The sequence below is a fragment of the Leptosomus discolor genome, chromosome 27 (assembly GCF_034619465.1).
Source record: "Leptosomus discolor isolate bLepDis1 chromosome 27, bLepDis1.hap2, whole genome shotgun sequence".
In the NCBI taxonomy this organism is placed as follows: domain Eukaryota; kingdom Metazoa; phylum Chordata; class Aves; order Leptosomiformes; family Leptosomidae; genus Leptosomus; species Leptosomus discolor.
Genome location: NC_141417.1, coordinates 1,976,742 through 2,044,132, shown reverse-complemented (window position 1 = coordinate 2,044,132; position 67,391 = coordinate 1,976,742). Strand labels below are relative to the sequence as shown.

Genomic DNA, 67,391 nt, shown 5'->3' with positions numbered 1-67,391 from the left:
CCTCCACTTGTGCAAGGCAGCGTGAGTCCGTGGCAGCACGTGAGCTACGAGCGGCTGGGGACGCACATCTGGGGTGCAGGGTAAGGTCTGATGGCTCCGGTGTGAACCTCCTCGGTCCAATTACGGCCGCAAACGAGGGCGATCAGCGGATGCTGCAGCTGGAGGAAAGATGTGCACGGCCGCAGCGGGGGCTGTTTTGTGGGTGGGCCTTGGACACTGCTACAAGGGACTTCCCTAAAACCGTGTCATGTGGGAGGAATTAAATCCCACTTCTGTGGAAGGAGGTGTCATGGATGGGGTGTCCTGGTTTGGAGGCGTCTTGTGGGCGGTGGGTTTTGCGTGGGGCCCTTCTCTGTTTGAATATGACGCAGGTGGCAAGTGAATAAAGGCAGGTGGCATCTAAATAATGTCGGTGGGGACGTGTCGAGGTGCTGGGCAGGGTTTTGTTCCGTCCTGCAGGACTGACCTCTCCCAGAGCTCAATGCAGCAGCCCTGGGCGTCTGCGTCACGGTTCCTCCTCGCAGCCGGAGATGCCGGGAACCAGACGGCGTCTGCCCCGGCTCCCGCAGAAGTGGCTCCGCTCGCTGCCAGCCCTTTCCGAGCTGTGGCTATAAGGGGGTGGTTCCCCCTTTGGGTAACCTCCTGGTTATGTCTCTTGGGTAAGAGGTGGCAGGGGAGCGCTGCTGGGGCTTGCATAACTCGGGTGAAGTGGCTCACCCTCACCATGCATCACCGAGGCAGAAAGATCGGGGGGCGAAACAAGCGCTGCGCTTTCAGGCGGCGGGTGAAAGTGGTTGCGACAGCCGGCTGCTCGCCTCGCAGCCCACGGAGGGCAGGCGTGAAGCATCTGGTTTCTGTTCACGGTTTTCTTCCCCCTCACACGAGACCGTATTTCACCCGGCGGTGAGAGCTGCTGCGTCGCAGTTTCCCGGTTACCCGCTCTGTCGCCCGCTCCAGCGCGATGGCAAACACGGGGTGCTCGTCCTTGCGCGTGGGCACCCCCTGCTCTCCATCCTGTGGCGGGGATGAGAGGCAGTGGTGTTGATTCTGAAGAGGTTTTGCCAAGGTGGGGCTTCAACTCTAACCCCAAAATGAGAGAAATGCAAATGGACCCGCTTCTTAAAATAAACACTGTGACCCACGGCTCACTGCTGAGCATCAATGCGGCGACTGTGGCAAGCATCCCTCTGATCGGGGCTGTTTGCGTTGAATTTTGTCTCTGAAGTTGTAGCCCCCCATGGAGGCTGACTGCTGAAGAACCCAGTAAAAATGGAGCTGGACGAGCTGGTGGTTGTAGGGCCCTTCCAGTTGAACTTTTCCATTCTGGAAATGACTAAGTGCCTCTTTTTGAACAAGACCTGTGTGGCAGCGTTTGGCTGACAGCCCGTGAGGACAGCTTGGGCCCCTGGGGTTGGGAGAGGGAAGGGCGGTTAAACCAGGGTGCGAGGAACATAACTGACAAGGGGAGCAAAAGTCCAGGGAGATAAGGAAGGTCAGGGACTCTCAAAGGTTTTAAACTGGAGCTTCTCAGCAGTGACCTGAAGAAGCAGATGGGGTGGCTGGGGAATGGGTCCCCTCTAACAGTCGAGAGAACTCGGTGTGACTTCAGCTGAAGGACCAGTGGGGCAGGGCAGTCACCAGTGCCGCTCTTGCCTGCTTCCACCTTCCTTTTGTTTGCTGAATCAGCTGCAACTCCAGTACAATTTTCTTATCTGTGGTGGTTAACGGCAGTATCAGTGTAAACCTCACATGTGTAAGTGACTTTTGGCTACTAATAAATGGAAATGGTGTGTAAAGTGATGAAAAACAATACCTGGAACCTTTATCTGTCTATCTAAAAGTAGTTTCCTCATTGCCAGGAATACATGCTGTCTGCCCAAGGCATCGCGACCCGCTGACGTGACTTCTGAGCTCCGATTTGCCTGGTCAGTGGGACACTGGTGAGTGATTCTCCTGCCTTAAACAAAAGCCCTGTGCGTGTTCACCGTTCCCAGAGGTTTTTTGCTGGGAGCACTGGTGTGCTGGATGAGGTGAGTTAAGTTGGAAAGGGCTTTCTTGACGCACAATGCCGCCTTCTCTCTCTCTCTCTCTCAAAGCCTGTGCCTTTTCCCAAGGGTTTTCACCCCAAAGCCTACGCTCTCCCTTGCTACAGACCTTCCTGTCCCAACCGCCGCCAGCTGGGTGCCCAGCTCGTGTGGGTGCTGCTCCAATTTCTCAATGCCAGGCTGCAACACACACCACCGTCCTGCTTTATCGGTGCTCCCACCCCTCCGACTCGCTTGGGCAAGAAGCCTCCCACGCTCGGCTGGTGCGATGGGCGAGGTGAAGGGCGGTGGGGGAGCGGCGGGTGCCTTGCCCGCCGGGCAGGCTGGCATCCCGTGCCATCTGTCCCCTGCTGCCAGGTGAGGGATGGCGCTTTGGGAGCGGTGTCAGGTCTGTGAAGGTTTTGCTTCTCTCGCCTGCTGCAGGAGAGGGTTTTTGTTGTATTGCTGACACGGAGGGTTCCTTATAAATAAGCACTGATAGCTCCATAAATACGCCTGCTGAACAGGAGGCAGATAAGATACAAGAGGGGTTTATATTTAGATTTTTTGCTTAGTTTTGCGGAACAGGCAGTGTCCTTGATCGGACCTGTGAGCCTTGGCTCACCTTTGTGTCCCCGGAGCGATGGCGAGTACCAACTGCCACGTGTGGAGCTTGGACACGATGTCCTGGGAAACGCCGTCTGGGAAGCGCTTGGCTTTTGTTGAGCCACATCTTCCCCAGGCCCTTGTGCCCTCTGGGACAGGAGACTTTTTTTTTTACCTTGGTGCTGTTTTCACCAGGTGAAGAGAGATTTTTATTTCCATAGCCTGGCTTATGCGGAGTGTGGAGATGGTGCTGAGTAGATCCTAATCTTGAACTTAAATCTCGGGTTTGGGGACTCTTCCCGAAGGGGGGTGAGCCCTTCTGAACCCAGTAGTCCTGGCACTTGTTTTCCTCTAGCCTTTTGTCCTGGGAGCTGGGTGCAGGCGGTTCTTGTACCTGTCTGTACCTGATAACTGGAGTTTCAAGTCGTGCTCTTGCTGGCGCGCTCAAAGGAGAGGTGTTTTGTTTTCTGAGCATCTCTGCTTCGTGCTCAGACATTCGAGTAATCCTGTGGTCTGGTCAGTGCTGGACAGAGGAGGAGAAACCTGTTTTTCTGTGCTCTGGCTGCTGCCCCGGGTGGCCTCCCACACTCTCCTTGTTGACACTGCACATTACTGGGAAAGGGCACAAAACCGAGCGTGCTTGGGCTGCCTGATGCTCTTAAAATCCAAACTGTCACTTGCTATAACAGGGTAGGACACCCCACGTCTGTACCAGCACTCCTGGACATGCACAGGGCCACTGCGCTGCAAGAAACACTTCCCCCTGTTTATTCTACTTGTCATGGATGACAGAATTTCAAACCAGCGAAGTATATGGTGACGAAATGTTTGTGACCATGGTTGTGTGATCTTTGCTACTCCAACTTAGCGGGGAAAAGGATGAGGTGGGGTCTGAGGCCATGCCCAACACCGGGTGCCTAAATCCGTGGGTGATGTGCAGACCTACGCGTAGGAGGGGCAATGCTTTACTTCTGGCAGGTCGGGGACAGTGCTTAGTGGACTCCTCTGCTCACAGGCACTGCAGTTTCGAGCGCAGAAAATGTCATTTCTGGTTCTTTCTGCAGCCCAAACGGACGTGCTCGGAGCACTTTTCTGCTCCAGGGCGAGCTGAATGGAAAATGGCTGGTGTGGGAGAATGGGATTGCGACAGCTCATCTCTGGGAAGGAGAAAAGCAGAATGACCCAAAGATTTCTTGGTTGAGGGGAACAATTTCAACCCTGCTCACCCACTCACTTCCTTAAGTAGCAGTAAAATTGCTGGAGAAGGAACTGCCTGTCAAGGGCAGGGCATGACTCTGCCTTGGCGTCACGTGCCGTGGCTGGGCTTCGCTCTGAATTTACCTGTCAGCTCGTCCAGACAGGCAAGAGGAGCAGAGACCCAGGAGCCAGCGGCTCCTCCTCGTGCTCCCTGGGCACCTGCTGCAGGTAAAGAGCTGTCTTGGTCTGGGAGAGCAGCCTGGCTCGGGAGAGCTCGGCTTGTGGGTCCCATTCCTTCCTTGGGGTCCCTGATCTGCAGCAACGGGCTGTCATTCTGACCAAAACTGCTCTTCAAGGAAAACCAGTAATTAATGCAAAAGTCTGATGGTCACTGGGATTGTTTCATCTCCTTGGTGAGAGATGACATGGGGATGTCCTTTTTTTTGTCTGACTTCTGGTTTTCCTCTTGCTCTTTTTTTTTCCCATCCCTCCTTCTGGCTTGGTGCTGTTGTCTCTCTCAACCCGTGGTTGCTGCATTTCTAGTTGTCCTTTAATCAGGTGATTGAGATCTGCTGCGAAATCCCTGCTCTGCTTGTGGCTCCTAAGGAAACTGAAGTTTGTCGGGAACACTTGGGCTGGAGAGAGGTACGGGTGAAAGGTGGGCGGCAAGAAAGCAAAGAATTAGGTTAAGTCATGAATGAGAAGATACTGCTATGGCAAGCTGAGCTTCTGGAGCTTGTGCAAGGCAGAGATCCTTTCTGAGGAGCTGGTGAGAGTTAGTCTGGTCCCGGGGATATTCACCTGTAGCTCTTGCCCTCTTGTGCCTGGATGCATCCAGATATTCCTGGCTGTGGGGTGGCCTCGGAGATGACATGACTCAGGGTTATTTTTCACTCCCATAAATTGGAAATATCCCACGGTGATGCTCCAGCTCTCTCTTCAGCGCAAACAGGTCCAGGGATACACTGATTTTTGGGTCCAATCTTACCCAAAGGCTGCCAGCTCCTGTAATCATACTGTAACTTCATGCTTGAACAGAACGATGAGTCCTGTTAATGCTGTATATTGGGAGCTAAATTTTTTTTTCTTCAACAAGGAGACTCTTGTAATGCCACTTACTGCCTGCCATAATGCCAAATTCCTGGGAAATGTGCTCAGTGGTGAAGCTGGATCTCTCTTAAACCGGTAGGGAAGCCTGCTGTGTTTATCTAGGTCTTGTAGCGAGGGCTGGTCAAGGCTTGTGTTTCTATGGTGTTGGTTTAGGGTGACTAATCCAGCACAAACTGACTCTTCTGTCACTTGCCGCTTCTCCGGCTGCTGCTTTCTCCATGTCAGTGGCTTTCCCCACCCTAATAAATGAAATGTCTTACAACTATTTAGGAAATGATGCAGCTGAGTAGAAAAGCTGTAATCGGAGCAGCTTGACAAGCCTAGGTAGATGCAAGGGGCTTTAAAAGCTGTTTGTCCTCTTTCATGAGAGGGTTTTGCCTGCCACAAGGTAGATTTGTGAGCCTAGCTGGGTGTTTAAGGCATCTTGCAGCAAACAACTAACATAGTCCTCTTCCAGCACTTTGGTTGACCAAAGCTGCCAGGTCTCTACTTCTGGGAATGACCTCAGATGTTGTCCTCTATCTCCTGGAATCTTAGAATATTAGTTTATTATTTCAAAGGCCACTGGGGCAGATTGGCAGCCTCAGAAGGGCACTATGTTTTTTCCATCTATGTTAGGACTTTGACTTGTAGAATCATTCAGGTTGGAAAAGACTTTGAATTCTGGACTCTTCCTGCAGAGCTCTGGGTTGGTGTCTTGCAAAGAGGAGCTGTTCTGTAGCCTCGTCTTGATACCCAAGTGCCACTGGAGTGGCTTGTCTGGCTTAATGCACTTATTTTTAAACAACTCTGGGGAATATCTGTGTTGTAATATCTGACCTGGATGTGTGGGTTTAGCTGTGGCATTAAGAGGAGCTCGTGTGGCTCTCTGAGCCCTCCTGCCCTCTCCTGGGCAGCCTGCAACCAGCCAGGAGTTGCTTCTGCTGAAGTGTGGGCGTTCAGCTCCTGGCACTTGCTCCCAGTCAGGGGATGAAGGCTCAAATTCTCTTCTTCAGCCAAGCTTCTCCCAAATCTAGGGTATGTCTCCAGCAGGTCGTGATTTCTGTGCACACTTCAGGAGTATTCTGCAGCTTAATCAGCTGAAGTTTGTCCTCCATATCTGGCAAAAAAAAACCCAACCACCCCAAGGTAGGCTTGATGTGCTAAAAGAGGTATTTTCAGTATTAAAGCTGCTGGGGTGTCCCTGGGGGGTTGTGTGTTCTCGGTGCCATTTCTCCCTGGTGGGGAGTGATAGAGCAATTTGCATTCTTAGCAAGAACCTGTTTGCATATATTTCGAAATAAGGGAGAAGCTCTTAAGGAGTGTGGTATTTGCCACATGCAGGGACAGCTCCTTTCTGTTGGCCTTTCCTGAGTCTCTGGAATAGGAGAGAAAGGATTCCTCAGCTGCTCTTACCTGGAATTAATGATTGGGAAACAAAGGCCCAGATGAAGCACATGAGCAATCTGGAGCGAGAGGAGGGGAGGATTGAAATGCAGGAAGGGTTCAGGTGACACAGGGAGGATGGAAATCTTGGAAGGGTTCAGGTGACACAAAGTGTCACGGGGGAAGCATCTGTGGAAATAATTGCTGTTCTGAATTTGTTGGAGCAGAATATTCCCTTTGACCTGTCCTTGCTGTGCCCTGCAATTAGCTGGGTGCAAACGCGGTGGTGTTACTCGGAGGCGCAGCGGTACAGGCAGAGCAACGGTGATATCAGCCTGGAAATCATGTTGACTAAGCTAAAGGCAGCGTTTCCATTGGAAACATTAGCTTGGAGAAATAATTCTTCTAGATAAGTAGTGAAAATGTGGAAGAAGGAAATGGCTATTGCGTGCTACTCCTGTCTGTGGTTAAAATGACAAGCCGAAGGGGTAGAAAAGGCAGCGACATCTGTCGATGCTCATTTGTGGGTGGGTTAGGGTTACAGCACCTTAATGCCAAACACGGCGCGGTGCAGCTGCTGTAGCTTGAATTTCGGAGCCTGTTCTGCCGTTGGAAATGCTTCGTGCTCAGCCAGCTCTGCGATCCTGCCGGATTGCCATCCAGGAGCCCAGGGTGTCTGATGGGGCGATGCTGCTTCTGGCTGAGGCCACAGACCCTGCACCTGGGGGTCATCGTCTTTAAATTCCAGTAAAACCACGCAGGGCAGAAGAATTCCCAGCTGCACTGGCTGAGGAGCCGTAGGGAGAGCGGCCGTGCCGGTGAACACGTGCTTGTTCACTGCATCCACCTGAAAAGCAGACAGAGCTCTGCTGCTTGTGGCTTGGCAGCAACAGCCCTGCAGTGGCCTCAGCTTGTCATGAGGTGCCTTTGGTAGCTCCAGACTTGATTTTTGTTTTCCTCTTTGATTTTTTGTTGTTGTTGTCGATAGCCTCCCATAGCTAGCTTTATTCTGCAGCCCTTGAAAGCCTTAGGGCAGTCAAACAGGGTGTCCTGCAGTCAAGGATCAGGCCGAGCATGACTTTTCTCTGCTTCCCCAGCCTGTGCTAAGTCATAAAGGTGGCAAAAAAAGCCTCTTAGTGGAACTAACTTTTCTGTACTTTGTCCCTCTTTCTCCTGAGCTAATGAATACTTAGGGCAGGGACGATGCTGGCCGATAGCTGGCCTGCCTTGAGCAGTGTTGAGCTCTCGGCAGCTGCTTCTTGCCGCTCCTGCTGTGGCTTTGCAGGGACGGGAGCTCGGGGTGTCTCGAGAGGAGGCCAGTTGGACATGCCCAGGGCACAGCTGGGAGCAGGTTCTTCCCCTGAACTGGGGCAGAGCGCCTTGTGGGCTGCTCTGCTGAGTCAGAGGGGAAGTTGGCCGGGGCGGAATCCTTCCCATGAACTGGCACTTGAGCACCTTCTTTCCTGGTAACCCCCATCCCTTTCGAGCATCCGCTTCAGCCCCTCGAGTCACAAGAGCGCTGTCAAACCGGGTTTCCACGCTGGTGCCAAACCAGCTGCAGTTCGATCGGCCACGCGGGCTTCGATCCTGCGGTGGGGACGAGCCCGCGGGAGCCGCTTGGCTGACGGGCGAGTGGGAACGTGCCCCGCGCGTCCGCTGCGCGTCTGCGCATCGAGGCCGACAAACGGGAGCGTTTAGGGGCAACCACGCGCAGACCGAACCCCTCGGCTGCGGTGGGGTTGGCCATCTCCGCCCCTGGGGTTCGTTGCGGGGCGGAGGGATGCCGGTGCTCTGGAAAAAAAGCTGTAATGACTGAAACTCGTGATGTGAACCACTCTGTGACCCAGACTGCGTCTTTCCTGGGCTCTCCACCTCAGCAGAGCTGCTCGCTGGGACTGTAGGGACTGAAGCCTCGTGTAGGCTGCTACAGGGAAGGTTTTAGGGTCACCCAGCTGTGCTGGAGGGTCAAAAAGTGCTCACGTCAAGCCTCCCATCAGCTAAGCTGCTGAGGTGTTGCGTCTCTGGCTGCTGGGCCAGGTCTGGAAGAAGGTCCACGTGCACTTTCAGAGCATGCAGTAAAGTGGTGGGGATGGTAAGTTGGGAAAACCTGGTGTCTTAGAGGTTGTTTTTAGCAGAATAAGGGTAAAATGGCTCTGTCCTGTTCTGGGTGCAGTGTAACTGGATGGGGCAGCGATCAGGGGACCATGTTGTAGGTTCTGCAGTCAGGGAGTTGCACCAGAGTTGTGAATGCTGGTTGTAAGCCCAGCACTCCACCAGCACCTAAGCAGCGGTTGAGATAACCCCGTTTAACATCTTGCAGCTGCCTCTGCCGCTTTCCTTAAATCAGAAACACACGCAGCAGCTTCCGAGGGAAAGGAAACACCACGACTTCCACCGCGCCAACCCAAGGCGGGTTGGGTTTTGCTGGCTTACCCGGGTGTTCTGTTCGGTGACCGCTGTCGCTTCTCGTTCGTGACTAACATCCTCCCGTGGCGCTGCTCGGGAAATGAGGCATTCTGCAGCTCGCTGGCTACAGGCACGGGGGTCTCCCCACTCCAGGAGTTGCCTAGCTTTTGGGTTGGTTTTTTTTTAGGTTGACACTCAAGCCTAAGGCATTGGGAAAGGGATTTTTGCCCTTTGTGGCTTGCAGACTCGGCAGCATGGTCCCAGGCGGTGCTGCTGGCTTCGACGGAAGCCTGAGGAGCAAAGGCAGCGTCGCCCGCGCCGGGAGGAGAAGCGTCCCGTGCAAAGGTTAGCTTTGCTTCCCGAAGGATGTGCAGAGCAGGCAGGGAGGTGGTGGTGGTGCCCTTTCTCATCCGAGGCACGGGGGATGTCAACTGAATGATTCAATACAACTTGTTGGAAGCGCCAGCTCCTCGAGTAAACAAGGAATATCGCCGTGTTTGTGTGGTGGAGAGGATAATGGGATTTGTAGAGCCTGAATACCATGGCTGGCCTCATCCAACAGGTGGGACCCCGGTCTCTTCCATGTCTGAACTTGTCCCAGTGAGGGCTGGGAGCTCAGAGGCTGCCAAGCTTGGGTTTTTTCCCCCCTCCTCTGACTCTCTACTCTCCTGTTCCTGGGGAGTGCTGCCCCAGCACAGGTACGTTTGATCTGCCCTGCTGTTTGCTCTGTCAGTTGGCAAACTTTCACCCTTCCCTCTCCTTATTTTCCTGGTTTTATTTTTTCACCTTGAGCAGCTAGAGCTGCTGCAAACCGCCTCTCCCCCACAACGGGGGGATCTTCTATTTAAGGAGCATCTCTTGGGGATGGGGCAGGCAGCCCTCAGGGTCCAGATGCTGAATGGGGAGAGGGTAGGGAGGGCTCAGATGGGGATGGGAGAGGTGTCTCCTGCTCTCCTGTTCCACCTGATGATGATTTCCCATCACAGGGGAAATAGAATTGTTTAGCCCATTCCCAGAAACCAGCCCTGGTCTGGCTGGACAGAGCCCTGCTACATCTTAACGGGAAGGGGTGCCCCAGCCCGCCCCCCCCCCAAGGGGGATCATGGTGCTGCTGGACCCTGAATCTAGGGTCACCAGTGCTCCCCAGTTTGGGCCTGCTCAGACCTGCAAAGGCAAAAGACCTGTTGCTGTTCCTGCACCAGCTCAAGCTGGAGGAGGCAGTGGGGTTGGGAATGGCCAGTCTGTAGGAATGGGGTGGGGTTTTTTTTTTGGTCTGACTGAGTAGTTTTGGCTTTGTCCTAGAACCCAAAAATTCCTTCTGTTGCAGCTGGTGTAGCCAATAGATGTTTACCCTTAAAGGAGTGATGCTTTTGGGGCTGCTTTGCACGATGTTGGGTTGTGAATCCTGCTCGGTGCTTTCTTTGCTCTCATGGACTGGGATTTCGATGCTTTGCTGAAACTGGTCTCCTGTCTAAACGCTTGGTTCGATGATTTCACCCTAGAAATGTTTTTGGGCTCCAGTTCTCTAAATGAATTGGTGTTGCAGGTGTGAAATGTTAAAATGCAGCAGCTCCTTTATTTCATGAGATGTTACAAGTGATTTTAAGGCCTTGCTTGTTCATGATGAGTGATCATGGGCATTAAGAGCTGGTTTAATTTAGAGAAGGGGGTTGAAACAAGGAGGAAGAGCCCCAGATCAGGAGGTCTCTACTGAAAACACTGCTCAGGAAGTTCAGAAGTCTGATGGAGCCCATGGCAGCCCGTGACTCAATGCTGGAGGATGCTCCACCCTTCCCAGTACGTATTTCTTCCCAGTTCCTATGCCATGGTGCTCGCAGGTTGTTCACCAGCGTTGAAACTTGCTGCATTTTGGGCTGGCCCTTGCCTCTTCTGCTGCATTTCCTCCTTGGGGCAGGGATGGGGGTCTGTGGGCGCTCCTGTGATGCCGCAACTGAGCACTCCTCTTTGTTGTTGCTCTTACTGGTGGCCGATGGCTGCGGTGGGGTGTGCCAGGCTTGCTCATCCCAGTTGGCAGACGGTCCTGAGACCTGTCTCCCTGTCTGCAAACTCTTGCATCAAGCTGGTCCGGAGAGGATGCGTGCTTGGATGAGGCTCCTCGGTTGGGAAGGAGGGCAGAGCCTGAGCCAGGCTGATGCCAAACAGCCCCTTTCCATCTTCCCCCAGCCAGCCCAGACAGCATCAATAGGTACCAGCTTGTGCTGAAAAGCCACGATACAGGGAAGATGTGAAAAGGGAAACTCTGCCAGCCTGTTAGTCGTGGCTGTGTAAAAAACAGTTGCTTTCCTTTATTTGTGGAAGGAGAGTTTGAGAGAGGATGAGAGTTTGAGAGCTCATCTAAAAATCCCATATTAAAGCAACCCAGCTGCCACCAGTATGGTGCTGGTGGGGTCTCCCTTGGCTCACAGCTCCAGATGGGTTGCTCCAGCGAGTCCTCTGTCTTAATTTTTGCGGCTGAAATGACAAAGCGTCGTGCCAACGAGGAGTTGGGTGGGAGGTATTTTTGATGCGGTGCCTGAGCTGTAATCTGGAAATCTGTTTACTTCATTCCTTCCAGTCAGGGGAATGGCACTTCGGAATATTTTCTGTTTTTACCTGCACATGTAAGGATTTGTTGCCTAATTGCAATGCGAGATCCTATAAAGATCCTTGGCTAATGGGGTAGAAGAGCTTGGAAACGGCCAGGTGTTTTTTCTTCTGCGTCTTCACGCTAGTGAAGCTGCCGAGGGTTTGCACCACGATGCTCCCCTCTGACCTTGCTGTACACCAGCTCCCTTGGCCCACTTCCCAGGTTGTCGAACAGGCTTCTCCTGCGCTTCCCAGCCAGGCTTTGATGCAATTTTGTGCCTCAACTCCAGCCCCCGGCTCCTGTCTTGCAGCAGGTGAGAAGAAGCACGTCCACCAACCTTAGACCTGCCTCGCACACGTGTTTGCTCGAGGACCCGCTGGGCCTTTGCATACTGCCTGTGCTTTGCGGCCTCCCCGGAGGGTTGCACGCTCTCCAGCTCCCGTGTGCCTGCAGGCTCTCCTGGTGCTGCCCCGGCACCTTTGGAGAGCCATCGGGAAGGGTAGTGTGGCTGTGTTGATGACCCTGGAAACCCAAATGCAGGGGTTTGAGGACTGGCCTGTGCATCCCCTCTCCTCCCTCCTGGTTTCCCACATTCTGGATGCGATGGCAAAGACACCTGGCAGTGCTGGAGGTGCAGGGTCGCAGTGTGGCCCCAGCAGGGTGGCGAGAGCCCTGCTGGGCTGCGAGCAAACCTGGCCTTGCTCTGTCAATGCTTTTTGTTGTTTGGCTTTGCTGCCAAGGACGTGGCTGCTCCGCTGTCTGCTCCTAACCCCATTACTGGGGAGCACTGGTGGCCGTAATAGAGTTCAGTGTGTCCCTGGCCTTGCTCACTCCCATACCACAGAGCATTTAGGGAGCCCGTCAGTGCCCGATTCCTCACGAGGAATGAGATTAGCATCCTGTTCCTTAGAGATTTCCTTTTTTTAAAGTCTCTCTGACCTTCCTGAAAGTGGTATTTGTAGCTCCTTTGGTCGTCACGCAGCTGGACCCTCCTCTGAATGCCTCATTGCAGTGACATGTTGTTTACAGACTGGGAGTGTCTGGGCTCTCTGGGGCAGGAATTGTCACACTTACGTGTTGCCTGGCATGGAGGAGCCCCTGGCCTTGGTCTGGGGGCGTTAGCAGATGCTCCAGGAGGGTTTTACATCTAATCAAACTAATGGAGGAAGGGGTGGCATGAACTGACTTGCATCAGGTAATAAATACCTGCCAGTCTCGAGACACTGCCAGGCGTGCCAGCTCTCCTTGCCCAGCTCCCAGGAGGCTGCAGTCACTCTGGGTCTGGCAAAAAAAAAAAAACCAAACTAAACAAATAAAAAACCCAACCCAACCCAAAAAACCCCAACAATATTCCTCCAACCCAGAAACAGAGGTGAGCGGTGGCAAGAAGGGTCCAAGCGTGCGGCAGCACAGGGAGCTTCACCTGCTGCATCCATCAGCGCACGGGCTGGCGTGAGAGCAGCGCTTTGTCTTCCCGGGAGGCTGTCAATCCGCTGTCTAATAAATCTCATGGAAATAACAGGGCTCCCTGGAGCTACAGAGGGAAATTATTTAATTGTCTTTTAATAGGGAAAGGGGTTGCTCGCATGCCGCAACTAGACGTTATGAATAGGCTGATTTGTACTGGAAAAAAAGCTTCTTAAAATGCAAGCGCGTTGCCAGAGGCTCTGTGGAGCATCATTTTGTTTTGACATGTCAACAGTGGTGTTAATTGAGCGCGAGCCAGGAAAATAGTAAAACAACCATGTAAATGAATGGGTCTCTTCAAGGCTCAGCAGAGTGTTCAGTAGCAAGTCAGAGTGGTGCCGGGGTGAGGATTTACTTAGACTTCAGAAACCAGCCTGTTCCTTTCAGGCCGTGTGGGTAAAGTGTGTTGGGTTTTTGTTTTGTTTTGCTTGGCAAATTAACCAAAAAACGCGTTTTGATGGAGCAACAAAGCTATTGAGAACGTGACAAATACTTTCACAGTATTGTAACAGTTTATTTTCTGCATCCTGAAAACGTTTAACGATGGCAGTCCCAAAACACCGAGGACTTCAAAGCCTCTCTAATGAAATGTCACTCTTGTTTTCTGGGAATGTTCAGCTGTTCCTTAACCTGCTTAGTTTCTCCCCCAAATTTCAGCAAAGCCTGCACCTCCTGGGGAGCAGCTGGCTGAAAACAAGCTCATCTCCTTGTGTCCTTGGCCAGACAAAGCCCTGGTCTTGCTTTGAGGTATTTCTCATGCTGGAGGTTCATGTTAAAATGTATTTCTGGCTTTATGCATCAGGGAAGCGTGGGGAGTCTGAAGCCCAGCCGACTTCTGAGCAGCAGCCCCACAGCCAGTCTCCCATCAGCCTCCAGAGCTGGTTGGTGGCTCTGGTTTTGTCTTGGCTTCTGTGTTATTCCCAGCTCTGGCCGTTGCTGTGGCTAGTGGAAGGAAGGAGGCATTTTGGTGCTGTAATGCTGGGAGGGAGACCTGCTGCTGTGCAGACACCGAACGCGAGTGACTAAGGCTTTTGGCGGGAGAAATCGTCCTCCGAAGCCTTTTTCCTTCTGCCAAGTCCTGATGAGCTGTGAGTGTGAGTTTTGCAAGTTGGCGAGAGAAAAAGGAAAGTGATAAAGCATGAGAAAAACGCTTCAGCAAAATACTTCCTACCAGTTTCTGAGTGGTTACTGATGGCACTTAGGAATAAATAGGGACTTAAAAGCAAAGGATCCTCCTTTGGGCTCAGCATAACGGAGGAGGAGGAGCAGCAGACGCTGTAGCCGTTTCTCTGTATGGGCAGGTAACTCTCCCTGCTCTCATTTCTTGCCCTGTAGCACAGATGCTTCTCCTGCATCACACCCCGGAGGTCCCAGCGCTCGTGCAGCCACCCCATGGTCACTGGGCTACGGTTTCAATGGCTGTTTTGCTAATTTTCAGGCTGACTTGCCCAGTTTCCTTTAAGCTGCATTATGTTTGGGGAATGGCAAGCCCCTCCAGAGGATGCTCTCCCCTTTATACAGTTATTTTGCTTCAAACCGATGTGTTTTAGCTTCCCAGCTGTGCGCTGCCTGCCCTGAACGCAGCTGTCGAACCGCTGCTCGTGGTTCTCGGCCAGCGCCGTGCGGCTCCTTCCCCGCTTCACCCTCAGCCACCTGCTTTGGGAAGCTGCTGCCTGTCCGCATCTGCAAGGCTCTGGTTAGTCAGAGAGGGCTGGAGGCCAAACCTGGAGATGTTTCCTGCTTGGGGTTGATGACTCTTCCAGTCGCAGCGACGGAGGCCCCGTCTGTGTGCAAGGGCTGCGTCACCGCTCCGTCGCACGCCGGCGGGAGACGGGCCGGCTGGGCCGCAGGGATGTACCGAGGGGGAGGCATGGCACCACCTCGGGTTGGGTCTTCCAGGCACTGGTGGCCAGCAGAAGTGAGTCACCCCTCCGGGTACGGCAGGGAGGGGTGTGCAGGGGGAGCCAGCTCTTGCCTCTGCCTTGCCACATCCTCCCGGCTTCCCAGGTACGAGGGATCGAGCGTAACCCTGGCCTAAATATCAGCTGCTGGCAGGGAGGCTGGAGCTGAGCTACCAACCGCGGTCAGCTGGCTTGTTTGTGCTGTGCTTCCCTCTCAGGGGCTCTTGCAGGTGAGCTTTTCTCATGTCTTTCGACCTTGACCGCGGTGGCTTCTGTGCTGCTTCGTCATCTGGCAGCATCCCTCTGGTTGCTCATGGTGATCCCTCCACCTTCCCAGCCAGCATCCTGTGGCTGTTTGAGCTTTGCTCCGTACAAACCCGAAGAAAAGGATCATCTGAAAGTTGAAATTTCCTGACCTCTGCGTGGGTTTGGTGCCTTGGGGATGAGGTGACGGGGAAACCTTAGATTTAGCGGAGCACGGCTGCGCTGGGGTGACAGCTGGGCTGCTGCAGCTTTGCTATAACCAGCTCCAAAACTGGCTTGACCTTTCTGGTGCCTGCTCGAAAGAGGTCAGCGCTTCTAACACACATTATTTTGCTTCTTCCAAGAGGTGAAGGCTAAATGTCAGGTTTGATGAATGAGCCAACTTTCATGGGGGTGGAGGGGAACTCCCGTGCGTGCTCCACCCCGCACATTGACGTCACTTCCATTATGGGGCTGAGTAACGTTTTCCAAGAAGTCAGAGACAGTAGGTGGAAGCAGTGCCATCATCCATGTGGGAATTACATCTGGCACAGGCTTATTACTCTCTAATGAACATCACTGACTAAATCACCTCTTTCTTTTTTTAATTGAGAGCTGGAAAAAACAAGAGGCATGATGTGGGGGGGGGGGGGGGAGACCCCTCCTAGGCTGGCTGGTTGCCATCAGCACCTGCTTTTCCCCATCCTGCCTCCTGCTGCTGGAGGTGTCTGCGTCCCCATGCAGGGTCCTGGGCAGCTGTGGTAGAGCAGGGAGCCCCACAAAGCACTGGAGAAGTATCAAACGGTGCATCAGGATGGCTGTATGGCCTGGGAGAAGGTTTGCTGAGGTTTCCACAAGGCTCTTCACCCAAAAGCAGCCCTGCTGCTTGCTGGAGAGAGATGCCCTGCATGACCCACGGAGCAGCTCTGGGTGCTCAGTGGGTGTTTTGCCATGAGCCGGTACGCGGCGGCTGTTGGCACTCCTGGAATCCAGCCCTTCAGGAAGGCGAGCCTGCGTGGGGCTGTCTGCGCCCTACTTCCCCCAGCAGACCTCGAAACCTGGTGGGATGGAGGCGGGTGCTCGGCAGGGCGCTGGCCTGAGCAGGTTTCTGCCAAGCACGGGTGGGTCTCAGGCTTATCCTGGATCTGGAAGCTCCGCCGGGCGCTGCTTTCCCGGGGGGAGATCCCCAAGTGTGGCTCTTGGCCGTTCACTCCTAAGATGACCTTCAGCGGTGGCTGCAGCACCATCCTGCAGTGCAGCACTTGGGGGGGAAAATAAACCCCCTAGACGCACATCTTGAGCTGACCAGCCTTGGGACGTGGTTTGCAGCCCCAGATCTCCTCGTTTTGGCCCTACACTGTGGCACCTTCATCATTTAGGGCTGTGAGTTTGTGCTGAACAGTGCGGTGACCCGTGGGGACGAGCCAGCCCATCGCCCTGTTGCTCATACAGGGTAGCCAGGCCTCGAGGAGAAGCTCAAGGAAGGCAAAGCACCTTACCAACCTCTTCCTTGCTCTGTCCCAACACCGTGTTAGCGTGGTGCTTCCCCTCCACGAGCAGAGCTACTGAAAGAACAAAATGACACGAGAAGGCAGGAAAAACCTCCACGTCCCCAGCGCTGCGGTGATCCCATTGACTTTGAGCGTGCACGCCCTGTTGAACGAGGACCCGCGTTTATAGCAGCCATTCGGCTCCGCTTTATGCCATCCCACGCAAGCCGGTGGGTCTCACGCTGCTGCACGCTTGACAGGCTGAATTGTGAAATTTAAATTTATAGGAAAATATTACTGAGGTTAAAGGAACGCACCGAGCACCTCTCGCTGTCTCCTTTCCTTCCTGTGCCCTTGCTCTCACCGAGGGCGGCTGCCGCGTTCGCCGGTGCGTTCCTCCGGCTCCCTTAGCAACCCGCTGGCACGCGGAGGGTGGCCGGAGCGTTGCGATATCTCCTCCCGGATCTGCGGCGAGGAGGTGGTGTGGGAACCAGACAAGTGGTACCCGAGGTGGCAGGCTATTTCGAGATCACCCCACCCTGGGCACGGTTGCGAACGCCTTGCCAAGGGGCTGGAGCGGGCCGTGACCGGGGCGTGCAGTCAGACGCTCTCCTTTGACTCATCGACCTCGATTAGTTTGGAGCTGTCTCCCACTGTGTCCTGTCTGTCTTTTGAATTGTAGGTGGCTCCATGTCCCAGCTCCAGCGCTCCTGGGAAATGCACCAGCAGAGCATGGCGTATCTTCCAGCGACAGGTAAATAATAACCCTCCTCATCGCAGAGGATGTTCTCCTTGGGATTGTGGCTGTCTTTTTCCTGGGAGCTTTCTCCAAGCAGCGTAGACGACTGGGGCTCCTATCAAAAGGTGTTAGGACCGTTGGCTGTGCTAAGTTTCAGGTGAGGTCCAGGTGAAACCAAGACTGGAGAAAACTCCAAGCTCCTGGGGTTGCTGCGAGAGCTGAGCATCCCCAGGTACGCCGGGGACATCGCTTGCCTTGGGGCTTTGTGTGCAAGCTCTGCAGAGCTGCTCTGCCCTGGCAGGGGATCAAGAGGAGCCCAGGCTTTACTGGGATCACGCAATAGCAGTCTGGTAGGCTTACAGCAAGACTTAAATTGTGTAGGATTGTGCTTTCGCTTTTTTCTGAACTCATTTTTGCTCCGGACTTACTGAGTGACCGATAAAGAGTATTTTACACTGGACAATTCCAGCACCAGCTAAAAGCCTTTTGAAAGCAGACTAGTGGCAGCTAGGTGCAGCGCCTCTTGAGGGAATGTTTAGCCATACTTCACATAAAAAAGCTTGTTGGAAGCTCTTGAATCAACTTAAAAATTCTCACCCTGAGCTACGCAGAAGGGGTAACTCTGTCCTGGGGGCGGGGGGGGGGGGGGGAGACTGAGGCACAGGCGCTGCTGAGAGCTCGCAGGGTCAGCTGAGCGACAAACACAGCCTGTCCTACCGAGCTACAGCACGGTGCCCTCTGAAACCGCAGCCTCAGTGTGGTCTTTACCAAGATTTGGCACCGTGAAAACTTCTAACCTTTCTTTTTCCCGTGCTTTTAGATACTCGGTCTTTCTGCTAGCAGACAGCCTTCTACCAGGGGACATTGTCAGCCAGGGCAATCTATTAAAAGCTCCATTTTAATATTCATTTCGGCGATCTGCGTTAGCACTGTTTCCTCCCTCCCTCGTTTACGTCCCTGTCGAGGATTTCTTTTTTTTTTTTTTTTAAACAATGCTCACTTGACTCGCTTTTGGGATTTTTCTCACTTACGGGAGCTGGCGTGAGCGTGCCGGTGCTGCTTCCTGTCTGTGCACAAGGGAAATTCTGCGCCAGCGTACGGGCGGCGTGACCTCTTTCCCTGTGGTTTTGCAGCATCGATCTGGGTGAATTCTGGTCCCTTCAAGGCTTTCTGAAAACAAACGCGAAGGAGCGAGGGGAGAAAACGGCTCTGGGTTTGGAGCGGGCTAGAGGAGTTCTCCCACTGAAGCACAGCAAGCTGCTCTGAGCGTCTTCTGCGGTGTGTTTGAGGCTAGGGGTACGGGAAGCGGGGAGCAGTCCTGGTTTTACTGGGTAGATGAGCAGTTGGGAAGTGGGGAGCAGTCCTGGTTTTACTGGGTAGATGAGCAGATGGGAAGAGGGGAACAGTCCTGGTTTTACTGGGCAGATGAGCAGATGGGAAGAGGGGAACAGTCCTGGTTTTACTGGGTAGATGAGCAGATGTGTACACGTGCTAAAACCCAGCTAGAACGTGCTTTTTGGTGCTGTTAGTGCACAGAGCCAAAGGGAACACAGAAGTTTCTTTTGTCAAATCGTGTTGAAGCCAAGGAAAAATCCTTTATTTGCATCTAACCTGCTTTTTCTAAAGTTGTGGCAGCTTTACAGCATAAATACCTGGCTTTCTCTGCTCTCCCAGACATGGAGACCATGGCTGCTAGCACATCGCTTCCCGACCCAGCCGGTGAGTTCGACAGGAACGTGCCCCGTATCTGTGGCGTCTGTGGGGACAGAGCCACTGGCTTTCACTTCAACGCCATGACCTGCGAAGGCTGCAAGGGCTTCTTCAGGTGAGTGAGGGTCTTTGGGGAGGAGAAATCTTCCTCCACAACCAGCCAGCCTTGAGGAGCAGGCGATCCCATCCGCAGGGTGCTGCCTGGCTGCTGTTCCAGTTACCTGCATCCCCACGGAGCTGGGCTGCAGACAGCCTTGCCAGACCTGTGCCCACGCTGCAGACAGCTGACAGGCCTCCAAATCTTGATAACGGAGAGGTGGCAAACTGTTTCCCTTCTTGTGGCTTGCTGTGGCATCCTGCTACTGGGAAATGGGTTGTTTTTCCCCTCAGCCAGAGATTTCCATCTGTCTGGGAGCCTCGCAGGCCTCCACGTGCTGTACAGGCAGGAGTGTAAGAGCACACTATGGATGGCATGGGGGAAAATACACCTGAAACTAGCAGACTTTGAAAACTAAGCTGGTATGATGGCCACAAACTTCTTTTCTTTAAAGCAAGCTGCCTCTACTGTCTGCTCTGAACCTCTGCATGCTTGCATAGGGAGATGCATGTGGTCCTCTGTCCACCTGCCGGAGTGGGCACCAAGCTCTTTCCAAAACCAGCCAGTCTTTCACTCACAACTCTGACTCTTGGGGGGTTGAAAGCAGCTGTTGGCTGTTTGTGCAGCTGGTTGGAGGCTTTTTGCCACTGTCAGGGGGTCCTGAGCGGTCTCAAGCTGGTCAGCAAGGCAGCAACGTCTCTGAAAGCTGCCGGGGTTTCTGAGTCCGGAGAGTCAGAGGTTTGTGGGTATTTGTCAGCGGCTCGGTTTTACCCCCGCGTGTGTCGAGGCGATGTTCCCGTACGGGCGGCGCTGAACGACTGACGTGGGAGTTCGGCTCGCTTGCACCAAGTGAGAGAATGACTAAGCGCTGGTGAAACGAGGCGAGACAACGACTGGCGTGGGACTGGCTGGGAAAAGCCTTGCTCAAGTATTTTGCCCTGTAATGAGACGGTGGCACAGGTGGCCGTGGGACTGCGAAGGCCCCAGCGCACACCTCTGCCTTGAGCTGGGCTGGCCCAGCCACCAGAGCTGGAACTTTCACAGCAAAGCCGTAACTCCTCCTCCTGCGCGACTTTTGGGGCTAGATGGGGGTTTTCACATACCGCAGTCTTGCAGTTGGTTTTCAAAAGGGCGGCTTTGAAGCCTGGCCAACCTGAGCAACAACATTTTCCTCAATTACTGCTGCTAAATGAGTAACTCTTCTTCCAGCTCCTTTCCTCTGGTCTCGTGTCCTTGACCTTCCCTGTCCCTGTTGTGGCCCCAGAGGCAACGACCCGGCTTTTGACCTCTGAAAGAGCCGGTGCTGCTTGACGAACCCTTCGTGGGTGCGATGTGGCTCTTGCACTGACGTTGTGAGCCCTGCTGCTGCGCTTCCCCATCTCTATTGTCACACCGTTGTAACCCTGCAAGACCTACAACTGCGACAGTATTTCTGAAGAGACGTCTTAATGATCTGAAAAGCTCTCATCTTCACCTAGCCCTTCATGCCCCATATAAAGCCTTGATTTCCAATTTAAGGCTTTTACTACTCTTTTTTTTTTTTTTTTTTTTTTTTTTAATCTTGTTTCCCAGGCACGCTCTCCCCAGCCAGGTCTTGGTGTGTTCCCTCTTGCTTACGTGCAGGCTTGTTTACGTGCCACTTTCAGTCACTGAATTAATGCATGCTTGCCGCTGCCGCGGCATCCAAGTGCTTTCTGCATTCGCTGGGGTGGCTGCAGAAGTGCTGGGGGACCTTCTGGTGGATCTCACCTGCCTTGGGGCTGTACCTGTGTGACAAGTCCCCCAGGAGGTCCTGGCTTCAATGACTCGAAAGGGCATTAGGAATTTATGGGCGCCTCTGGGTGCTCAGACACGCACGTAACTTGCAGCACAAGCAGCCGTGAGGCAACCTTTGGCCGCTGGCTTCGAAGTCCACTGTTTACTAATGATGCCAACGGCAACATTACCCTTTTATTGAGCTCTGCTGTTTGCTTAGGAGCCCTTAAAAAGCAGCTAAGCCAGAGTGATTTGTTCTGCTGTGACTCGGCTGAAGCATCCCCAGTCTCTCTGGTTTCTTCTACAGTCCTAGTTTTGCCCCGGTGCAATGACGCTGGGCGTTAATAGCAGAGCTGCTTGGAAAGGCTCTGGGTATTTCAAAACCTCTGAAGTCCCCACCCATCCTGTCTGCATCACTCCATCTCCCACTCCTGTAATCCTCCCCGGTTCTTTGCCGTGTTCTACGTGAAACTTTTAAACCCCGGGGCTCTTTAAAGATATTTCAGTGCAAGGTGCAGTTGTCTGGAGGGTTCCTGGGATCAGAAGTGGGGGATGGAGCTGGCAGGAACTGGGGGGAGAAAATGCAAACCGATGCAAAACGGGTGCCAGAGAGCTGCTCCTAGCGTTGACTTGGCTGTTGGTGTACCAAGGGACTTCCCTGGGTGGCTGTGTAGGTTTAATGGGGGAGAACCCGGGGATTATCCTCCCCCAAGCAGTTTGTGATGGTTGTGCGAGGTGGTTCTGCTGCAGCCTTGCTGCCAAAATGACTCCTCGCCTCTTAGCTACGCGGTGGGTGACAGAAGGGACGTGCCAGGACGGCCACTGCAGGGTTTGGTTATGAGTAGGGCAGCTCTCAGGAAACAGTATTTCACAGCTGCTGCAAATGTGAAAGTAGTGTGCATTGAAAGCCCATTTTGCTACTAAAAACGTCACGAGGAGCTACGCTGAAGATCAGCTCTGTCTGGTAAAGGGGAACGACCGAGCACAGCACTAAAACCTGCTCCAGGGCTGGGCTGGGCTTTGCCCTCCTCTGGTGGGGGCTGTCAGGGCTGCTATTCCCCATCTCTTTTTTTTTTTTTTTTATGTAATTTCACATTTCTGATAACCTAAAAGCTCCTTCAGGGAGTCAGTGGCATTTGCTCTCCCCTCGGTGGGCCGGCCAGGAGGTGCTGGGGTTCCAGGCAGGAGGCGCTGGGGTTTGCTCTCCCCTCGGTGGGCCGGGCAGGAGGTGCTGGGGTTCGCTCCCCCCTCGGTGGGCCGGCCAGGAGGCACTGGGGTTCACTCTTTCCTCGGTGTGCCGGCCAGGAGGCACTGGGGTTCCAGGCAGGAGGCACTGGGGTTTGCTTTCCCCTCGGTGGGCCGGCCAGGAGGCACTGGGGTTCCAGGCAGGAGGCGCTGGGGTTCGCTCTCCCCTCGGTGGGCCGGCCAGGAGGCGCTGGGGTTCGCTCTCCCCTCGGTGGGCCGGCCAGGAGGCGCTGGGGTTCGCTCTCTCCTCGGTGTGCCGGCCAGGAGGCACTGGGGTTCGCTTTCCCCTCAGTGGGCCGGGCAGGAGGCACTGGGGTTCGCTCTCCCCTCGGTGGGCCGGCCAGGAGGCACTGGGGTTCCAGGCAGGAGGCGCTGGGGTTCGCTCTCTCCTCGGTGTGCCGGCCAGGAGGCGCTGGGGTTCGCTCTCTCCTCGGTGTGCTGGCCAGGAGGTGCTGGGGTTCGCTCTCTCCTCGGTGTGCTGGCCAGGAGGCGCTGGGGTTCGCTCTCTCCTCGGTGTGCTGGCCAGGAGGCGCTGGGGTTCGCTCTCTCCTCGGTGTGCCGGCCAGGAGGTGCTGGGGTTCGCTCTCTCCTCGGTGTGCTGGCCAGGAGGCACTGGGGTTCGCTTTCCCCTCGGTGGGCCGGGCAGGAGGCACTGGGGTTCCAGGCAGGAGGCGCTGGGGTTCGCTCTCCCCTCGGTGGGCCGGGCAGAAGGCGCTGGGGTTCGCTCTCCCCTCGGTGGGCCGGCCAGGAGGCGCTGGGGTTCGCTCTCTCCTCGGTGTGCCGGGCAGGGCTGCCAGGCATTTGTCTACCACGGACCAAGGCAGGAGCTCAACTGCCGCCGTCAGCGGGTGGTCAATGCCGGGTTTCCCAGCTTGTGGAGCTGGACTTGGGCAAATCACCCTCCTCGCTGTGCCTGGAGGGCTCTCTGGATCTATAGGGCACGCTAAAGCCACGGGGGCTCCTTCTGCCCCCACGAGACGGGCATCCTGCAAGCACCAGCGAGCGATGGCCGTCACCCCTCCGTGCGCAGCAGCCTGTCCTGTGCAGGCCCGCAGCGAGCGGGTATGTCCGAGAGCACTGGGGGGAACCCTGTCCCTATTTCCCCCACCGCCACCAGCTACAGCCACCTCGAAGCACGGTGCTCCCCGCTCGGCGAACCCCACCTTCCCTTGCTGCTGCCCGTGTTTACTCTCACCCGTGGGTTGGGTTCGTGCAGGGAAGGGAGCTCGTTATTTTTAACGTTTCCGCAGCCTGCCTGGGACACGGATCTTAAACGAGCCTTGAAATGGTCAGGTTTGGAGCTTCGTGAAGATACACCAGAGCCAGGCGGTGTGAGCTCCCGCTGCGGGGCGGACGGCTGCTCCTCTGCGCTGCCCGTGGAACTCGGGAGGGGGCCCCTCGTAGCCCGCAGCCATGGAGGACCCTTGGGGCAGCGAAGCGGCTGTTGTGCCCAGCCACTCTGTGTTCACATAAACTGCAATTTTCATACCAAACCCATAATGTTGGCTTGCCTTTGCACACAGGACATCTTTCCCTGCCTGAGGGTTTCTCGGGCTTGTTTGTGCATTCCCTAGCCTTGCCCTTGGCTGTGGGGGAAAAGACGAGCCGCCTGCCTGCCCCAGATGCTTAAAAACAGGGTCGCTCACCAAAACGGGGAGATTTTGGGGAGGGGTCAGTTCCAAATCCTGATTTGCCCCTGAGCTGAGCAATGTTTGTCCCCAGTCCTGGGAGAGCAAAGGTCCTGCTGGTCTTGGTGGAAGGGGAAAACCCAGAGAAAAGTGATAAATGGAGAGCCAGCTGCTGGGGGAACCGATAATCTCTTTGTGTGAGGTTATGGAGGACGCTGCCGTCCGCCTCTCTTGTATTAATTTTCCTAAATGCATTTATTCATCTGTGAGGTGAAGGGAGAGTAAAGCCTCTTTGTTTACATCTCCCTTTCTAAAATAGCCTCTAATTGCATGCTACGTGCCGCTCGGGTCTGCAGCCCGAGAACATATTTTATATTTATACCCTATAAGCACAGGCTTGGCGCCGTTCCTGGCCTGGAGGGGCCCCTCTGCCGTCGCCCTCGCGGCCTGCCGTCACCCGTGTGGTACCTCCACACTGTTTGCCCGTGGAGCACAGGGGTTGTGCCCCGGGAGCGGAGGGATTTGATGGCTGGAAAAGCCACTCCTCCTTAGCAGCACGCTTTTCATCCCCGTGCTGCAATACAGCATGAAGTTGGTGGCGGGTTTCTCACTGCTGTCCCCCAACTGCATCTCAGCTCGGCTTCTCTGCTGCGTTTACCCCTCTGCATACCCTCGCTTTGACTTCCCAGCCTGCAGGCACCCTGGGTTCAGTTCACCTCCCTTCAAAATCACGTCTTCGTTTAAAGCGAGCGGCGCCTTTAGAAATATTTGCCAATCCAGAGATAAGCTTCGCTCGCTGGTGGCAGGTGCTGGAGTAACTTTCTCCAAAGCAAAGGAGAACCCACCCGTAACGGACCAGCTCGGCTCTGCCTGTAACGTGTCATTAGTGGACGTCACAGGGAGGAGAGTTGTCGCTGGGAGCTCTGGCTTTGACCCTTTGTACTTGGAAGACTTACAGTCCCGGTTGCAGCAGCGGATTAACGTGGCACGGTGTGGTTTTGGTGGGAGAGAGGGTTATTATGTGAAGTGTTGGTTTTCTTGTGTCCTGCAGTGCGATTTCTTTCTCCTGCACACACAAACAAGCGCTCCAGCCAGCTACTCTAGCAAAGCCAGGCTTTAAAGGCTGGTAAATGTTTAATAACACGGGCTGCTTTGGTACATGCCGGCCTCCACTCTGGCTTCTTTTGCAGCCAGTGGGGGTTTCTCTACAATCCTTCTGCCCTTCTTATGGCCTTCAAAATACCTGTTTGAAACCAGAAAGCTGCTTAAGCTGTGGTTGAAACCCTCGGCTGTGTCCTTGTCAGGAGTTCTCCTTTTCCAATGCCTGAACTTCTCGGATCAAACCCGTAGATGCACCCTAAGGTACAGCCTCTCCACTTTGGTCTTCTCGAGCGACCCGCTGAGCTGAACAGTCAGCTCAGAGACGCTCCCAGCACCCTCTTAGCAATCTCTCCCCAGCAGTTTGCTGCCCAGAGCGCTGGCTTTGTGCTTGTGCCTCCTCCCCATGTTTGGAGCAGCCTCTTGCACGGTCAAAACGGTGTTAATTTGACCTGAGATTTGTGTTTTCTTTTATTCCCCTGTTCCTCTCCAGGAGAAGCATGAAGAGGAAAGCGATGTTCACGTGCCCGTTCAACGGTGACTGCAAAATCACCAAGGACAACCGGCGGCACTGCCAGGCGTGTCGGCTGAAGCGCTGCGTGGACATCGGCATGATGAAAGAGTGTGAGTACGCGGCCGGGAACGGCCCGGCTTTGTGCTGTGATGTCCTTTTCCTTCTCGATGAACGCGAGGGTAAAACCTGAAAGCCCTGCAAGGGTTTGAAGAGGATGCAAAGGGCAGGAGATGCGGTGGGTAATGATTGAGAGGAGCTCGTTTAATGATTGAGGCCGTTCCCGTGGTGGTTAGCGACCTGGGGAGCTGCTTTTCCCAGAGCCAAGTCACCTTTTCCTGGCTCTTGGGGGGACACCAGCTTCACGAGAGCATCCGGGGCTGTTTGTGATTAACTCGCTGTGACCCTGAAATCGCTCCCGTCCTGCCTGGGCGAAGTCGTCCGTTTGCCTGCTCCTCGCTGCATCCCAGCAGGGAGAGTTGATGGGGCTTCCCCGCAGCGACAGGGATTTCCAGTTGTGTGGAACTGGCTTGTGTTTTGCTCTGCTCTACCTCTTGGGCTGCTTTTTTGGGGGCCTTTATTCTGGCAACGTGGGTCCGTCCGTCCAGCCACGTGCACAGCAGAGACTTAAGTAAACAGCCGAGGGAAGTAAAGTAGTTTTTAACCCAATCCAAACACACTAATGTTGTCCAAATATTTATTTTCTTCAACTATATTTATAGATAAGCAGCTTTTAAAAATAAAATGTGTTTGACACACTTCCTCCTACGTACACACGCTTTCCACGTCCTAAGTCCTCAGGAGAAGGCTGGTGTTCATGTAGTGTTCAAACCAAAATAACAGCTTCTGCTAGGAGACACTGCAAACAGGACGTCACATCGAATGATTGATGGGCCTGAAAACCTGGAAAATGGAGGTGGTGCTCGTTTCCTTTCGTGGTGAGCAGAGGGCAAACAGCATCCGATGTCACCGGGTGCCACCAAAGCACGTGGGTCCTCTGGAAAATCGGAACTTGTAGGTGTTCACAGAAAAAAAAATGCCTAAATTTCCCCTTGTCCCAAAGATTGAGCAGATCCCTGGTGAAGAGAAGATCCTTGGATCTTCTCCTTTTAAACTAGCATAAAGAGGGAGAAAAAGGCCATAAATACACCATGTGCACCCATGTTTTGGGTGAGTCTGAGGACGTGCGAGCCCATGGTAGCCGGTTGGTGCGGGCCACTTGGCGTAGCCGTTGCTAACGAGGGAAATGTGTTGACTTGCCCTGGTTAATTACCCAGGAAAGGCCGGGAAATGCAGTGGCAGTGATGCAGGGGGTGCTTGCACCCCGGCCGGGGCCAGGTCCCAGGGATGTGCGTGCAGGAGTTAACTTGTAAGCGACCCCTTTGGCAAACTGTTACTGGATTAACAAAACTGAACCAAAGTAGCCTAAAAATAGCCTTCCCCTGGACTTTGCTGCTGGTTCAGTGAAGGGGAACGAGGTGTGCTGCTGTTATTTTTAGGTCGAATCGGGGATCTTGAAGCTCTTGAGGGGCAGTTGTGCCTTCCCCAGGCTGTCGTTGAGGGCGATGAGGATTGTCACAGGCGAGGCTGGCCCGCTTTGACCCCGCTGCCAACGGGATCCGAGTCCAAAGCGGAACTGAGAGCATGAGATGGGGGTAAAGAGGAGGAGGAAGAGGGCAGACCTTGCGCCTGTGTTAATTTGGGGGCTGGTGCAGGCAGACCCTTCTCCATCCCCCGGAGTGGGGAGGGGGTTGGATGGCCTGGATGATTTTAGACATCACCTCAAGCCCAAACCACGCCGGGCTGGGACCTGCAGCAGAGTGGCCGTGCTGAGGGTCCCTTCCCTGGTGGCACAGGCCAGGTTTGGGTGTAGGCAAACCTGTGCACCAGACGCTGTGGTGATGGGCTGGAGGCACCAGCGCTTGTCAGGGAGGTGCAGCAAGGCAAAGGGACTGTGTGTGTTTCACACGGAGCAAAAGCCCTGAGCCACCAGTGCTCCCCGGGGAGCTGGGGACAGTGGCGGGGAGGCCACTGTCCCCTGAGGAGAGACCGAGGAGGGCAGGAGGTGGAAGCTGGAAGGCAGCCGAGGTTACGGCCGTAAGGCTGGAGCAGGATTTATAGCCCCACCACAACGCCTGGGCTCACCCCAAGCTGTCCGCAGCCAACGTTAGCAAATATTTGTGGTTTTCCGCCCGTCTTATCTGCGCAGGGTAAAGCTCAGGGCAAGCTTGCGGGGCCGGGCGACCAGCGGAAGAGAAATCCACCTCGCAGTCCCGAGCTGTGGCGTTCGGGAACGCTCCTTTGGCCGCTCTTGGGAGCGGTTTCCCTTCAGCTGGGTGGGAGAAGGACAGGTCTCCAGCCTAGGGACGCCTTCAGCTGCCCTGTGCTTGCTGCTCGTTTCTCCCAGGACGATGCTCAGCACGAACGTACTTTAAAGCGGGCTGAAGAGCGTCGCTGGACTATCCTGCCTCCTTTGGCACTGGTTTGGGTGGCAGGAAAATGCTGAAGTTACTCCTCCTGCCCTGCAAAATTGCCTTTTGCCAACTGCCTGGAGCTCAGGAAGGGATGTCCGTCCCTCGGGACCCTGTTGGCCAAAGCCCGGGGTGTTAGATGGACCCAGGCTCCGCAGCCGCCTGTAACCTCTGGGTGATTCACGTCTCCGAGTGTCTCTGCCCCTTCTTCCCTGACCTTTACCAGCTCTCCAGTGTTTGCAGCATGTTTGCACAGGGATGGGGGACAGGTCACCTGTCCTGCACGGTCTAAAGGTGTTGCTGTGAAGCAGAAAGATAAATTATCCATCCCCAAATCCAGCAGCCAGAGGGACCCACGAGCTTCCCGGGGCTGCGGCGGTCTCACAGCATTGAATTGATCCTCTCCCTGCCACCTTATTTCCTGCTGGGGCATTTTTTTTGTGCTTGTCATGGTGCCGCTGAGCTGGGAATCAGTGAATCTCCTTGGGAGGGTCCCCAGCCATGTCCTGGGGTGGTTTGTCCCTCTGCAGCCAGGTCCTCAAGCATCAGTGCTTGTAGCTAATTCCCCTCCCCAGTGCTGCAGCAACGTTATAGTTTGCCTGGGGTCAGCACCCTGTGGGTCTTTTTCCAAGGAAAAGGCTTGCTGGGATCAGGTTGTAGTCACGAGCAGCTGATGCTCAACCTCCTCACCACGAGGCTCCATTTATGATCTCAGTGCTGAAAATCCCCAAAGGGGAGGAGAAAAAAACCCACCCCAATAACCAAACCATCATCTCAGAACCAGGGAGAGGAGCAAAAACTGGAAGGAGGTTGTGCAGAGAAAGGGGAATTTCCCGAATCGGTCAGGAGAGGAGCGGAGATGCTCCGGGGAGCAGGCAGCGTGAGGGCAGCAGTAGCCAGCAGGGTTACGGTTGTTTGGGGTGGGACTGTGGGACAAGGGTGAGCAAGGAGGGAGGTGGCCTTTCCAGCTCTCCTCCGCTTCCCCGAATAGGCAGTGAGACTCAAAGCAAAAAAAAGTCCCCGCTGCCCCGAACGTGGAATGTGTTATTCCCCGGCCCGGGAGCCTCTGCCCGCCGGCGTTGTGCAACGCCGGCCTCTGGGACCCGCGCTGATGCCAGAGCTTTGGCTGAGAGGCGAAGCAGGAGCACGAGAGGGAGGGAAGAGCCGTGGCCATGCAGGAAAAACATCACTTTGCAGGCTGGCTGAGAAGCGTCTCCGCTCCCCGAAGGGCTCGAAGCACATGCTATAAACATCCAGTGTCCTCTGTAATTAGAGCAGGCTCGGACGCTGGCAGGGGCTGAGCATCTGAAAAGCTTTCTCTGAAATCTGTGCAAGCATCGCTTCGGTCAGCCGGGGCTCGGCTGCGTCGGAGGGACACGACCTCCCTGGGACACGACCTCCCTGGCAGGAGCAGAGCAGTAACCAGGAGAGCAGCAGTTCTCTCGCTGCTCCGATTTGCTCCGGTGCAGGTCCAGGACTTGTGATTTCAATTTGTTTGCCCATCGCTGCGAGCTTTCCCCCCTCTCTGGTTTCCATACAAACCCACGTGCTGCAGGAGCTGCACGCCGGCCGGCCAGCCTGTAGCAATCCCATTCCTCCCTGCTCCAACCATCGCAATGTTTTGAGTTCCTCTTGTGCAACTGGGGGTTTCTCTCCGTGCCATCCCTTGTCCCAGCCCTGTCCCCGCCGGCTGCACTGCTGATGACACCTGCAGGGACCTGGCTGCCTTTAGAAAGGCTCCACCTTCCCCCGAGAGAAGTGTCTTGGGGTGGTCACAGCTGAGGTTTGGGGCAGCAAAGTGGGGCTGAAAGGTGCGGTTTTGGGAGAAGCAGCAGGGATTAATTAGGCTTCACCCCCCCCAGCTTTCAAGGGCGCGCTCTGGGAAGGCTCCATCCCGGGTAGTCGCTGCGTGAACTGCTGCAGAGCGACCCTGGGCATCCCTGGCAGGGAAGCGGAGTCACAACACCCCGCAGAGCTGCTCGGGAGATGATTCCCAACCGTGACCCACGTGCTTTGTCCCTCCAGCGTATGAAACTGCTGCTTCTGCTGCTTGACCCTCATCTAGCTGTGACTCGCCCCAAAGCTCCTCCTGCAAGGGGTGTTTCTGCAGCCCTCCCCGTGGCCGCTGTCCCAGCGAGACCCCGAATGCCACCACACCATGACGGCCGGGCCAGGCAGGCTGTCGCAGGGTGGGGGAACAACCACGGGGCTTTTTGCACCCCTAGGGCTGGATGGTGTCCCCGGCTCCAGTTGGAGCAGGCAGAAGCACCCACCATTCGATGAAATGCTCCCACTCCAGCCAGTGAACACACTTCATGCCTGATGTTTCCTAAACGTCATTTTTGCTTTATGTTTGGCTGCTCTTCCCTCGCCTGACGGAGCGAGTCTGCCTTTGTGCCGCTCCGCATCGTCCTCCAGCACTTCCAAGCCCCTGGTTTTGGCTGGGGTTGCAGGGTTGTATCCTCGCCCAACGGGCTGTATCCTCGTGTGCTACCCTCGGTGTCGGCTGTGGCTTCCCCTGCTGCCCTTGTGGTGTCTCATGAAGAGGGCCAGCATCTGCCTGGAAGCGATGGGCAGATGTTATCTCAGCCTCTGCCCAGCCTTTGGGTCAGGGCAGCCCACAAACACTCCGCCACGTCGCCGGTTGTGCCAGGAGTCTGTGGCTGGATGGCTCCGGCTCAGTGTTTGGAAGAAGATATCGGAGCTGGAGTGTGAGCTGGGATCTCAAGAGGAAGGTGCAGGCGTGGAGCTGCTTCCCAGTCCTGTATCCCACCTCGAGGCAGGCAGGGACGTGCTGGGTGACTTCCTTCCTTCTGCGAGCACAAATAAGGGCTGAATTCTTTTCCCCAGGACTTAGAAAGCGGACAAGTCACTGCGCCGACACCCCTCGTCCACATTACCCCCGGTCCTACCGACAAGCCCTTCCTCCAGCACGGCCAGGCGAGGCGCGTTTCGGCTTTGCTGCTCCCCGACGTCACCAGGAAGGATTTCCCCAGAAACGCCGGGGGGCGGTTCTCCATCCGCAGCCGGGCTGCGTCACGGCTTGCACGAGTTCTGGTGTCACGGCACTGGCCTTTGCAGCACCAGACGAGCTGGAAGGGAATCGTGATTCCCCTTTATCTGAGTTTTTTAACCACCTGCGGGGTTTCCTTTGGGTTTTAGTCTCCTGGGGGCTCCAGCAAGTCCTATCAGAGCCTTCAACACCAACCCTGGGACCTGCTGCCATCCATTTCTTCCAGCACCGCTGGCAGTTTGGCAAGGGATTCACAGCAACGTGCAGCCCACGTGCTCTGCCGAGCCTCGGCGCAGCCGGCAGCCCTGGGACAGCCAGCGGCAAAGACCCCGTGCAGGGAAATCTTGGCTGCCTTACGGGGGGAAAAAACCTTGCCAGCGTTGGCTTCCCTCACCAAAGCGATGCTTTGGGAAATGCTTTTGCTTCCCAGCTCCTACCAGAGTGAGAAGTGCCACCTCTTGCTATTTCAACTCTTTTTTTGAGGGCTGGATTTCCTAAAGACGGGGGGGAAATCCCAAGCTGATTTCCCTTGCAGTCGTACCCCCGCACAGAAACATCCTTGTCTTTCCAATCCACCCTGCGGATGCTTCCTAATTTCCATTGAATCATAGAAGAGTTTGGCTTGGAAGGGACCTTTAAAGGTCATCTAGTCCTTGCAGGATCTGAAATTTGCTTGGTGTAGGTCGACAACTGCAATAATCCCTTCCTCCAAAGCCCCGATGCTCGGCACAGCCCGTGCAGGCAACGACTGAACGCCACGGCCGCAGCCCAAGCGCTTGGCTCTTTGCCTCATCCTTGTTCCCAGCTCCCTGTGGCTCTTTCCCCAAGATGCCGCCTCACCTACGAGCAGTTTCCCTCCTTGCATGCGGCGCCCAGATGGATCCGATGTTTTGGTAACACGAACCAGGAGGGGAGACAGCAAAATCCTAATTTTTCCCCCCAACCAGTCGTGCTGTCCCCCACAGACCGTGGGAGCGACCTCTCGGCCCGAGCCCGTCGTTCCCATGCCTCCGAGATCTTCAAGTCCCCTCTGAGATTGTGCAAGTACAAAAAGGTATCGGAAAAACGCCGCCGGCTAAAGGTGGCAGAAGGCAGCGGGGACTGCAAACGGTTCCTTGCCTCGAGCCCTGCGACCGTGGCTCCCGCTGCCCTTCGCCAACCTCTCGCCCCAAATTCCACCTCGACTCACCCACCGTCAAACCTTTCTGCAACCCAAGGCGGGCAGAAAGCCGCCTGTCATCAGATAAGGCGCTTGGGGTTTTTTTGGTTAATGACTGGTTAAAGGGCTAATAACATCTTGAGGAACGGGCTTTGCTATTTTTAGGACCCGCCGGTGTATTAACGAGCGCTTTTGGGAACGCGGGACTGTGACGGGGATGGGAGGTCGCAACCCCAAGAGGTGCTTGTGGCTCCCAGTTGCTTTTCTTTCAACCCTGTGAGGTTATTCGGGTCTTTAAGCTCCTTTTAGAAAGGTGAGATTTGAGCCCAAACAGCCTGTGGATGCTCCCCCTTCCCTAAATACATGGGACAAGCCTTGTATATCGCCTTTGTGTCCAACCCTTGGCCGCTGCCGAAGCCTGTCACCCATAAAACAAGCCATAAATACCCAACCCTGGCAGCAGGGGTATGTTTAAACGTCCTCTTAGCTTAAAAATACTCGTGATGCCACAGAAGTGCCGCCGGACGCCCAGACCGTGGCAGCCGGACGCGGAGGCCGAGCGGTGCCGCATCGGGCTCCCTCTGTTGTCGGGCGCTGACAGCGGCACCGGAGCGAGGGGAACCCGCTGGCCTGACTCTTGCGGGGTCAAGATTTCTTTCACCTAAAAGCCCAGAGCAAACAGCGAGGTTGTGGCGCTGAGCAGACCTGTGGCAGCGCCGACGTGACCTTATGGCACCTGGTCTTTGCTTGAAACCACCCAAGTGGGCTGTAAACTGTCCTGGTCTCGTAGCGGGAAGCCGTGACGGGGCTGCTGCAGGTTTAATTATTAATTAGCACGGCGATGGGGATGCTGGCTGCAGCGGCCTGGGGTTGCCTTAGTCCCCGTTCCCATTTCTGACGCCTTCCCTTTCCCTGCAGTCATCCTGACGGACGAGGAGGTTCAGAGGAAGCGCGAGATGATACTGAAGCGGAAGGAGGAGGAAGCGCTCAAGGAGAGCCTGAAGCCCAAACTCTCGGAGGAGCAGCAGAAAGTCATCAACATCCTCCTCGAGGCTCATCGCAAAACCTACGACCCCACGTACTCCGACTTCACCAAGTTCCGGGTACGGCTGGGGCACGCCAGCCCCGATTCCCGCACGCGGGGCCAAGCGGTTCCTGCCCAGATCCACCAAACCGGTTTCATCCCCTCACTTCTCACCAAAGGGGGTGTTGTGTGTTAAAAATCCCAGTGTAAACACCTTGATGCTGTTGGCAGCGGGCGAACGACTGCCCCGAATTGCTCTCCCAGCCCCGTTCCTCACGTCCTGCTCTCTCTCTTCCAGCCCCCCGTGAGAAGCAGCTCTAGCAACAAGGGGGCAGCAAACTCCTCGTCCGTCCTCACCCAGGACTTGTCGTCGGAGGATTCCACCGACCTCTTTGTCTCCGACGCCTTCAGCACGTTTCCAGGTACCACACTCACCCTTCCGTAGGTGACGGGGGTAGAAGTGCAGCAGCTTTACCAAAGCGTGGCCGTTCAGATCCCTTTTTTTTTACCTCTTCTGGGGAGCTTACTTACCTGTGAGACCCTCCTGGGGGTGTTACAAAGGCTTTTGGTGAGCAAAAAGCCTGAAGGGCTTGGCTGGATCGTGGCCCTGCAGACCTCTGCGGGTCCGAGCCCCCCAGGACGGGCAAGAGGAGTGTGACCGTGAACACCGGGCTGCGCCGTCGCTGCTCCGGCTGCCGTGAGACTTGATCACGGCACAGGAGAGGAGTTAAAGGCCCCGGTGCAAAAATCTTGATGCTGTCAGCAGCCAGCAAGCAACTGCTCTCCCAGCCCCGTTCCTCACGTCCTGCTGCCCACCCGCGAGGCAGAGCCCTCCTGGCACGACGGGCGCCATTCCTGCTGCGGGCTGGCATCGCTCCCCTCCCCCGTAACGTCCTGCCTACACCCGAGGTGCCCTCTGACCGCTTCCCTCTCTCCAGAGTCTGTGGAGCCCCAGATGTTTTCGAACCTGGTCCTCGCCGAAGAGAACGACGAGAGCTCCTCCATGAACATCGAATTCTCCCGCCTCTCCATGCTCCCGCACTTGGCCGACCTGGTCAGCTACAGCATCCAGAAGGTGATCGGCTTTGCCAAAATGATCCCGGGATTCAGGTGAGATGTTTACTCCCAGATCCCGTGTCCGTGGCGGTTTTCCACTCTCAGGAATCCCGTCCTACCCTTCCCAGCCAGATCATTTTTCTCTGTTTCATCTTCACAGCTGTCCCTCGGGCTCTGTTCCCTTCCCAGGTCTGTTCCTACTTTCACGTTTTCTGCCTCTCCTCCTTCCCGGGGTTCCTCCTCTCTTATCTTTACCCTGATTCAGCAAAATGCTTGAGCTCCTAAGATGCTCGAGGTCGTATGAGTGGTCCCCATCCTGGTTTGCACCTCAGGTCCTGTTTTAACTTCCAGGCTGGTGCCCAGGGCGCTGGGTGGTGCCGCTCAATCCACGTAGCTGCAGAAGTACCTGCTGCTTAATCACGCAGAAACCCGGGCTGGGGGAGAAGCTGGGGTGTCCCCAGCGAAGGGACCGGGTTCCCGATGGAGAACCTGGCGCGTGGGTGGCAGGTTTCCCTTCCTTCGCTCACCGGACGGGTCTCACATCACCCTCTTCCCCCTGCCCAGGGACCTGGCACCAGAGGACCAGATTGTCCTGCTGAAATCCAGCGCCATCGAGGTGATCATGCTGCGCTCGAACCAGTCCTTCACCCTCGACGACATGACGTGGACCTGCGGCAGCAACGACTTCAAGTACAGGGTCAGCGATGTCACCCAAGGTAAAGGCCACCAGGCCCCTCTCCTGGGCTACGAAACGTCACCCCAGCCCAAAATTCAGACGCAAAACGTCCCCCCTGCTGAGTAGTCGCCAAGCAGAGGGGGGGCTGGCACAGCGCGCGGCCGCAGCGCACGGCAACACCAGCAGCTCGGTGGTGCCACAGCTGGGCTGAGACCCCCGTCCCGGCGTCACCCGTGCTCCGTCACCTCCCGAGCCCCGCGTGGTGGGACACGTGTGCGTCCTGCAGCTGGCCCAGATGGCTGGAAAGAGCCGTTAACTCTTGAAGAACAGCCAAGCCGGAGCATGGCCGTAGCTCAGGGCCGTCTCCAACTCCTCTGCCTCCCAACGGGGCTTGAGTTCGGGTTGCTCTGAGCTGCCGTGAGGGCTGGGAAGCCGCTGTGCCTTCCCACTGCCGCTGGGCCGCAGCCGGGAAGCCCTTCTGCTTGGAAAGGTGGTGAATCCTGCCCTAAACCTCCCCCACTGGAGGATGTGGGGACCAGCACGGAGAACAGGGCGTGCAGATGATCTATATGGACCTTAAATCTCTCCCTACACTTAGAAGAGCCGTAGAGTAACGCAGGGCTGCTGGGATCCTCGGTGCAAGGGCAGAGATCCTGCAGCGAGGTGCCTGGGGAACCAGGCAGAGCGAGCGGCGTGTTGGGATCAGGTCTGGGGCAGCTGGTACCCACTGAAGGCAGGAGAGAGATGTGCTCGTAGGGAGGGCTCTGGGCACGGGAGGTGGGGTTTGTGGTGCTCGTGCAGGACACGGTGCAGCGTGGAAGGGGATGACAAGGAGGCAAAATGTCCGTAGGTTAATTGTCTTTGGGGATTTCGGAAGCAAAATCTGCTCCATCATCTGCTTTAGAGAAACAACTGGGGAGAAAAGCGTAATTAAAACCCAACGTGCTTTGAGCCGCAGCAAAACTCCTCTCCTGCTGTCCCTGCTGAGCTCCACGCTTGTCCCTCAGCTGGGGGAGATCTTGTCCCCGAGCAGGCAGTGCTAAAGGTCCTTTCTCTTCCCAGCTGGTCACAGCATGGACCTGCTGGAGCCACTGGTGAAATTCCAGGTGGGCTTGAAGAAGCTGAACCTTCACGAAGAAGAGCACGTGCTCCTCATGGCCATCTGCATCCTGTCCCCAGGTAGGAGCACATTCATCCCCCAAGGCCACTCACCACGCTTTGCCCCAAAACTGTCACACTTCCCCGCCTCTCCATCGAGGCCTGAAGGGAATCACCCGGAATCCATGGCATTCCCTAGATCGCCCAGGCGTGCAGGACACCTCGCTGGTGGAATCCCTCCAGGATCGCCTCTTGGAGATCCTCCAGACCTACATCCGCTGCAGGCACCCTCCTCCCGGCGGCCGCCTGCTCTACGCCAAGATGATCCAGAAGCTGGCCGACCTACGGAGCCTGAACGAGGAGCACTCCAAGCAGTACCGCTGCCTCTCCTTCCAGCCCGAGCACAGCATGCAGCTCACGCCCCTGGTGCTCGAGGTCTTCGGCAACGAGATCTCCTGAGTCCGGCCATGGCGGGGGTTGAGCACCCACCAGTAAAGGGATAAGTCAGCCTGGCTTCCTCCGAGGCACCGAGCGGCGAGACGTGACCCTGGGCAGGAATTTTGTACATAAACGGGTTGGTTTCACACTACTGGAGGTGCTGCTTTGTCTTCTCGGCCGCGGTGCCCGAGGTTTGCTCGCCGACAGACCCAAATCCCCGTCGTTTTCCCCCCAACTCCGTGAGCAGCTTTTTCCGCTTCCCCCGCCGGCTGCGAGAGCTGACTTATCCCTTTACGGATGTTTTGAGGCTGGGCTGCCTCGAATCACTTCTTTCTCCACCCAAAAAAAGTGGGGCTGCTTGGAAGGAGAAGCGCTGGGGTGTTTTGGGGGGCGGGGGGGGAGATGTCAGTGCCGTCCTTTGCTCCCCTCCTAAAATCGGCAGCGCTTGGCCCCCCACCGCTTCACAAAGGGAGACGCCAAATCACCCCGAATCCCTGACAGGAAAAGCCGTGGGCTGTACCCCCACCTGTGCCACCAGTTAAAACCACTCCCGTGAGCCGCTGGGAGACTGGGGCGAGGCCAGAGAGGTCCGTGCCAGCCCTGAGAGGGGCGGTTTGTCCCCGGCCCCCCAAGGAAGCAGCCGGCGGGGCTGTGCTGCCTCCTCCGCTCTCCCCGAGCCGAACCCCGTTGCTGCGGCTCTGGGGCGAGACCCAGCTCAGCCTCGGCACCTCGCGGGGTCCGGGGCCACCGTCCCCTGTCGCTGCCGGGGGGGTTGGGGGCCTCCCAGGCCCCCCCCGGGGCTGCGCTCGCTGCTGGGTTCAGCTCCTGCCAATAAACTCTGGCTTGGGAAATGGCGCCTGGGCTGGTTTTTTTAAGGGGGGGTGGGGTGGGGGGTGTGTCCGTGTGTCTGTCCCCGCGTGGGCTCTGCAGGACGGTCCCCGCGTCCCCCTGCGCCCGCCCGGCCATGGCTACCGGGGGGCGGGGCCTGCTGAGCAGCCCCGCCTTGGCTCCGCCCACGCCGCGCCGCGCCGGGCGCACGCGCAGCCGCGGCTAGGCGTGGTCGGGAGGGGCGAGGGCGGCGCATGCGTAGTCACCCTGAGGCGTGTGGCTGGGAGGGGTGTAAGAGAGCGCATGCGCGCGGCGGAGGGGCGGTGACCAGCGTCAACTGGCGCGTGCGCAGGGAAAAAGGGCGGGGACGGGGCGGGGCTGGCGAAAGGGCGGGGCGGCGGCGTGGAAGCGGGGCGCGGTTTGGCGCATGCGCAAGTCAAAAGGGCGAGGCTGGGAGGTGTCGGGGGTTGGCGCATGCGCAGAGCGGCGGGGAGGGGTCGGGCGGGGCTAACCCATGCGCAGACGGAGGGCGGACAGGTGCGCGGGAGATGTTGGCGCATGCGCCGTCCGGATGCGTCGGGAAGGCGTTGCTGGGCATGCGTAGTGCTGTGGCAGCGGGGCCGCGCGTGCGCAGAGCGATGCGGAGCGCCCTGCGCGCCGCCCGCCTCATGGCCGCCGCCGTGGGCACCGGCACCGGGCCCAAGCGGCCGCGGCCCGAGCCCGCCCTGCGCATAGGCACCCACGACGGCACCTTCCACTGCGACGAGGTGCTGGCGTGCTACCTGCTGCGCCTCCTGCCCCGCTACCGGGTACGGCCCCGGGGCACTGGGTGGCGGGACCGGGACGGCGGCCTGCTCGGAGCCCCGTTGCAGCCGGGCCGGCTCTCTCACGGGACCCCCACAACGGGACAGGGACCTCGTGCAATCCCCCAACCTCTCCCTGCCCTCGAGGTCCCTCCTCGCGTTCACCCTGAGGTGCCCAGCCCCCCCTTCGGGGTTCCCCGCTACCTGGGGGCAGCTCTCAGGGTTCTCGGTCGCACCTGGGGGCCACCCTTCGCGTCTCCAGTCCCATTTGGGGGTCCCCGGTCCCACCCAGGGATCACGCTTAGATCCCCAGGGCCCCCTCGGCATCCCTAGTCGCACCTGGCGGCCACTTTTTGGGTTCCCAGACCCATTTGGGAGTCCCTGGTGCCACCCAGGGGACACGTTAAGTCCCTGGTCCCCCCTCGGAGTCTCTGGTCGCATCTGGGGGCTACTTCTCGGGTCCCCAGTCCTACATGAGGGTCCCTGGGCTCACCCAGGGCCCACCCTTGGGTCCCCAGTTGCACCTAGGGGCTATCCTTGGGGTTCCCAGTCTCACCTGGGGGTCGCCCTTAAGTTCTCAGTCCCTCCTCGGAGTCCCGGGACTCACCAGGGGCAGCTCTTGGGGATCCCCGCTCGCTCCTGGGGACCACCCTGGGCTCCCCCCCCTCCTCACTCCACCCCACCCCCCCTGCCCCCGGCAGGACGCGGAGGTGGTGCGCACCCGGGACCCCCAGCGCTTGGCCCAGTGCGACGTGGTGGTGGACGTAGGGGGCGAGTACGACCCCGAGCGACACCGCTACGACCATCACCAGAGGTGAGGCCCCCCCCCCCCCCACCCCGATGCTGAACACCGGGGTCCCCTGGGTGCCGGGGGTCCCTCGGGGCTGACCCCGTGACCCCACAGGTCCTTCACACACTCCATGCGGAGCCTCCGGCCCGACAAGCCCTGGACCACGAAGCTGAGCAGCGCCGGGCTGGTCTATTGCCACTTTGGCTACCAAATCCTCGCGGGGCTTCTGGGGCAGCCGGAGGACGGCCCCGTGGTGACGGCGCTCTATGATAAGGTACAGGAGGGTCTGGGGGGGGGGCTCTGACCCCACCAGCGCTGCACAGTTTTCCCCAGGGCTTTTCCTTGGGGGGGGGGTGTCACCCCATAAAAGAGCGCCCTGGGGAGGGGGACGGGGAAGTCAATCCGGTCTTGTGGGGCCGGCACTGAACATGTGACAGACGCAAATCAGGAGACAAAATAGTAATTGTTTATTTACAGCAACGTTTACGGGTTCTTTTGGGTTCCTGGGGATAAATTCAAAGCTACAGGCGTAACACAAGCTTTGTCACTGATATCACAACACCAACACACACACGTACACACCAGCAACAACAACAACTTGCCCGCTGCAGGCCCGGCCGCCTGGCAAACAGGCGAGCCTGTGGATCAGGGATGCAGTGGGACAAGAGACAGTAAAGTCACAACGAAGAAGAACCGAGGATACAACAGGGAAGCACGGAAATGTGCCTGAGGAGGAAATACGAAGTACACCCGAGGAGGAAAAGTTTATCTCTCAGCATTAACTGGGGTCAATCATCTGACCCACGCGGCGTCCCGAGTCGGGGGATGGAGAAGGAGCGAGTTCCTCCATCCATCCCGTCGTCGCTGTGGTTCTGAGTTGATCCTGCCCCCATTTTGGGGCCGAAATGGGGGTGATATTTATCCTCGAATTTTTACATGCCGTCACCAGGGCCTGCGGGGGGGTGGGGATGACTCTAGACAATCTTATCACTTACGTTCATGCCCCAAAGTCTGTCAATACACACCTGCATGGGGGGGGGGGGGCGGGGGGGGAGGGGGTGGCTCCTTTTGTTCAGGGCAAAGAGAATGGGGGGCCTGGAACCACGAGGCCTCCGCCCCGTCTCACACTCCTCGGGGCATCCACCGAACACCACATCTCCATCTAGGGCTGGTTGCCCCCTGGCCAGTGCTTGCCACTTGGCCCAGTGCTGAATTTCACGCATCCAGGCGTGCGGCTACAGGGTGGACGTGGCTTTGGGATTAACTTTGCTCTCTCTCTACAGGACCCCGTAAAAGAGGGGACCAGTTTGTTCCAGCTACTGGTGCGCAGTTGGGCTCCAGGCTGGGCTGACCCCCCCGCCGTGTCCCCCCCCCCCCCGGCTCTGTCCTCAGCTGTACGAGAATTTCGTGGAGGAGATCGACGCCATCGACAACGGCGTCGCGCAGGCGGAGGGGGAGCCCCGCTACGCCCTCAGCACCACCCTCAGCGCCCGCGTGGGCCACCTGAACCCCCGCTGGAACGACCCCGACCAGGACACCGAGGTGGGGAGGGGGAACGTGGCAGAGGGGGAGCACCGGGGGGGTCACCCTGGGGTCACTCTGCTTGGGGCCACCTCGCTTGGGGTCACCCTGGGGCCACCCTGCTTGGGGCCACCCTGCTTGGGGCCACCCTGCTTGAGGCCACTCTGATTGGGTCACCCTGGGACCACCTTGCTTGGGGCCACGCTGGGGTCACCCTGCTTGGGGTCACCCTGGGGCCACTATTTGGGGTCACCCTGCTTGGGGTCACCCTGCTTGGGGCCACCCCGCTTGGGGTCACCCTGGGGCCACCTTGCTTGGGGCCACGCTGGGGTCACCCTGCTTGGGGCTACCCTGGGGCCACCCTGCTTGGGGCCACCCTGCTTGGGGCTACCCTGGGGCCACCCCGCCTTGGGCCACCCCGCCTTGGGCCACCCCGCCTTGGGCCACCCTGCTTGGGGCCACCCTGCTTGGGGCCACTGCTTGGAGTCACCCTGCTTGAGGCCACCCTGCTTGGGGTCACCCTGGGGCCACTCTGCTTGGGGCCACTCTGCTTGGGGCCACCCCGCCTTGGGCCACCCTGCTTGGGGTCACCCTGGGGCCACTATTTGGGGCCACCCTGCTTGGGGCCACCCTGCTTGGGGCCACCCTGCTTGGGGCCACCCTGGGGCCACTATTTGGGGCCACCCTGCTTGGGACCACCCTGGGGCCACCCTGCTTGGGGTCACGGCTGAGCCTCCTCTGCCTCCCCAGGGGGGGTTCAAGCGGGCGATGGAGCTGGTTGGGGGCGAGTTCCTGGACTGGCTCGACTACTACCACCGGGCCTGGCTGCCGGCGCGGGCGCTGGTGGAGGAGGCCGTCCGGCGGCGCTTTGAGGTACCCGCCGTGCCCATTCGGGGGGCGTTGAGGGGAGGGGGAGGCCAGGTCCCCTGGGTATAAACCTCCCTGTGTGGTCTGGGGGCACCCCTTGCACCCCATAGCCCTACGTGCGGCCGTGCACCCCCTCCTGTACCCCTACACACAGCCCTGCACCCCCCTCCTGTACCCCTATATCCCTATGTCCAGCCCTGCACCCCCTGTACCCCTTTATCCTTATGTCTGGCCCTGCCCCTCCCCATACCCCTATATCCCTATATACAGCCCTGCCCCCCCCCCGTGCCCCTATATCCCTATGTACAGCCCTGCCCCCCCTCCTGTACCCCTATATCCCTATGTACAGCCCTGCCCCCCCCCGTACCCCTATATCCCTATGTACAGCCCTGCCCCCCCTCCTGTGCCCCTATATCCTTGTGTACGGCCCTGCCCCCCCCCCGTGCCCCAATATCCCTGTGTACAGCCCTGCCCCCCCATACCCCTGTACCCCTACACACAGCCCTGCCCCCTCCTGTACCCCTATATCCCTATGTACAGCCCTGCCCCCCCCTCCTGTGCCCCTAGTGTACGGCCCTGCCCCCCCTCCGTGCCCCAATATCCCTGTGTACAGCCCTGCCCCCCCATACCCCTGTACCCCTACATATAGCCCTGCCCCCCCCTCCTGTGCCCCTATGTCCTTATGTACAGCCCTGCCCCCCTCCTGTGCCCCTATGTCCTTATGTACGGCCCTGCCCCCCCCCTCCTGTGCCCCTATATCCTTGTGTACAGCCCTGCCCCCCCTCCCGTACCCCTACATCCCTATGTACGGCCCTGCCCCCCATCACCGCACATGATCACGCACCTTCCCATGCTCCCCCCCCCTGCTTCCCTGAGCACCCCAATATTCCCCCCCCCCCCCCGCCCCAGAGCTCCCCAGCTCAGCAGAGCACCCACCAGCAAATGCCCACGGCTTGGTGGGGAGGGGGAAACTGAGGCACGGGGCGGCACAGGGGCTGCCCACGGCTTGGTGCGGAGGGGGAAACTGAGGCACGGGGCGGCACACGGGCTGCCCACGGCTTGGTGCGGAGGGGGAAACTGAGGCACGGGGCAGCACAGGGGCTGCCCATGGCTTGGTGCGGAGGGGGGAAACTGAGGCACGGGGCGGCACAGGGGCTGCCCACGGCTCGGTGGGGAGGGGGAAACTGAGGCATGGGGCAGCACACGGGCTGCCCACGGCTCGGTGGGGAGGGGGAAACTGAGGCACGGGGCAGCACACGGGCTGCCCACGGCTTGGTGCGGAGGGGGAAACTGAGGCACGGGGCTGCCTGGGCAGGACCCCCATGTCCCCAGCCCTCTGTGTGTGTGTCCCCTCCAGGTGGACGCCAGCGGGGTGGTGCTGGAGCTCCCGCAGGGGGGCTGCCCCTGGAAAGAGCACGTCTTCTGCCTGGAGCAGGAGCTGGCGCTGCCCGACCCCCTCCAGCTGGTGCTTTTCCCCCGACCGCAGCGGGCAGTGGCGGGTGCAGAGCGTCCCGGCGGGGCCACACACCTTCCAGAGCCGGTGAGACCCCCTCCCCTCGCTGCGTGTCCGTGTCCCCCCCCCCCAAAAGGGACAAATTTTCACCTCCCTCTTCCCGCCCCCCTCCTCTCCTCCGCAGCCTCCCTCTCCCCGAGCCCTGGCGGGGCGTGCGGGACGAGGCGCTCTCCCAGCTCACCGGCATCCCCGGCTGCGTCTTCGTCCACGCCAGCGGCTTCATCGGAGGGCACCGGACGCGGGAGGGGGCGTTGGAGATGGCCCGGCGGGCGCTGGCGCAGCGGGTGAGCCCCCCTCCCGTCGTGGGCACCCCAAAAGGCACCCCTTGCCCGGCCTGGGGGGGTCCAGGGACTGCTACTGGGGATGGCTGAGACCGTCCCCGCTCGACACATGTAATGGGAGCGCAGTGGGATGCTATTGTGGAGCTGGCTGGGGGGGGGGGGGCCCAGGCTCCCCCCACGGCTGTCGCTGCGCCCAGTCCCAGCATCAGACTGGTGTAAGCCCAGTCCCAGCCCAACCCGAGAGACTTTTGGGATCCGTTTCTCTGAAGATTGCCCCCATTTTTGTTACGTATCTGCTGCCGATGGCATCCCAACACCAGTAAAAACCAGTGTGTTCCCAGTGCATTTGCTGCTGAGGCAGTGGGGGGCTTGGCATCCCAACACCAGTAAAAAACAGTGTGTTCCCAGTGCATTTGCTGCTGAGGCAGTGGGGGGCTTGGCATCCCAACACCAGTAAAAAACAGTGTGTTCCCAGTGCATTTGCTGCTGAGGCAGTGGGGGGCTTGGCATCCCAACACCAGTAAAAACCAGTGTGTTCCCAGTGCATTTGCTGCTGAGGCAGTGGGGGGCTTGGCATCCCAACACCAGTAAAAACCAGTGTGTTCCCAGTTAGTTTGCTGCTGAGGCAGTGGGGGGCTTGGGGGGGAGGGAATGGCATCCCAACACCAGTAAAAACCAGTGTGTTCCCCGTGTGTTTGCTGCTGAGGCAGTGAGGGGCTTGGCGGAGGGGGGGATGGCATCCCAACACCAGTAAAAACCAGTGTGTTCCCAGTTAGTTTGCTGCTGAGGCAGTGGGGGGCTTGGCGGAGGGGGGGATGGCATCCCAGCACCAGTAAAAACCAGTGTGTTCCCAGTTAGTTTGCTGCTGAGGCAGTGGGGGGCTTGGGGGGGAGGGAATGGCATCCCAACACCAGTAAAAACCAGTGTGTTCCCAGTTAGTTTGCTGCTGAGGCAGTGAGGGGCTTGGCGGAGGGGGGGATGGCATCCCAACACCAGTAAAAACCAGTGTGTTCCCAGTGCATTTGCTGCTGAGGCAGTGGGGGGCTTGGCGGAGGGGGGGATGGCATCCCAACACCAGTAAAAACCAGTGTGTTCCCAGTGCATTTGCTGCTGAGGCAGTGGGGGGCTTGGCATCCCAACACCAGTAAAAACCACTGTGTTCCCAGTGCATTTGCTGCTGAGGCAGTGAGGGGCTTGGCGGAGGGGGGGGATGGCATCCCAACACCAGTAAAAACCAGTGTGTTCCCAGTTAGTTTGCTGCTGAGGCAGTGGGGGGCTTGGCGGAGGGGGGGATGGCATCCCAACACCAGTAAAAACCAGTGTGTTCCCAGTTAGTTTGCTGCTGAGTCAGTGGGGGGCTGGGGGGGCATCCTTGGGGGGCAGGGCTGTGCATAGCGATACGGGGTTGTGGCTGGGAATTGGGGTACATCCCCCCCTCCAGCCATACTGGGAGGGGGAACCCAGGCATCTGGCTGTGCCCCCCCCCGCCACAAAACCGTGCGGGGGGGGGGGGGGGGGGGCCACGCACAGAGCCCCCCCCCCGCCCCTGCCTCCCCCTTTCCAGCCTCCTGGCACAGGGCGATGCCGGCAGCCTGGCTGCTCCTGCTGGCGCTGGGGCTGCCCCCCTCTCCCTGGGGCTGCCGGTGCCCGGGGGGGGCCCCCCCGGTCCTGCCCCCCGCCCCCAGCAGCCGCAACGAGACCCTGGGAGGGGGAGGTGGGGGGCGGACGCCGGACGTGGCGGTGCTGGTGGCCGTGGGCGGGTGGCTCGGTGCCATCCTCGCCTACGTGGGCCGCTACGTGCGGAGGCGCCAAGCGGAGCTGCGGCTGCACCTCGAGTACCTGCGGGCGCTGCCCTGCGAGCCACCCACCCCCCAGGAGGAGGAGGAGGAGGAGGAGGAGGAGGAAGAAGAGCCGCTCACCACCGTCCTCTGAGGCCCCGTGGGCACAAGCCATCACCGGCCGCAGCAAACCGGGGAGCCCCGAGAGGGGTGAAGCGCCCCCAGACCTGCCCCAGCAGCTGGACTTGGGTTCGTACCCCCCCTGCCCCCCTTGTTTTGACCCCGTACCCCCGTGCCCACCCCCTCCAGGCCCAGCGCCGCTCCCCGCGCTGCCCCGCTGAGGGACTGGCCTTGTCCCTGCGTGGGATTTTCCCTGCTCTGAGTCGGGGCTTGGCTTGATTTGGGGGGGGGTCCTGGGGTGGTTGTAGAGCAGAGGGTGTGGGGGGGGAGCGGGCACCCCCCTGCTTTCCCCATCATCTCCGAGCCCTGCGCTTTAGCAGAGCGATGACAGCGTAATCCCGGGGATTAACCGTGTGTAATCCCAAGGTTTAACCGCCCTGCCCGCCCCCCCCCCCCCCCCAGCCTCACCATTAATCCCTGCTCTGGGCAGAGGAGGGGGGGCCCATCTGCTCCCGGTGATGGTTTCGGTGCCGGTTGGGCTCACACGGCCCGGCACGAGCGCCCAGGGCCAAGGCTCAGGCTGGGGCAGGGCCCCAAACGGGCCCAATTTTGGGGTTTATGGACCCCCCTCGAGGTTTGGATTCACTTGGGGGAGTTCTTCCCCCCGCAGAGGCAAAGCCCAGAGGTCGTACTCGCGGCTGAGGACCCCTCAGCCCCCTCTGCCCTCACCTTTCCCTTTGGGGGAGCAGCTCTTTAACCCCAAAACAAAGCCCCAAGGCCCCTGGGCTGCAGCGGGCTCCCACCCCCCCCAGCGCTGCAGCACGTCCCTTCATTCAGATTGAAGCCCCAGGGAAGGGCTGTTCTCCTCCAGGGTGTTCCCCCTCCCCAGCTATTTTTTTTGACATCCAAAAGCAGCACTGGAGCCCCAGAAACACACCCCGACCCCCCCCCCCAGCTCCAAAAACTCACCCAACACCAAACTTTCATCCCCCCCGCCCCCCAGGGCAAGGAAAGAGCAAGATGGGGAGAAGCAGCTTTAATCTGCCCAGCCTGAGCCCCCCCCCAGGAGGTATGAAAGGCACCTGAGGCCCCCACCACGTGTCCCAGGAGGAGGAGGAGGATGGAGGGAGCGTCCCGGCACCGGTTCTTGAGGAAGACGCCGCGGAGGACGGTGGGTGTTGTCACAGCTCGGAGAAGAGGGGCTGCTCCCGCACGCTGGCGCTGGCCATGACCACGACGGGGCTGCGGCTGGGGCTGGCGCAGGGGACGTGGGCGCTGACGAAGAAGAAGGGGATGTGGCTGATCTTCCCCGTGGACCAGCACTGGAGGGGGAAGAGGACACGAGGAGGCAGCTGAGGACAGGACGACGGCAGGGGGTGACAGTCCCAAGTGTCACCTTCTCGTCCTCCCAGTGATCCCAGGCAGGACACCTTCCCCACCCTCTCTTCGTGGTGATGCCACGGGGAGGTTTTTCCAGCTCAGCCCCCAAATTGATGGCCCTCAGGGAGGTTTTTCCAGCTCAGCCCCCCCAGGCTGATCGCCCTCAGGGAGGTTTTTCCAGCTCAGCCCCCAAATTGATGGCCCTCAGGGAGGTTTTTCCAGCTCAGCCCCCCCAGACTGATGGCCCTCAGGGATATTTTTCCAGCTCAGCCCCCAAATTGATGTCCCTCAGGGAGGTTTTTCCAGCTCAGCCCCCCCAGACCGATGGCCCTCAGGGAGGTTTTTCCAGCTCAGCCCCCCCAGACTGATGCCCCTCAGGGAGGTTTTTTCAGCTCAGCCCCCAAATTGATGGCCCTCAGGGAGGTTTTTCCAGCTCAGCCCCCAAATTGATGTCCCTCAGGGAGGTTTTTTCAGCTCAGCCCCCCCAGACTGATGCCCCTCAGGGAGGTTTTTTCAGCTCAGCCCCCCCAGAATGCTGCCCCTTGGGGAGGTTTTTCCAGCTCAGCCCCCCCAGGCTGATGGCCCTCAGGGAGGTTTTTCCAGCTCAGCCCCCAAATTGATGGCCCTCAGGGAGGTTTTTCCAGCTCAGCCCCCAAATTGATGTCCCTCAGGGAGGTTTTTCCAGCTCAGCCCCCCCAGACTGATGCCCCTCAGGGAGGTTTTTTCAGCTCAGCCCCCAAATTGATGGCCCTCAGGGAGGTTTTTCCAGCTCAGCCCCCAAATTGATGTCCCTCAGGGAGGTTTTTCCAGCTCAGCCCCCCCAGAATGCTGCCCCTTGGGGAGGTTTTTCCAGCTCAGCCCCCAAATTGATGTCCCTCAGGGAGGTTTTTCCAGCTCAGCCCCCCCAGGTTGACGTCCCTGAGGGACAGCGAAGTCCCCTGAGAACCGCTGCCGAAACGGGGGCGCCGCACTCACCACAGTCAGGAGGGCGCCTTTCTTGAAGCAGGGGTGGAAGGCGATGAGCTGGGGCTGGGCGCCGCGCTCGCCTCGCAGGAAACCACTGCAAGGGGAGGGGAAAAAAAAAAGGCCAAGCCACGGTCACAGCAGAGCTTTCAGGGCAGCTTGTGGTTAAGTGGAGATGTTTGGGCCCCGCCAGGATGCACCAGGCAAGGGCAACCTGAAGCGAAGGGGTTTTGAGGTGGATAATGGACAATATGGCCAAAAACGTGACTGATTCTGGGGTACGGGGACACTGCCTGAAGCGGGAGTGTGGGACGGCCGTGTCGCTCCGCTGCGGGGTGGGTCTGCTCTTCCCCGCCAACCCAACCCAAAACCCCAACCCCCCCCCAACCAACCCCCCCCAACCAACCCAACCCCAACCCTCCCCAACCAACCCAACCCCAACCCCCCCCAACCAACCCAACCCCAACCACCCCACCCCCAACCACCCCACCAACCCCCCCACCCAACCCAACCCCCCACCCAAAACCCCACCCAACCCAACCCCCCACCCAACCCAAAAACCCACCCAACCCAACCTCCCACCCAACCCAACCTCCCACCCAACCCAAAAACCCACCCAACCCAAAAACCCACCCAACCCCCCACCCAACCCACCCAACCCCCCACCCAACCCAACCCACCCCCCACCCAACCCAACCCAAAAACCCACCCAACCCCCCACCCAACCCAAAACCCCACCCCACCCAACCCAAAACCCCACCCCACCCAACCCAAAACCCCACCCCCCACCCAACCCAAAACCCCACCCCACCCAAACCCCACCCCACCCCCCTCGCTACGCACCACGGCAGGAGCTCGAACACGGGGCTGTTGCGGGTGCGAAACACGGCGACGACCGTCTGGCTCCCGGGCGCATCGGGCTGCCCTGCAGGGGGGAGAGGGGAGCAGCGAGGCTTTCCCTGGGCCGGGGGGGGGGCAGCACGGCCACACGGACGGGCCCCTCGGCGCTGCACCGGGGACAGGGACATCGGGGTTTTGTGGGGAGCGACTGGGCTGGGGGAGAGGGGGCTGCGGGGTGTTGTTTTTCCCCACACCGAGGCGAGCAGGATGCCAGGACAGGGCTTTTAAAGCCCCTTTCGGTGATTTAAAGCCGGCTCTGAGGGAGCTGGGTTTGGCCAAGGAAGGTTTGGGCAAGAGATGAGGCGACTCCTTCGGCAACCCCCCCCCCAGCCTGCGCGGCGCCAGAGCCCCGTCTCTCCAATTCTTTTCCGTCCCGTTGCAGTTCCTGCACCCGAGAGCCTCGCAGGACCCCCCTGGAGGTGCAGGGGACGGGGGGTGCCACCTATGGGAGTCCTGGTACCCTCAAGGTTTTCCTCCCCACCCACTTTTAAGCACAGCAAAGGAAAAAAAAAACTCCGAGCTTGGGCCCAGCAGCTCCGGCTGTGCCCCTGCCAGCGGCGTGCAGGGAGGGAGCCTGAGGCGGCAGCACCCCCAGCACCGCGTTTCGGTGCTCCCTCAAAGGTCCCCTTTGTCTCCGAGTGGGGCCCGTCCAGGAGAGCCTGAATGGCTCGATTATCCCAGGGGTTGCTCCTAAAAAAAAATAGGAGCCAAGAGGCTCAGTCAGGCTCCAGGCGACCTGTGGGAACACCGAGACCTGGCGGGAGGCAATTCATCCGCCTGGCGGTGGGGAGGGAACTCGGACACGTCCCTTTCCAAGGGATAACGGAAGGAGCAGAGTCACGGTGAGGAAGGCTGGAGGGGGGGCGCTGCCTTCCCGACCTGCCTCCTCGCCCCCGGTGGGGTTCACCCCCTTTCTGCCTGCTGGAATTTCGGGTTTTCCGGCAAAACCCGCCGCTGGGGCCGGCAGGGCGGAGGCGGCACCTCCCTCTTACCCCTGATGATCACCGCCAGCCTCTCGCCGGTGGGGTCCCACACCATGGAGTGGACTTCTCCTCCGACCCTGGAACCGGGAGGAGCAGCAGTGAAATCCCCACCTGGGGCCCCCTCCACCTCCTGGGCATCACGTTGGGGCAAGGGGCTCAGCCAGACCCACCTCTCCTCCCCGTAGAGCGTCTCGAAGGTGGTTTCGGAGAGATCCGCCACGATAGAAGCCGTTTTCGAGCCTCCCACTTGCCCTTGCATCTCCCCTGAAACAAACACCTCGTCACTTCACGGCTCCTGCTTAAATGCCGGGTCACCTCGCTGCCCGAAACCACCCTTTTGTTTCTAAAGCGATGCAGAATTTCTCCCTGTTTCTTAGAGCAGCTGTGGAGCAACGTGCTGCCAGCCCGGGATCATCTGCCTGTTTGGTGTGGAGGGACCAGGCGAGGTTTCCCCTCAAACATCAGGACCAGCCTGACGGAAAAAAAGCCCCGTGAGCTGGGCATTAACCCGCGGTGAAAGCGTCCCTGCCACCCATTTGTGACTTAAGATCAGAACTGGGCGCGAGAGCCAACATGAAAGGGGGCAAAATCCTCAACACCACAGAGATTCTGTGCTTTGAGAGACCCCCCAGACACCCTTCCCCTGGCATGTCGTGGCTTTGCCTCCACCCTTTCACGCCCAGCAGGCTGGGAAGTGCAGGTAGCAAACAAGAAAGCCACAGCCCAAAGCAAGAGGATGGTTTGGGGCCCGGCTCTTGGAAAGCTTCGCCTCACCCCGGTACTCCGAGAAGGACAAGGAGTAGATGACGGACTCGCCCAGCACCGTGAAGAGCAGCCGGCTGCCGTCAGGGCTCCAGCACCCCGTCTGCGGGACACAGAGCCACGTCAACCCCCGCCACCCAGCCCGGGGAGGGGGGCAGTTTGCAAGGGAACCAGCTGGAAATGGGGAGGGGGGGAAATTGAGGAAAACACCGTCAATTCGCCCCCCCCCCCGAGGGCCCACCCCCTGCCCTGCGTGGGTGGGAAGCGTCCCCGTCCTACCTGGCAGCGTCCTCTGATGGTGGGCCAGCGCTCGCACGTCCACATCTGAGCCTCCCACACTCTGTGACAGAGACAGACGGACGTGAAGCGGGACAGACTCCCAAAATCTGCCCCCGATTCTGCTGCGCCAAGAGGAGCCCGAGGCGTCCGACCCGTTTCCCCCGCGCGCGCGGGAGGCAGGAGGAGCGGGAGCAGGGAGGACGCAAAAATCCTGGGTTTGGAGCAAACAAAAACGATGATAAAGGCTGAACTAAACCAGCTGGTGGGCAGGGAGCTCACCTGAACACCGCCGAGGGAGTGGCTGCCAGGACCTTGCTGCCATCGGGTGACCAAGCCAAGTAGGTGACCCCTCCACCCCCAAACCACTGGAGCTGGACGCAGTTTTCGGTGGACACGTCCCACACCTGAAGAAAAGGACGACGAGGAGGACAACGACCCCGGGACCCGGACGCCGAGCGGGTCGTTAGCGCCGCTTCGGGGGAGTTTTTGGGTGGATTAGGGAACACAAGGCGGACGTTTTCAGATCTGCTTCAAATTCAGGAGCTGCCTAATCCATCCCCTTGAGGAAAGGTCGCCCGTCCCCAGCAGCCCCGCGGCCAAACCGTCCCTTGGTGACCCCGCGGTGCGTTGATGGCTCCCGAAGGCGGCGCCCCGGGAGCCTCGGCCTCAACTCACCAGCATGGCTGTGTCGACCGGGGACGCCGAGAGCAGCAGCTCCCCGCTGGGAGCCCACGCCAGGCTGGTGACGGGGCTGTGCCCGGGGTAGGACAGCACCTGGGCGCAGCCGGACGAAGGTCTGGAGGGAAAAAGAGGAGAGAAACCGCCACGTTTGACCCCGGCGAGGGCTGGCCCACGGGCCACCGAAAGCCACGCCGCGTCCCAACCCCCAGCAGGACGGGCACCTGCCTGGCCTTCCACCCAAACTCACGACAACCCACGGCGGGAGCGGGGAGAGGCGCGGGGCCGTCACCTGGTGGAGAGGGAGGTGGGATCCAGGTGCCACACCAGGACGCAGCTCTGGCAGGCGACGGCGAGGATGGAGGCGCAGAGCGGCTTCCAGGCCATGGCGGCCACGTTCCTCTGGAGGCGATGCTTCAGCGAGGGGATGGTGGCGCTGAGGGAGAGGAGGGAAGCGTGACAGGAGGCAAAACGGGGGATCAAGAGTCCTCACACAGCCTAAGGTGGGTCACGGGCCACCTCCCAGCAGCCTAAGGTGGGTCACGGGCCACCTCCCAGCAGCCTAAGGTGGGTCACGGGCCACCTCCCAGCAGCCTAAGGTGGGTCACGGGCCACCTCCCAGTGTCCTTTCTCCAGCTCTAACTGCGGCGAGGGGCCTAAAACCATCGAGTGGGAAGGAGCAGGGGGGGATGTGCCCCACCGTGACCTGCTTCCCCAGAGGGGACAGAGACCCCAGCCAGGTGACACCGGTGCCGTGCAGCGAGCCAGAGCACACCTCGTGCGATTAACCCCTGCGCCCCTTGTCGCCCACGGCCCAGCCCCGGGGTGGGGGATGGCACTTGCTGGCTTGAAATCCCAGCCGGGGCAGAGGGGCTCAGCGGGGAGGCGAGGGGAGGGCTGCAGGACCAGCCGCCAGAGTCTTCTCTTGAGGAGGGTTTGGCACGCCCTGGGGGAGCAGGGAGACCTGGAGGAGAAAGGAGACTCAGCACCCCCCCAGGAGACCGCTCTGGCTGTGACGGCAGGCGGGCTGCGTGCCGCCCCCCCCCCCCGGGAGCTACAGGGCAGGGAGGGCAAGAAAAACCAAAGCTGAAGCAAAGCCAGAGATTGGGTTTTTTTTGGAGAGGATCTTGCAGAGCCTCCCGTGACACGGCGAGCTCTGGGGGCAGACGGTGCCATGGGGGGGGGTTGGGAGCAAACCCCGGGGCGAAGCCACCGGGGGAATCCTCGGGACGTGCTGGAGGTGGATGCGAGAGGGTGAAACGGGGAGCGGGGGGGGGGGGGGGGCGCCGGTGGAGGCCCCCACCCCCCGCCAAGGAGCAGCCCAGCCCTCACCTGTTGGTGTTGTAGACCCGAATGGAATCATCCAGAAGAGCCACGGCAAACTTGTTGGTGTGGGGGTGCCAGGCGAAGGCCCGGACGGTGCAACCGGCCCTGGAGAGAGGGACGGGGCAGGGTGAGACCCACCAGCTGCCACCCCAGTGTTCCCAGCAGCGCTGACAAGCTCTGGGCCACGACCACCCAGCAGCCCCCCTGAGGCTGACAGACTGCTCCCGGAGTCCCCAGGGAAATAAAACTTCCTTTTCGCTGCCGAGCGGGACAGTTTTTCTGATCAATTCCCCCTTCCTGGCAATTATTTGTTAACAAACAGTCTAGGGGCGGTTTTCCAAGGAATTTTCCAAGCCCTGATCTAGTTTAATGCCGTTTCCCCCCATCAGGGGAACGCTTTGCCTCTCGCCATCGTACACAAACTGGGGCGGCCAGAGGCAACGGGGAAATACTTGCCCTAAGACCCGCCTAACGGGGGGGGGGGGTTAACACCTAAAAAAAAAAAAATGGGGTGATCCTGTTCTTGTACCCCCCACCCCCCCTTGGCCCAGCTCCACAACCCCCTTTTCGGGGGTGCCTGCGGCTTGGCAACACGCAGGACTCACCAGTCCACCGCCTGGGAGAACGCCGCGATCATGTCCTCGCTGGTGAGCTGGGGGGGGGGAAGAGGCGTTACCGCCGAGCCGGCGGCGCACGCGAGAGCGGGACCTGCCTCTGGCACAGCAGGGAGGAACCCCCCCTGTATCCCAACCCCCCCCTTTTCCTTCTCCCCCCACCTCATTTCCATCCCTCTTGTGTTATCACCCAGTTTGCATTTTGAATAATTACGTTCACTGATCACTAATTGCTTTTCATGAACAACTCGATGGCTTTAAGGAACAACTCACGCTTTGTATGGATGATGTCAGTTCACATCATAGTCAGAAATATCCAAAACCTCCCTGATGGCAGGTCGTACCCGCCCCCCCCCGCCGCTCCCTCGCTAAACTGGGGCTGTGGGATCAGTTTTGGGGCGCTTCCCCGGCTGCCAGCAGGAGCTGAGGGGCCTCAGCGCCCCCCAAATCCTTCTGTTATCATCCAGCTTGGATTTGGAATAGATAATCTCTTCTCACTGATCACTAATTGCTTTTCATGAACGACTTGATTGCTCTAAGGAACAACTCACGCTTTGTATTAATGATATTAATTCACATCATAGTCAGAAATACCCAAAATCTCACTCATGGCAGGTCGTACCCGGCCCCCCCCGCCGCTCCCTCGCTAAGCTGGGGCTGTGGGATCGGTTTTGGGGCGCTTCCCCGGCTGCCAGCAGGAGCTGAGGGGCCTCAGCGCCCCCCAAACCCTTCTGTTATCATCCAGCTTGGATTTTGGATAGATAATGACTTTTCATTGATCACTAATTGCTTTTCATGAACGACTCAATGGCTGTAAGGAATAACTCACGCTTTGTACGGATGACATTAGTTCACCTCATAGTCAGAAACACCCCAAAACCTCCCTGATGCTCAGAACCAGCAGCTGCTGCCTCACGAAGAAGGTCAAAGCTAAAGCTGCTGCTCACGGTGAAATTGCCCAGACCAGGGAGGCGGGAGCCAGGGACAGGGAGGGAAAGTGCCCGTTCTTGGGGTGTCTTCTGATGGGAGGGAACCCGAGGAACTGAGGGGGGTGAAGGTGAAGACCCTCCCCTCCTCCCCAGCCTCAGCTGTAGGTCAGAGATCTCGATCAGTCAGATCACCAGGGATCCCATCAGCCCAGGAACAGCAATGCAGGGAGTTAATCGGGGGGAGCAATCAGCGTCAATGCCAACGTTCACCGCGGGCAGAACGTGCGGCTGATGTGAAAATAGACTTAATGGTGTGAAAATAGACTTAATGTTAAAATACTGAATGTTAAAATAAACTTAATGATGTTAAAAAGACCACGACTTTGCCGAGAAAGGGTATAAACCGCTGAATTTTCTGATGTAACCCCGAAGCCCGTCAGGAGGAGCCACCCCCCCCCCCGTGCTGCCCATAAAGAAGCACCGGCTGCTCTGCCGTGGGGGGGAGAGGAGTTTGTTGTGATTGCGACCCCCCCATCAACACTTGGAGCACTGAGCTGTCCCTTTGGCGAAGGCCAACGGCGGCGTTCCGAGCTGGGCACCCCCAGGCCCGTTTTGCTGTGTTTTCAGCGGAGAAACACCCACCCACCATCCCAACCCCCCGCCGCAGGACGGTGCCGCATCGTCCCCTGCCTTCCCCAGCCCGAGGGTGAAGCCCCGAAAAGACTCACCGAGAGGTGAGGGAAGAGGGAGCCGTGCAGCGAGGACAGCCAGCGGCACACGGCCAGCGTGTACCTCGAGCCCCTCTTCACCCACTGCAGCCCTGCGGAGGGAAAAGGGCGGAGGAAGCCCGGGCAGCTGCGACAGCCGGGGACGAGGCACGAAGGAAAAGGGAAGCGAAGGCTCCAAGGGAGATCCAGGAGATCCCCGGGGTCCTCCACGAGCGAGCGGCCCAGACTCACCCTCCTCCTCGGCGCCGGCCATCTCCTTCAGCACCCCGCACAGCCCCACGTCCCGCCTGCGGCACAGAGCTGGGTCAGCCCCCCCCCCCCCCCCCTCTCCCCTCGGGGACACCGAGCCCAAGCCGCCTCCTTCCTCATCCTCCCCTCAAAAATCTCTCTCACCTGCTGGGAAATTCCCTCCAAACCAGCTCTCCCCCCTCAGCTGGGGGCACTTACCCCAGTCACCAGCAACAGCTGGAGCTCAGGGATATTATGACACACACACACCACCACCCCCCCCCCCAAACCCTCCCGGGAAGTTTGGGGGTGCTGCACAGCACCGGGAAGGCCTGAGAGCAGGCTGTGCCCCCCCTGCTGCTTGGGGGGGGGAGCACTGAAGGGGCAGAGAGGCCCCCACCATGTTCCAGCGTGAAGAACCGCAGGACAGGTACGGGGCGGGGGGGGGGGGGTCTGAGCAAACAGGGAGCTCAGGGAGCTCCTGGCTTTGCCTCCCGCAGCCCTGGGTGGGGATTTTTTTTGGGGGGGGGGGGAAGTGTGGGTGCACTCACCAGGCACTGAGGCACCTCTTCCAGAGGGACTCACGGTGGTGGATGAAGGCCGGGCGGGTGCTGTGCTCCAGCCGGCTGTGAGCCTTGAGGGTCTCCTTGGGCAGGCTGAGGACGGGCAGGTCTGCCAGCTGCCGGCACAGAGCCCCTCCCCCCCCCGCCCTCAGTGAAGGAGTTGGGGGGCTGGGGGGGGGGGGGGGAACTGGGTTAGGGCCTCCCCCCCCCCCCCCCCCATGGCAGAAAGCGATGTGAGAAAAGGAGGGGCGCAAAGATGGAGTGAAGGAAGGAGGAAACACCCTGGGTGCCAGCCTGGGTCCTTCATGGTGATCTCGGAGGGGGGGAGCAAGGAGAAACCCCCCGGGGGGGGTGGGAGCTCACAGCTGGGGGGTGGGGGGGGTGGGGGAAATGGGTGGGTGCCCCCCACCCCACCCCCCCCCTTTCTCCCCACCGAGCCCGGCGGGGCTGACCTGGCTCTGGAAGGTGAGCGGGAGCTGCTCGTAGAGGCGCCCGCAGACCAAGGCGTTATTGAACTCGTAGAGGGTGATGTCCCCCGGGGGGGGCGGCGGGGGGAACAGCGCCAAGGAGCACATCGCGCCGCCGGGCCTGCGGGAGGAGACGGCGCTGAGGGGCTCGGAGAGGGGCAGGGGACACCCCCCCCCCCCCCCAACACCCACACACCCCCCACGGGTAATTCCTCAGCAGCCCCCCCCCAAACACCCCAAAAGCCCCCCCCCAAAAGCCGCCCTCCCAACACCCCAAAAGCCCGCCCCCAACACCCCAAAAGCCGCCCCCAACACCCCAAAAGCCGCCCCCAACACCCCAAAAGCCGCCCCCAAACACCCTAAAAGCCCCCCCACCCCCCCTAAACACCCCAAAAGCCGCCCCCCTAAACACCCCAAAAGCCGCCCCCCCCCCCGGTAAGTCCCTGCCCGGAGAAGCGAGGGGTGACGCTTGGGGGGGGGTCCCCCCCTTCACTCCCCACATCACCCCCGGGGCGCGCTGGCTCCGGCCCGAGGCCCCCCCACCCCCCCCTTACCCCGGCCCGGCCCCGTAGCCCCCCGCCCCCCCCAGGGCCGCCATGCCGCCGCTCACCGGTTTTGCCGCCTCCCGCGGGCGCGCGGACGGGTCCCGGCCAGGGCCAATCCCCTCCGCGGCCGCCTTCGCGCTTCCCCCTGGCGGCTGGGCGGGGGCGGGGGGGGGGCGTGTCTGTGGAATTAAAGGGGCCGCGGTACAACCGCGGACGGGGGGGGGGGTTGAGGGGGCACGGCGCGTCGACCCGCCCCCTCCCCCGGGTCTACCTGTGCGGGGGTTGTATGACACGTTCTGCCCTCTGCAGAACCCCACCATCCCCCCGCCCCGCCGGCGAATTAATGGCTCCCCCAATGCATAAATGGGAGGGAGTCGCTGTGGGAGTGCATTGCCCTTTTAAGAGAGGCGGTGCCCACCGCCGCGGGGGCGGGAAAGCGGCGCCAGAGGTTCACGTGGTGCCCGAGCGGGGCTGCGGCGGCGCTGGGACCCCGCACCGGACCCTCCCGCGGGGTCCCCGGGCACCCCCCCGTGTCCTGCACCACCACCCCGACCGGACCCCCCTGCGGGGTCCCCGGGCACCCCCCTCTGTCCCGCACCGGACCCCTCTGCGGGGTCCCCAGGCACCCTGCGCACCCCCCACCCCGCACCTGGGGGTGCCCCGGGCACATCGTGACCCTCCCGTGAACGGTCCCGGGGCGGGGGGGGGGGGGAGACACGACGTTGATCATTCCGTGGATGTCCCCCCCACCTCCCCCTCTGCGGGGGTCCCATGGGTGTCCCTGTCCGCACCCCACTCCTGGGTCCCGGCGGTGTCCATATCCCCCCCCAACCCACCCACGGGTGTCCATGCCCCCCCCCCCCTTTAGGTCCCATGGGCGCCTGGGTCTTGGGGGTGTCCATGTCGTCCCTCCCTGCCCAGTGTCTGGATCTCGTAGGTGTCCATATGCCCCCCACCCCATACCAGGGTCCCATGGGTGACGGGGTCCTGGGGGTGCCCATGTGTCGTGTCCCCCTCCCGTACTTGAGTCCCATGTGTGCCTGGGTCCCGTGGGTGTCCATGTTCCCCCCACCCACCCCCCCCGTACCTGAGTCCCATGGGTGTCTGAGTCTCAGGTGTCCGTGTCCCCCCGTGCCCCGGGGGTGCCCGCATCCCCCCCAGGCAGCACAGCGGGTGCTGCGCTCACCCCAGCGCACACCCCCCCCCCCCCCAGCCCAGCCCCCTGGCTTTGGATCGCTCCCAACTCCTCTTTTTGGGCTCTCAATTTCCTTTCCCCTCCTGTTTTCGGCTCGCTTTTATTATATTTATCTCTGTGTTTGCCTTAGCGGCCGCAAAAGTTATTTTAATTTTTTCAGGATATTAAATAAAGGCTGCGGCGGGGGGGGCTGCGGCGGGGGGCCCTGCATTCCTCACCCGTTACGGAGCGAGCGGGGTTTGATAGGAGACAACGATTTGGCCGGCGCCGCCATCGGAGCCACCGCAGGCCTGGCGTGGCCTCGTGGCTTCCCTTCCCTTCCTTGGACCCGGCGGCAGGAGCTGAACACACCCCCCACCCCCCAAAAAAATAAACCCCTTTGGGGTAGCGAGGCAGGAAAATCTGGTGCTGCTAAAAAGGGGAGTTGGGGAGGGGGGGGGGGCGGGTCATTGGATGGGTTTGGGCTCCGTGGTTTGGGAGGCTCCGGGCGGTCGAGCCCTCGGTGGCCGCCGGGTCGGGGTTTTGGCTCGGGGACGTGGCTGGATGCTCTCGTTGGCACTGGCCCACCCACGGCGAGCGGCAGCGGGGCTGGTGGGGGTGGTTTTTTTCGGGGGAAAACACCCCGAAAAGAGCAAACTCATGTGCAGGGAGGGGGTGGTAGAGTTGGACGGGGGCCTAGAGGGAGAGCTGGCACCCGCCACCCCGAAATCCCCCAGGAGCCATCCTGGGGACGGCTCTGTCACCCTCGGTCGTGCTCCGGCCGCTGTGTTGGCGTGGGGACACCTCTGTGCCTCAGTTTCCTCTCCCTGAAAGGGAAGGGCGGTGTCTGTGTGTCCCCTCCCTGGGGACACCTGGGTCCTGGCCAGCTCTGGCCGCAGTGACTCAGCCCAGGGCTGACACACGGAGCTGGGGGTGGCACCGGAGCCCCCGCCACGCTGGCACAGGGACCCGCTGCTGTCCCCGTCCCGCTACGGTGCGGTGGCTACCGGCAGCCCCCACCCCCACCCCGCGCCCCCACACTTCGTGCTGGCACAGGAGCCCGTTTCCGCCTCTCTTTGCCTTTTTCCGTGGCTTTTTTGGTGGTTTTCTTTTTTCAGAAAAGCCCCAAACCGGGGCTAGGCGCATCAAAGGGCTGGCAGGAGCCCAGGGCAGCGGGGGTGGGTGCTCAGGAGGGTGGGGGAGTGGGGTCTCTGCCAGCCCGCGGTGCCCAAAATTGGGGTGTCCTCGGTAACACGTGGCCCCGCCACGTGCCCACGCTCTGCCACGTGGCCCCCAGCCAGTGGGGAAACTGAGGCACGAGGTGAGGGCTTGGCCAAGCCGGGCGTGTTCCTGTGCACACGCGTGTTCATTCCTGTGCTTGGATGTCCCCTGGGATTGGGGACACGCGGTGTCAGGGGGACACGCATGTGGAGGGGATGGAAAAGTCCCACTGGCACCCCGAAAGGGGCTTGGGGTGATCCCTGAGCCTGGGGACACAGGGACAGAGGGGTATGGGGACATAAGGCCATGGGGACACAGAGACATGGGACTGTGGGGACACGGGGTCTTGGGGACATGGGGCCATAGGGATGGAGGGACATGGGGACACCAGGATATAGGGACATGGGGTCCTGGGCGCACAGCTATGGGGACGTGGGACCATGGGGGCCTGGGAATGGGGACACACAGGAACAGGGGACCAAGCGACCTGGTGTCATGGGACTGTGGGGACACAGGCACAGGGGGCAGCAGGGACCTGGGGACACAGGGACAGGGATAAGGGGCCAGGAGGAGCCAGCGGCGTGGGGCTATGGAGGCACAGGGACCCAGGGCTGGGCGATGGAGCCAGGTTGTCCCCAACCCTGCTCAGCTCCCACCACCCTCAGAGAGGGGGGGACACGATGAGCGGGGCCGCGTCCCCTCCGTGCCTCAGTTTCCCCGAGAGCCGCCGCAGAGGAGGAGCAAAGGCAGAGCCCATCCCTGTGACGAAGCCGCCCGGCCTCAGCCCCGCTGGCGCAGCAGAAGGGGGCACGGCTCCACTTTCACACCTTAGCGATCCCTTTATTGCTTTTGGGGGGGGGGGGGGGCAGCCAGCTAAAAAAAAAGGGGGGGGGGGGGCGTTACGTTACATTAGCGCCTAATGAACCGGGCGTGCTAACGAGGCCGGAGGCGGAGGAGAAGGGGCGAACCCTGTCCCTGAGCTCTGTGCGGGGGCGCGAGGCAGCCGGCGAGGTTTTGGGGGGGGGGGGGTGAGAAGATGGGGGGGGGGGGGGAGAAAGGGGAGGGGTGTCTCACCTTGACACCCTCCCCACAGTGAGCCCCAGAGTGCTCGCAGAGCCCCCCCCCATAATTTAAGACATAAATTATAATCGCTAACGAGGAGCTGCCGCCAACCCCCGGGGAGGGAAGTGGGGGGGGGGGGGGGGCAGCACCCCGTAATAAATATCCCCAGCAGCGCAGAGGAGGATGAGGATGGAGGACGAAGGTTTAAATCTCCAACAAACTACCGGCCTCGGGACTGCCGGCGTCTTTCCCGGGAGAAACCGGAGGTTGGCGAGGAGAAGCGGGGGGCTGCTCCCCGCCGGTGCCAGGGGAAGGTTTGGGGGGGCCGGTTTCCGCGTGGGTCTTCTGGTGCTTGCTGAGGTGGTCGCTGCGGGTGAACCTCTTGCTGCAGAGGAGACACGTGAATTTTTTCTCCCGCGTGTGGGTACGGACGTGGCGCTCCAGCTCGTCGGAGCGGGTGAAGCGTTTGCCGCAGAAGAGCCAGTTGCAGACGAAGGGGCGCTCGCCCGTGTGCCAGCGCAGGTGGGCTTTGAGGTGCGAGGCTTTGCCGTACACCTTCCCGCACCCCGGGATGTGGCAGCTATGAACCGGTTTTCGGCGAGATCCTCCCGGACCCCCCAACCTCTCCAACTCTTGGCAATTGGGACAATCGCAAGCCGGCCGCCCTCCTAACGAACCGCCGCGGGGTCCCTTCGGGGTTTCCCCCGCGTTGGGTTTGGGGGTAGGGGGAGCGGCGGGGTTACTGGTGTAGGGCGGGGGGTTGAGCGCCCCGAAATCGGAGCCGTAAGTGGGAAGCGGGGGGCTGAGGGTGGGTTGGCCTTGCAGCGAGCCCTGCAGCCCCTCGGCGCCCGCCGGCCCCCCCAGCCAGCCCCCGTTAGGGTGCACGTCCCACCAGGAGGGTGCCGCCGGCCCCGAGCCCCCCGGCAGCCCCCCGCCGATGCCGCCCTTGTACCAGGAGCCGTAGGGATGGGGCATCTCCAGCGAGGGGTAGACGCCCGGCAGGCAGTCGCCCGGTGGGTGCCCCTTGGCCGTCACCACCACGGGGGCACCCAGCACCTCCTGGGCGCCGGTGGGTGCTGGGAAGGGGTGGCCGAAGGGGCCGTAGTCGGGGCCGTAGGGCCCGGGCGATGCCTGGGGGCTGGCCGAGGGCGAGAGCAGCCCCGGGGCGCTGGGGAAGGCGGCCGTGTAGGTGTCCCCCATGGCGGCGGCGGCGGCGGAGGGGGACGATGGGTGGGAGCACCCCGAGGTGGTGGGGGGGCGGCGTCAGCGGGGGCACGGGGCCATGGTGCCCGGTGGCCTGTGGGAAGAGGGAGATGGGTGTTAGGGGGCTGGGGAGGAGGAGAACAAGGGGGGCACCCTGTCCTGGGGGTGGGCACCCGGTGCAATGGGGTACCCAGTGCTGGGGGGCTCCCAGTGCAATGGGGTAACCGGTGTAACGGGGCACCCAGTATGATGAGGCACCCAGTAGTGGGGTATCAAGGGCCGTGGGGCACCCAGTGCTGGGGGGCTCCCAGTGTGATGGGGTAATCTGTGTAACGGGGCACTCAGTATTGGGGTATCAAGGACTGGGGGGCTCCCAGTGCAATGGGGTAACTGGTGTAATGGCCAGCCAGCACTATGGAGTACCCAGTATTGGGGTATCAAGGACCATGGGGCTCCCAGTGCAATGGGGCAACTGGTGTAAGGGGGCACCCAGTACAAGGGGGCACCCAGTATTGGGGTATCAAGGACTGGGGGCTCCCAGTGCAATGGGGTAACTGGTGTAACGGGCACCTGGTATTGGGGTATCAGGAACCATGGGACACCCAGTGCAATGGGGTAACTGGTGCAATGGGGCACCCAGTATTGGGGTGTCAAGCACCATGGGGCACCCAGGCCAGTGGGCCACTTAGCCCCCCCCCCGGGGTGCCCAGCATCACAGCACCCCAAGCAGCACCCACACCCTGGCAGCCCCCCCCCCGACCTTCCCCGCTCCTCCGTGCCTCAGTTTCCCCCCACCTCCACCCGCAGAGCAGCGGAATCCTCGCAAGGGCTTCTCCGAGGGCTGGTAGAGGGTTGTGCCGGCAGCGGGGGGCCCCCTCCCCACCCCCCCCTCGACCTCCCCCCGCTCCCACTCTCGGCTCCTTCTGCCTTTATGGCCTTTTAATCAAATTACGCTGCGGCCTCCCCCCCCCCCCTCCCCGGGCGACTTCCTCTGCTTTTATGCCCTTCATGGCTTTCAGCTGCCGTGGGCTGAGACCGGGCGTCACGAGCTGCCCCCCTTCCACCCCATCACCCCCAGTTTTTCCCTTTTATTTTAATTTAAAAAAAAAAAAAAAAAAATTATCCCTCCTCTTCACCCACTTGGTAGGTTTTCCAGCTTTTTTTTTTTCCTTCTTTTGGGGTTCCCCCCCCCCCCCTCCTCTTTTTTTTTTTTTTTTTTTGCCGTGGTTCTTGCGCCTATTTTTAAGCCGCCCGCGGCCGCAGCGCGCTCCCGGTTTTCCAAGGATAACAAGGGCCAGGCCTGTGCCCCGGGAACGCTGCCCTGCCGCGAGAGCCGAGGTAATTAAAACCAGGGCGAGCGTCTAACGGAGGCAAAACGCTTAAAATAGTGTAAACCTCCCATAAATCAGCTCCGCTTGCGCCGGGAAATTAGGAGCAGGGCAGGCGCCCCGGGGAGTTGGGAGCTGCGGGGCTGAGGACGGCGCGAGCTCGGTGCACGAGTGGCTGCTGGAGGGGTGACGGCTTTGGGGCTCTGCTGTGGTGGGGACCCCGACCTGTCCTCTGTGTGTGTGTGTGTGTGGGGGGGTCCCCCAACTCTGGAGCAGCCACCCGGGGTGAGATGGGTCCAGCTTCTGCTCTGGGGGGTCCCCCAATCCCTTGTCCCTGATCCCCAGTGCTTTGTTCCTGGTTCCCAGCTCTTGATCTCCAGTTTCTGGTCCCCCCAGTCGCTGGTCCCCCAAGGCCCCAGTCCCTTGTCCCCAGCCCCCAATCCAGGTCCCCTCTCCCCCAAATCCCTAATCCCAAGCCCCCAAATCTCGGCCCTTGTCCCCAGCCCCTTGTCCCCAGTCTTGAGTCCCCAAACCCCAGCCTTTGTCCCCAGTCCCAAGTCCCCAAACCCCAGCCCTTGTCCCCCATCCCAGGTCCCCAAACCCCAGCCCTTGTCCCCAGTCTCTGGTCCCTGTCCCCGATGCGCTGCTGTCCCCAGCCCTGTCCCCAGCCCCTGCCTCAGTTTCCCATGCCACCACCAGCCCCTCGTCCCATGAACCCAGGTGTCCGGGGCCCTGGCTCCCCCTGCTCGCACGGTGGAGCCGTCCCCAACAAGGGGACAGTTTGGGGTGGAGGTGGCACTTGGCGCTGTCCCCACGTCCCTGTCCCCTCCCTGGGGACGGCAGGGTGCAGGTTCTGCTGGGGTGGGGGATGCCAGGTCCCCATCTCCTGGTCCCCACGGCTCCCCGGGACCATGGTGGCCTCTGGTGCCAGCCCAGGGACCTGCCTTGTCCCAGGGTGGCCCTGTGCCAGGGCTGGACGTGGCCCCGTCGCCATGGCCTTGGGGACAGACGTGTCCCCAAGGGATGCCAGAAACCTGGGGACAGACGCGTTCCCATCAGCTGGTCTGGGGGTGCCACGGCCCTGGGGACAGATGTGTCCCCATCCCCAGATCTGGGGTGCTGTGACCCTGGGGACAGACACGTCCCCATCCCCAGGGTGCCATGGCCCTGGGGACAGACCTGTCCCCATCCCCAGTGTCCCCATCCCCAGATCTGGAGTGCCATGGCCCTGGGGACAGACGTGTCCCCATCCCCAGATCTGGGGTGCCATGGCCCTGGGGACAGACGTGTCCCCAACAGCAGGTCCTGGGGCACGGTGGCGCCATGCACCCCCTGCCAGCACCCAGGGCTCAGCACCCTGGGGTGCCCCGGTGCCGCAGGACCCCAGCGGTCCCTGGGCTGGGTCCTGGTGGCCAGTGTGGAGGTGGCGGCGGTGACAGGGTGGGGCTGGGGCAGGGGACACACACGACACCCGTCTGGAAACAACCACAAAGTCCTGGGGCTGAAAACGTCCCCGAAGCCACCGACCCCCACGCCCGGACGCCTGGGTCCTCTCCAGGCCATGGCAGGGGGGGTTCCCCCTTCCCGGGGGGGGTCCCCACGTCCCAGGGGACCCTTCCTGACTCGAGGGGGTCTTCTTTCCCTGAGGGGGGTATGGGGAGGGGTGTCCTGTCCCAGAGGGTCCCTGTCCCAGGGGGATCCCCCATCCTGGGAGGGTCCTGTGTCCCGCGGGGGCGATCCTTGTCCCGGGGTGGGGGGCAGGGGGGTGTCACCGTCCCCCGAGGGTCTTAGATCGCGGAGGGTGGCTCCCCCATCCCGGGGTATCCCAGTGCTGGGGGGGGGGGGAGGGGGTGTCCTGTCCCAAGAGGGTCCCTGTCCCAGGGGGGATCCCCGTCCCAGGGGGGGTCCCCCATCCTGAGAGGGTCCCATATCCCGGGGTGGGGGTCACCGTCCCCAGAGGGTCCCATATCTGGGGGGGGTGGCTCCCCCATCCCGCGGTATCCCAGTCCCACGAGGGTCCCTGTCCCAGGGGGATCCCCCCCTCCATCCTGAGAGGGTCCCGTATGCCGGGGGGGGGTGGGGGGTGGGGCTCCCCTATCCCACGAGGGTCTCTGTCCTGGTGGGTCCCATCCCTTGGGGGGGGTTTGCCCCCCATCTCACGGGTCCCGTGGGGACCGGGGGTGGGTAGGGGGGTGTCTCTCCTCCCGAAGGGTCCCTGTCCCGGGGCTCCTCACCGCGCTCCGGGGCTCCGCGGGTCCGGGGGTGCCGGGGGTGGGTGTCTGTCCCGGGGGTGCCGGTGTCCCGGGGGTGCCGGTGTCCCGGGGCTGGGTGCGGAGGGAGGCAGTGCCGCGGCTGCCGCCCGCCCCGCTGTGCCGCTGCGGCGGGGCTGGGCCGGGCCGGGACCGGGGCCGGGAGCCGGGAGCCCTGCCCCGAACCGCCCCCCGGGGGGGGGGGAGGGCTGGGGGGGGGGGGGGGGTGTCGGGGGGCGGGAGGGCAGGGGGAAGGAAAGGGAAAGGGAAAAGGGGAAGGAAAAGGAGGGAAAGGGTCTGAGCAAAAAGGAGGAATGGGAAGAGGGAAAGGGGTTGGGAAGGGAAGGAGAGAAAGGGGAGAGAGGGGGAAAGGGAAGGGAAAGAAAAGAAAAGAAAAAAGAGAAGAAGAAAATAAAAGAGAAAAAGGAAAGAGGAAAGAAAAGAAAAAGAAAATAAAAGAGAGAAAAAAGAAAATAAAAGAAAAGAAAAAGAAAAAAAGCGAATAAAAAAAAAGGAAAATAAAAGACAAAAGAAAAATAAAAGAAAAAGAAAAAAGAAAAAGGAGAAAAAAAGAAAATAAAAGAAAATAAATAGAAACAAGGGAATAAAAGAAAGAAAAAAGGAAAATAAAAGAGAAAAGAAAATAAAAATAAAAGAAAAACAAAAAAAAAAGAGTAAAAAGAAAATAGAAAAGAAAAGAGGAAAAAAATGAAAATACAAAAAAGAAAAGAAAAAGGAGAATAAAGAAAATAAAGGAAAATAAATAGAAACAAGGGAATAAGAGAAAAGAAAAAAGGAAAATAAAAGATAAAAGAAAATAAAAATAAAAGAAAAACAAAAAAAGTAAAAAGAAAATAGAAAAGAAAAATAAAAGAAAAGAGGAAAAAATGAAAATGCAAAAAAAAAAAAGAAAAGAAAAAGAGAAGCAACTAAAAGAAAAGAAGGAAATAAAGCGAAAAGTTGCAAAGGGAGGAAGATGGGGAGGCTGAAGGCTCTGGGGGGGGAGTTGGGGGCTGGGGGACAGGGACCGCGGGGGGGGGGGGGCAGGGAAGTGCAAGGGGGGGTGCCCTGGCAGGGGGGGAAAGAGAGGGGAAGGGGGGGGATGTGAACGGGAAAAGTGCTGGAAAAGGGAAGGGAAAAGGGGGAAGGGGAGGTGGGGGACAGGGGGAAAGGGACACCTGGGGGCACCCAGGGGCTCATCACCCCGTCACCCAGGTCTGCGGGGGTGAGGTGGGGCGAAAGCACCCCAAAATGGTGCCAGTGGGGCTGGAACAGGGATGGGGGCGGGGGGACAAGGAGGACAGGACCCAGGATGGACTTGGAGGTACCAGGGATGGGGACAGAAGTGGGATGGGGACAGAACTGGACCCAGTGCGGGGGTGGGTGGACCAGGGATGGAGATGGGGACGAGAGGGGACCAGGGTTGGAGCTGAAGGGACCAGGGATGGGGTCAGGAGTCAGGGATGGGCTGGGGATGGGGACAGGGGGGACCAGGGATGGGGACAGGGGTCACGGATGGTCTGGGGATGGGGACAGGGGGGGACCAGGGATGGGGACAGGGGTCACGGATGGTCTGGGAACAGGGACAGGGGGGGACCAGGGATGGGGACAGGGGTCACGGATGGTCTGGGAACGGGGACAGGGGGGACCAGGGGTGGCCTTGGGAGTACCAAGGATGGGGAGGGGGTGGGATGGAGGACAGGGATGGGGAGGCAGACCTGGGGACAAGGGACACTTGCAGAGGAGCAGGGATGGGAACACGGACAGAGTGACCTTGGAGACGGGGCTGGGAATCCCCCTGTGCCTCAGTTTCCCCACTGTGACGGGGAGGTTATACCAACCCCTGTTCTTTTTTCCCCACTTTCGCTTTTTTTTTTTCCCCCCTCCCTTTTTCTTCTTCTTTTCAACTTTTTTTTTTTTCCTTCCTATTTTCCCCTTTTCTGTTCTTTTTTTTTTTTTTTTTTCCCCTTTTCCTATTTTTTTTCCCCCGACACGGCCGTTTGGGAGCCAGCGGGGCCCTTTCCCAACCCTGAGTCAGGGCTTTCCGCTCCGGAGCCGCCGGCGCCGCGGCCGCCCGCCGAAGGCCGCAACCACCGTCCCCCCCACCTTGGCCCCAGTTCCCCCCCCCCCCTTTCTTTTCACCAGGACTTCCACTGCCCACAAACTGGGAGCAAACTGGGACACCCTCTCCATCCCTCCTCTTCCTCAGCTGGTGGGCTGGGGGCACCCCAAGGGTTTTTTTTTTTGGGGGGGGGGGGGGTGGGTTGACGGGGGTTTGGCTCCCACTGGCGTTGACCGCGACGGTTCAGTTCATGGCAGAGTTTTGGGGAGCAGATGGGGGGGGGGGGGTTGGGAACCGCCCGAACGCCTGGGCCCGTGGGTGCCAGTTTGGGCCTTCCCCTGGCTCAGGGGGGCTGGGGACCCCCCAGTGTCCCCCGGGACCCTTCAAATCTTGGCGAGGGGAGCGGGGAGGGGGGTGCGAGGGCTGGCGGCGGCGGGGGCTGATTACAGGGCGGCGCCGGACTCGGCCGCCCACGGGCCCCACGGCCGCGCTCGGGGCCCCCGCAATTACCCGGGTATTTATACCCCGGCCGGACGCCTGGGTTCGCTCGCGGGGGTGGGGGGACACGGGGAGGAAAGGGGGGGGGTATGTCCTTCCCCATGGCCTGTCCTCCGGCTCTGCTTCCCCCCGCTGAGTTTGGGGAGTTTGGGGGGGTCTCAGCCGCCCTGACGTGGGTTTGGAGGCTCTCAGCCCCCCCTGACATGAGTTTGGGGAGGTCTCAGCCGCCCTGAAATGGGTTTGGAGGGTCTCAGCCCCCCTGACATAGGTTGGGGGGGGTCTCAGCCCCCCTGACATGAGTTTGGGGGGGGTCTCAGCCCCCCATGGCATGGGTTTGGAGGCTCTCAGCCCCCCCCTGACATGAGTTTGGGGAGGTCTCAGCCGCCCTGAAATGGGTTTGGAGGCTCTCAGCCCCCCCTGACATGAGTTTGGGGAGGTCTCAGCCGCCCTGAAATGGATTTGGAGGGTCTCAGCCCCCCTGACATAGGTTTGGGGGGGTCTCAGCCCCCCTGACATGGGTTTGTGGGGGGTCTCAGCCCCCCTGACATAGGTTTGGAGGTTCTCAGCCCCCCTGACATGAGTTTGGGGGGGGTCTCAGCCCCCCATGGCATGGGTTTGGAGGGTCTCAGCGCCC

General features: G+C 59.7%; 4 protein-coding genes across 7 annotated transcripts in view; 2 read left to right on the top strand and 2 right to left on the bottom strand.

Annotated features, from left to right (window-relative positions):
- Positions 1-17,086: 17,086 nt before the first annotated feature.
- Positions 17,087-36,265, top strand: VDR (vitamin D receptor). The gene is made up of 9 exons (XM_086478725.1): positions 17,087-17,150; positions 18,810-18,960; positions 25,162-25,292; positions 32,741-32,925; positions 33,145-33,268; positions 33,785-33,956; positions 34,467-34,618; positions 35,641-35,757; positions 35,876-36,265. The coding sequence occupies exons 1-9, from the start codon at positions 17,087-17,089 to the stop codon at positions 36,133-36,135; spliced, it is 1,356 nt and encodes a 451-aa protein (XP_086334851.1). The 3' UTR covers positions 36,136-36,265.
- A 1,315-nt stretch (positions 36,266-37,580) lies between these two features.
- MYG1 (MYG1 exonuclease) lies at positions 37,581-42,807 on the top strand. The gene is given in 8 exon segments (XM_086478648.1): positions 37,581-37,751; positions 38,447-38,559; positions 38,650-38,809; positions 39,928-40,077; positions 40,807-40,929; positions 42,281-42,397; positions 42,399-42,463; positions 42,561-42,807. Coding segments are annotated over 8 exon segments (1,146 nt in total).
- Positions 42,808-45,796: 2,989 nt separating this feature from the next.
- AAAS (aladin WD repeat nucleoporin) lies at positions 45,797-55,523 on the bottom strand. Of its 3 annotated transcripts, XM_086478720.1 has the most exons (17): positions 55,401-55,523; positions 54,937-55,064; positions 54,389-54,444; positions 54,158-54,249; positions 52,492-52,538; positions 51,893-51,991; positions 51,336-51,524; positions 50,853-50,996; positions 50,558-50,678; positions 50,162-50,286; positions 49,883-49,943; positions 49,616-49,706; positions 49,012-49,105; positions 48,851-48,918; positions 47,802-47,883; positions 46,971-47,055; positions 45,797-45,937 (listed from the first exon to the last, which is right to left on the bottom strand). In XM_086478720.1, exons 1-17 carry the CDS (start codon positions 55,521-55,523, stop codon positions 45,797-45,799), a joined length of 1,746 nt encoding a protein of 581 aa, XP_086334846.1. The 3 variants fall into 3 exon arrangements, with proteins under 3 accessions (XP_086334846.1, XP_086334847.1, XP_086334848.1); XM_086478721.1 differs by lacking the exon at positions 51,336-51,524; XM_086478722.1 differs by lacking the exons at positions 51,336-51,524; positions 51,893-51,991.
- A 4,098-nt stretch (positions 55,524-59,621) lies between these two features.
- SP7 (Sp7 transcription factor) overlaps positions 59,622-67,391 on the bottom strand; it is a 7,928-nt gene continuing 158 nt past the window's right edge. Inside the window, exon 2 of one of the 2 annotated variants that reach the window (XM_086478750.1) lies at positions 59,622-60,620. In XM_086478750.1, the coding sequence (XP_086334876.1) occupies positions 59,622-60,617 (996 nt within the window). In that variant the 5' untranslated portion in view covers positions 60,618-60,620. Of the gene's footprint in view, positions 60,621-67,391 lie in introns of those variants that run through there. The other variant, XM_086478749.1, reaches the window with a different exon arrangement.

Coding starts and splice junctions, on each gene's coding strand:
- VDR (XM_086478725.1), top strand. CDS start 17,087: ATGTCCCAGCTCCAGCGCTCCTGGGAAATGCACCAGCAGAGCATGGCG. Junction 18,961..25,161: donor GGCTGCAAGGGCTTCTTCAG/GTGAGTGAGGGT, acceptor GTTCCTCTCCAG/GAGAAGCATGAAGAGGAAAG. Junction 33,269..33,784: donor CGCCTTCAGCACGTTTCCAG/GTACCACACTCA, acceptor CCCTCTCTCCAG/AGTCTGTGGAGCCCCAGATG.
- AAAS (XM_086478720.1), bottom strand. CDS start 55,523: ATGTGCTCCTTGGCGCTGTTCCCCCCGCCGCCCCCCCCGGGGGACATC. Junction 48,919..49,011: donor ACGCTCTACGGGGAGGAGAG/GTGGGTCTGGCT, acceptor TCCCGGTTCCAG/GGTCGGAGGAGAAGTCCACT. Junction 47,884..48,850: donor GCTGGCGGTGATCATCAGGG/GTAAGAGGGAGG, acceptor TCCCCCCTGCAG/GGCAGCCCGATGCGCCCGGG.